We start from the raw sequence: 72089 nt of genomic DNA, 5'->3' as shown, positions 1-72089 counted from the left end.
CTCTTCCTCTCTGAAATCAATAAAAAAATATTTTTAAAGTACAAATTGATTATTATAATTTCAACATCCACAGAACCACCACCCAGATCAAGAAAGGGAACACGAGGCCAACACCCCATCAGCCCATGCATGCCTCTTTCCATGCACACTCCCCGCTCTCCACCAAGATAACTCACTGTCCCAACTCCTACACCATCACCTCCTTGCTTTCCCTGTACCTTCCTAAGCTGACATTTGCCTCTCAGTATGCTTAGTAGAAGTATGTAAGCTGAACCACACAGTGTGCTCTCTTCTGTGATCTATTGTTTCCAGTTGAGCAGCTAGGAAAAGATGGTCTTGTCAGCTAATGCCGCTGGATCGGGTGGATATCCTTACTGAGAAAGTAAGTGAATGTGACACCCATCTCACACCATCCGAAGAATTAACTCCAGTAAAGTTGTGTTTCTGCATGTAAAAAGCAGTGCAACAAAGCCTTTAGGAGATAATATTAGGGAATATCTTTATGACCTTTCAGGAGAAAAATATCTTTTTAAAGGACAAAGTTCATTAGTCATAAAGCAAAGGATTAACTTGTAGTCATGAGTAAAACATTTTAATGGGGACAGTAGGAAACTGTTGGGCATAACCATGAGTGCCCGGGATGTACTGGGAAAGCGCCTAAGGACCTTCCAGGAGCACTTCACGCTGCTGGGACCCTCTCTGGCGGGCACTGGGCTCCTTGCTGCTCAGGAAAGAGGAGCTAGGATAACAGAGGGCAAGCCCTCAGATGCTCTGGGAATGACTGAAGAGGAAGGGCCGGTTACCCCTGGAACAAGGTGAGAGTGAAAGAAGGTGCAAAGGCCAAGAGGGGAGGGGAGAGTGGCCTGCAGAGATTACCTCTCTGCTCAGCACTTCAAAGTCAGAGAAGGAAGCTCTTCCTCAATTTCCTCGTCATGCAATGACTTCGGTTAAACAGTAAATCCACCTGATCACCTGCAAATGGCACGCATTATGCTAAGTGCTCTGTGAGCCCCGAAGCATGGGATATAACTGGTGAAATTTAAAGAGCATACACTGTGAACACCGCCTATGTTCAAAAGTGTGCTAGGGCTGGGAGTACCAAGAAGAGGATCTGAGGAGGATCAACATCTACCAGGAAAGACAGAAACACACCCAGGGCACACGCTCCCTGGTCAGGACCATGTTCTCTGTGCACCACCCTCCCCTCTGTCCCTGGAGAAACTCCTGGCTCAGAGCAGACGGTCATTATAGCAGATGAGTTAACAAACAATATATAAGGGTGCATATAGGCATTATAAATTAGAATGAAAATACAAATGTGTATCATTTAAAAGTAACAAGATTTTAAAATAGTAGAAACAGGACATATTCACGTAGGTTGGAATATTTATAGGAAACTTAAAGACGCACTTCATTTGCAGAAGTGAGACTTGAAGCAGAGAAAGACGATGATTCAGAGTGGTCCCAGGTGGGGTGGATCAATGTAAGAGAAGCTCTGATTGGCTGGAGTAAGAAGTAGGGGATGAGGGCAGGTATGCAGGGAAGACCTGTTGTAGGGAAGGCCATGGAGGCTGGGCAGGTACTGCTTTAGGAAGGTGTTGACCTGAAATGTACAACAACAATAACATTGGTTGGTAAGCCAGGCATCTGCTTCGGTAGCAGTGAACCTAGAGAGCTGTGTTCCTGACTCCTGTCTTCACAAACTTGCACTATTGGGTGAGCAGGGAAAGAAAATGTAGAGCCTTTTAGAACTGTCTCTTTTCTCCTTTCAGGAGTAGCATCCAACGATTCAATCCTTGAATCCCAGATTGCTTCCCCTAGAGTCTTATTGTAGGATAAAGCAGGCCAATTTGCTGGACAGAGGCCCATAACTTATCAATTTCCTTCCTATACAACTGATAGCTGAAGTAACACCAGTTGTGTCCACCACATAATGCCACTGCAATCGTCCTAGCAGGAGTCTGCTTTCCAGATCCTGTGAGGAAGTGAAGTAGGGGTGGGTTATGAGTTATGTGAGAAGAGGAAGGTCTAAGATCTGGAGTGTGTGGGAAGAAGCGGGATATGGCTACGTGTGTTGCCAGGAACTCCCCCCCTCCCCCTCCTACCCCCCGCCCTGCACCCTTTGCGTTTCAAGCATGATTTCAATGCGTGTAGAGCACTGTAGTCAGGGTGCCTGTTCCTCTTCAGGCGTTGTTGGAAAGTCCCTGGCCAGGATTAAATGGAAAGGAAGTTGCCATGATGCTAGCATGTCACTGCTGGTAGAAAATTAATCTCTGGGTTGGGGAGAAGATTGAGGAGACCACGGGTGGGGGAGAGAGAGACAGACAGACAGAGATAAAGGGCCATCTCTCCACCTGCTGGTTATCATGAGAAGGTGCAGGGACAATGATGGAAAATGAATTTAAAATTAATAATTCTAGGCCCTGATAAGGCATTTTTCAATGATCTCATTTAATCTTTATAACAACTCTGAAAATAACATTTCACACCATTTAGGAAGTGATAGTAGGGATGTGGGGATGATATCTTGTTTTCAAAAAGAAAAAAAATATTTTCTTTGGGAATATAAATTTAGTAAGATTGTATTAGCGCTACAATTGTGCAACGCAGTCTTCAAAATGCTGGCATTGCTAGGATGGATGAGATCTGTAGGTCTTGTTTCCTGTGAGTTCAGAGCCCATGTGACTTGCTGGAATGCACTGTAACAAGAGCTTCGGTGCATTTGTTAGTGACATACAATGAGAGCATACATCGGTGGAGCCACTAGTTTTCAAAAGTCGACCAAACTGTTAAAATGTTTTACAAGTTTCTAAGAACCTTAAAATTAAAGACTGCAGTTCTCTGTTTATGTGAGATAGTAAGACTCATAAACAGAAGAAAGGGGATATGGTTCATGTTAATTAAAGGAACAGAAGGAGTACAGAAAATATAACACAGTGATAAAGTAAGGAGAACGGAGGATGAAGATGCAGGCAGGGAGAAGAGTCCTGACCATTATGGAGAAAAGCCTTTCCTGAGGAATGGGAACAGATATAGAGTGGAACTACCCCAACAAAGCAAAGGACTTGTACACCTGCAGATAGAATGGGAAATGAGCCACTGAGTCATTTTGATGACCCGGTGCAGTTAGAAGGCTAGGAAGTGACAGATCTGAGGGCTGGGATTTGCTGAGCACTAACAGCCTCATAACTGTGCTAGGAAGTATCATCGGTTGAAGAGGGAAGAGAAGTCCCTTAGGGAAATGCATCTTCTCCCTTTTCAGAAATAGCACTCCCAGACGCAGCCCTCAAACCCAGAATCTGCCTCAGAGTTAATTCGGGTTCAGGGTAATTCCCTGTGGGAAGGCATTCCAGCTTTTTGCATTGGGGCATTTAAGAAAGAAAAGCATCCCTGGAAATCCCCATTCTGTCAGCTACGTTTCTCTTAACCAATAGGAATGGAAAGTGAAGCAGCATCACTTGTCTCCAGCAGATCTATCTACTGAGGAGGTCCGATCTGACCCCAGGCTGAGGGAGAAGGTGGAAGAGGGCCAGGATGACCAGTCTGCCGTGAGTGGAACAGCTGACAACCTAATTTTGTGGAAAGAAATAACATGTCAGGTGGAGAGCCAAAATACTGTCCCTACTGTACCACATTTTACAGTGTAAAGCAGAGTGGAGAATGAAGATCTAAGTACTTAGGGTGGGCGGGGCGGGAGGATACTGATACTTTTCCTGCATCTGAGGGAAGCCCCTGCTTAGTTTGAAAGGAGAAGGAAATGGCTCTGATGCTGGCTCTGCTGCTGGTGAAGCAGGAGTTCCTGTGGGGGTGAGATGGAAACTGTGGAGAAGGCCAGGTTCCTACCTGCCGACTGTCACAGGAGAGTTTGAGGCGTCATATTATCACACACGGGTGAGTTTGTCCTAGTGAAGCAGTGCATAGGTGTATTATCTTTCAATTAATCATCTTGACAGACCTGCATTTTTGTTAGCATCAGTAAATATCTCATCAATTCGTTAATAAGTGAGTACGATAGATACTAAGAATTGGTGACTTTAAGAAATAAGAGATTGTAATTATTAGAATTCAAATCCAGTTCTAAGTCCAGAATCCAGGAATTAAATTTATTAGATTTTCTGAGATCAGAAGAGAATCTGGAATAAAAATTGACTGCACCTTCATTTTATAGATTTCACACACCTTGACTTACTATTTTCTCTTCCAATATAAATTACTCCGGAGCTCAGTTAGTGAATGTATATTGTATGGAAGGAAAGCACTGTGTTCATTGTCCTGGGATCAGAATTTGGGCACCTGATCTCCATGTTGATCAGTGACTTACTCTTTTGAGTTTCTACTTCATTAAAATTAAGGGCTTAAATTACATCATTTCCCAGGTTAACATCTAACTGGTTCCTGGAATTTGATAAATATTAATAAATATTTAATTTTTTATTCCACTGTCATGGATTATTTCAGTAACTGAAATTAATTATAGGAAGGAGAAGGAAATGGCCTGAAAATAGACTTCAACAAAAATTAGGATAACATTTTTAATTATCCAGAGGAAAGTAATTTCTCAATATGGCCAAACAATGTACTAATAAAAATATTAGTCCGTTTGGAATTTTTTTTCAAGCATCCTTTATAGGTAAGGACAGGACATTATTTGTTGAACCTATTCTTAGGGTAACTTACCTTTAGTAGTGCTCATTGTAATTGAGAAGTTAGCCAATACACTGCTAGTGTTCTTAGCTACTTAACATAGAATTATGAAATAAGACCTTCACTCTTTCACATAAGACAAAAAACATTTGTAGCTTTACAAGGTATACTAGAGGAAGTTCCTTGAGTGAAAGCAAGAACTGGAGATGGTAATTTGAAATCATCTAAACAAGGAGCACTACTAAAGGTTAGTATGCAATTATAAAAGACACTATAAAAGCAAACTTTTCTCAATTCTCAAAAAGCAAGTGTATAAAATAAAATAAATACATATAATGTTCTAGGGAGTCTATAATATAGAGAAATGTATGTATAATATATTTGCCAATAACAACACAAAGAAAATGGGTGGGAGCAAAGCTACAATGAGCTAGGAAATGATGATAGGTGATAAAGTAATCATTACAAAAATATATTGTGTTTGTAATATTAATACGTGCACTGCACATAACAACAATACCACATACAGAGGGGAAGGGAAATAGAGCTTTATAGGAAGAACATGTCTACATATTACTAGAATTAAGCTACCATAATACTGCAACTGATTATTTGAAGTTAACATATATATGATAAACCCTAGAACAATCATGTATTTTTTCATTAAAATGTTACACTAGAAACTATTTACTCAAATGTAAAAGTGTAGTGAAGGTGCAATAGAGGAACAAACGATCTGAGACATAGAAAACAAAAAAAGGAAATGGCACATGTAAATCCAACTATATATAAAATAACATTATTTTTTATTGTATGTCTCTTAAATCTTTTTTATAATTGTTACAGTATTACAGATATCCCCCATTCCTCTCCATCTTCGCTCCCCTCCACCTGATCTGTGACCCACCCCGGGCCTTCATCATACTATTGTCTGTGTCCATGGGCCTGCACGTATGCATTTATTTTTCTTTTATGCATCTCTTCCCATCCCCTGCCTCCCACCACATCACTTCCCTCTAAGACCTGTCAGTCTGTCCCATGCATCCATGTCTCTGAACCTATTTTGTTCATCAGTTTAATTTGTTCATTAGATTCCACATATATGTGAGATTATGTGATATTTGTCTTTCTCTGACTGCTCATTTTGCTTAGCATAATAACTTTAAATGTGGATGGAATAAATAATCAATCAAAAGGCAGAAATGATCAGCCTGGACAAAGAAAATGGCCCAACTGCATGTTGTTTATAAGAGACACACTTTATATTCAAAGATGCAAATAGATTAAAAGTAAAAGGATGAGTAAAAGGTACATCACTCCAGCAACAACCACAGGAAAGCTAGAATGGCTATACTCATAAACAGATATACTTTAAAATGGAAAATCTTACTAAGTCAAAGAAGAACATTTTTATAATATCTTCCTGACATCATAATTTCTGGAAGATATAACAATTACAAACATATATGCACCTAATAACAAAACACCAAAAATTGGACAAACAATGATAGTTGAAGACTTCCATTTTCAATAGTCAATAGACCAACTAGACAGATGATTAACAAAGAAGTAGAAGATTTAGATTACACTGTAAACAAACAACCAGACCTAACCAGCGTCTGTAGAACATTTCACCCAACATAACAAAATAGACATCCTTCTCAAGTGCACATGGAGCTTTCTTCAGGGTGGACAGTACACTTGCTTTTTGAGAATTGAGAAAAGTATGCTTTTATAGTGTCTTTTATAATTATATACTAACCTTTAGTAGTGCTCCTTGTTTATATGATTTCATATTACCATCTCCAGTTCTTGCTTTCACCCAAGGAACTTCCTCTAGTATACATTGTAAAGCTATAAATGTTTTTTGTCTTATGTGAAAGAGCGAAGGTTTTATTCCGTGTGGTAGGCAGTAAAACAAACGTCAACACATTGAAAAAACAGAAATATTACAAAACATATGTTTTCTAACCCCAATGGAATTAAATTGTAAATTAAACAGGGAGAAATGTGGAACAACACATTCCTAAATAACCAATAACTCAGGTAAGAAATAAAAAAGAAAATCAGAAAATACTTTGGGTGAATAAAAATATTAAATTAATTATACTAAATATTTAATTTAATAAATATTAAATTAGATACAACTAAAACAGTGCTTAGAGGAAATTTTATAGCTGTAGATACTTATACTAAGAAACAAGTAATATTTTAAAAAATCATAATTTAACCTTGTATCTTAAGACCCTGAAAGGGGTAACATCAGTAAGATGGAAGGCTAGGCCCTGACCGGTGGGCTCAGTTGGTTGGAATATCATCCCTTATACCAAAAGGTTGTGGGTTCAATTCCCAGTCAGGGCACATACCTAGGTTGTGGGTTCGATCCCCAGTTGAGGTGCGTACAGGAGGCAACAACCTATCAATGTTTCTCTCTCTCCCTTTTTCTCTTTCTGAAAATCAGTAAGCATATCCTTAGGTGAGGATTTAAAAAAAAAAAAAGATGGAAGGCTAGAAGGTACCAATTCATGTCTCTCCTGCAAAAACAATAAATAAACAACTGCAGACCAACGAAAATAGCTGAGAGAAAGTTCTGGAATACAATTTTAAAAAAGCAGCAAAAATCTGAGGAATTCAAAAACCAAGGACGGCCACATAGGAAACTGCAGGAAGCATTCTACTCATGTCACCCCATTCCCCCGCTTGGTGCCAGGGGTGGTTGCTCAGAGGAATTGTACTCCACGTGGAAAGGGAGAGCAGGAGAGCTCTATTGGCCTCATCGCTGTGGACGTCTGCAGCCTTCACTGCAGAGTCTCCCACAGTCTTCAGCAAAACTGATCCTGTCTGACTGCGCGACCTGGAGTCCCGCTGCCCCATTTCTCCCCAGGGCTGGAGCTGTCACTAAAGCGAGACCTGCCTTCTGGGATCCCCGTCACTGCAGAGTCCCACTCTCTGGGATCGGGATAGCACAGCACCTCGCCATACACAGGACCAGAGCTGCCACTGCTCTGCAGCCCACCCCGGGCCCGGGTCATGGCTTTGTCCCATTATTGGGGAAGCCTACTCTGCCCTGAGTACCACCCACTGTCGGCGGCCACTCTGAATCATCACAGTAGGCAGCACGCTGTGCCCTAAGCCCCCAGCCCGCCTGTCCTGACATAGGGCTTCAGGGGCCACCACCTCATGTTGTTTGTGTCCTGTGAGTCCCTCCAGGGCCAGCGTTAGGAGTCTGACCCACCCCCAGGCTCTGCTGCTCCCGCACCCTGCCTGCCCTCCAGGTTCAAACGACTGTTGTACGTTGTCATCCCGGAACCCATGCTGCTGCTGTGTTACCCGCCCCCACCCCTGAGCTGCCAGTCCCTGCAGAAAGCCCTGAGACCCAGATCCCAGTTTCTAGGATTTCCACACACATCCACGCCTTAGACACCAGTGCCACTGCCTCAAAATGCACACCAGTGGCCAGGACCCAACAACTGCGGTGGTTCTTTATCCGCCTGATTCCAGGACCCGGGCTCAGTCACAGAACAACATAGTGATGTCAACAGGGATCCCTAGGCCAGAACTTCCACCCACGGACCAGAAAAGAGAATAGGGAGAGCCCAGCAGTGCTTGCCTCTGAGAATTGCAATAGTCCTACCTGCCACCGCCACCCACAAATCTCTGAAGTCTTGGCCACAGACAATCACCACAGAATGGCTGACGTTGAACCAAGCTGACAGACCTGCATGTGGACTTCCCACTGTGCTTTCCAAGGAAGCAAGATGCTGCATCCCACTCACCTGGCACCAGCTCCCACTCACATGGCACCTTCCCATGAAAGCCCTTCCCCACTGAAGCCGGTCTGAAAAGACTGGAACCGCCAACTGTGTCCTCAAATGTGCACACATCAATACAAAACCATCAGGAATGTAGAAAAGCAAGAAACATGATCACCAAAGAACACGATAATTTTCTAGTAACTGACACCAAAGATACAGAGACCTGAAAGTTACCTGAAAATGATTTCAAAATAATTATTTTAAGGAAACTCAGTGAGAGTCAAAAGAACACAGATATATAATCAAATGAACTCAGGTAAACAGCACACAACAAAATAAAAAGTTCAATAAGGATGTGAAAATCAGTTTTTAAAAGCAGTTAACTCTGAAGCTAAAAAATCCAATGAATGAAATGGAGGGGGAAAAATGCAATAGAGAGTCTCAATATCAGGCTCAACCTGGCAAGAGAAAGAATCTGTAAACATAAAGACAGGTTTATTGACATTATATAATCAGAGGAGAATAAAGAAATTTAAATGAATAAGAGTAAAGAAAGTCTATTATGGCCCTAGCCTGTTATGCTCAGTGGATAGAGCATCAGTCCTTGGACTGAAGGGTCCCAGGTACAATTCCAGTCAAGGGCATGTACCTTGGTTTCAGGCTTGATCCCCAGGGACATCCCGGTTGGGGCTCATGTGGGAAGCAACCAATTAATGTGTCTCTGTACTGCATTAGCCTGGACAAATGTACTAGCCCTCCCCCCGCCCCCGACTCCCTACCACTACACCCTGCCAAGCTCACACCCTGCAGAGGAGTCTGCTGCTCAGCTTGGGGTGTAGATTTTCTTAAAGGACTCTAGAGAGTGAACTCAGGGGAAGTCAGAGACAGAGTTGTGAAGTTCTGGGGCAGGAACCATTCCCCTCCCCCTGCCATGCACCAAAGCAAAGGTGGTGAAGCCCTGCCAACAAGAGCAGCAGCCCCCACCACAATACACCAGAGAAGTGGCAAGTGGCACCATGCTGCCTCCCCCTACCCCCATGAGCCTGAGCTGCAGTGCCCTCTCTCCATGCGGGAAAACCCACCAGACCCAACATAGGGGAACCACTAGCTCCACCTTCCCAACTCCTGATGTCTCTGCCCCACTGAGCTGTTGCTCTGCAATATTTTCAGCTGGCTGTGGCCAGCCTGGTCCCACAGTGTAGAATTTTTTGGAGGACTCTCAAGGAGGCCCAGGCAGACTCTGGGAAAGACTAAGTTGTGTGGCTCCAGAGCCATCCCTTCACACAGGCAAATTCTGGTCTGCTTGGGCCTGATGAACTCTGGCCTCACCCTGACGACTCCCTGAGATCCCGCCCCAGCACAAAGGTCTGAGGGCACCCAGAGACTGGCAGCTGGCCTTGGTGTCCCCAGAGACTGATGCTGAATGGCCCAGACCCAGCAGTGACACCGAGTTTGAATCTGCATTCATCTGGCGAACACCTCTTACCCCAACCTGGTGACTCACTGAGAACCTACCTCACACAACTCTCCTACTGCCAGAGGCTCTTTTAGTGACTGAACCTAACAGGCAGCTAACATAGAAAACAGGATTATAGGAAACCTTGGGTCTTCGACTGACCGGCCCCTGGGCTTGGTGCTGGTGGAAGTGGGCCTTGGTGTGCAGCTTGGTTCCTCCCATGCACACCCATGCCCAGTAGAGGCAGCCACAAACTGTGGATCCCAATGTAGCTCCAAACAGGTAGCCCAGGACCAGTCACAGGGAGCACCTCATATTGACTGGCACCAGGGTTCCCCCAAGTGGCTGCATAACTAAAACACCAGGTTGGGGAATTCAAACCACAACAGAGTTCCACAAGTGACATAACCAAAGTGAGGTCTCAGCTGGCACCATACCCTCCTGGGCAAATTTCACTTGGTGGGGTCAGCCACACACAGCAGCTCAAATATAGGGTCAATCCTCATAGTCAGCCAACCATAAGGGCAACCCCACACGAAAGCCAACAGCAATAATGACTCAAATGCAACAGGAGGGTTCACATAAACCACACCAGGAATGTTCCTGGAGCACCAAGCTCAGATAATCGGGAGACTGCACCACTGAGCCCCACAAGGTACCTACCATGTAAGACAATCATATCAAGACTAGGAGGCATAGCAGATCTACCTAACACACAGTAACAAATGCAGAGAGGCAGCCAAAATGAGGAAATAGAAAAACATGGCCCAAATATAAAAGCAGGAGAAATCCCCAGAAAAAGATCTAAATGAAATGGGAGCAAGCAAACTACCAGATACAGAGTTCAAAAAAAAAAAAAAAAAAAAGGATATAAAGATGTCAAGGAACATAGGGGAAGAATGGGTGAACTCAGTGAGAACTTAAACAAAGAAACAGTAAACCAAAAAGAAAACCTGGAAACCATAAAAAAGAACCAATCAGAAATGAATAATACAATATTTGAAATGAAGCATACACTAGAAGAAAGTTAAATGAAGTAGAGGATTAAATCAGCAATTTGGAAGACAAGGTACCAGGAAATGCCCAATAAGAGTAGCAAAAAGGAAAAAAAAATTCAAAAAGAGAACAGCCTAAGGGACCTCTGGGACAACATCAAGCATAACAACATCTACATCATAGGAGTACCAGCAGAACAAGACAGAGAGAAAGGTATTGAGGGCTTATTTGAAGATATAATGACTGAAACCTCCCCTACTCTGGTGAAGGAAAATGGCACACAAGTCCAGGAAGCACAGAGAGTCCCAAACAAGATGAATCCAAAGAGGCCCACATTCTAAGACACAGCATAATTAAAATGCTAAGGGTTAAAGACAAAGAGGGAGTTTTAAAAGCAGCTAGAGAAAAACAGTAACTTACAAGAGAGTTTCCATAAGACTGTCAGCTGATTTCTCAACAGAAACATCTCAGACCAGAATGGATTGGCACAAAACATTTAAAGCAAGTCTATAACCAAAACTACTCTCCCAAGTGAGGTTATCATTTAAAATTAAATGGGAAATAGAGAGTTCCCCCCCCCCAAAAGCTAAAAGTTCAATACCACCAAACCAGTATTATAAGAAATTTTAAAGGGTCTTCATAAAAAAAGAAAGAATAAAAAAGAAGAGCAAGAAATATGAACCTATCAATGATCACTTTAAATGTAAATGACTTGCCGAAACCAGTTTGGCTCGGTGGATAGAGTGTCGGCCTGCGGACTGAAGGGTCCCAGGTTCGATTCCGGTCAAGGGCATGTACCTTGGTTGTGGGCACATCCCCAGTAGGAGATGTGCAGGAGGCAGCTGATCGATGTTTCTCTCTCAACGATGTTTCTAACTCTCTATCTCTCTCCCCTTCCTCTCTGTAAAAAATCAATAAAATATATTTTTTAAAAAAAGAAAAAAATGTAAATGGCCTAAATGCTCCAATCAAAAGACATGAAATAGTTGAATAAACAAGAAAACAAGACCCATATGTATGCTATCTACAAGGGACCCACCTGAGAATGAAAGATACACACAGACTGAAAGTAAAGGAATGGAAAAAGGTATTTCATGTAAATGGAAATTTAAAAAATTGGCATAGAAATACAGCAGGCAAAATAGATTTTAAAACAAGGCAATAATAAGAGACAAAGAAGAGCATTACATAATGATAAAGGATATAACCCTTGCAAACATTTATGCATTTAGCATAGGAGCACCTAAGTATATAAAGCAAAACTTGGTGGGTATAAAGAGAGAGATCAACAGTAATACAGTCCTGGGAGGGGATTTTAACACCCATTGACATCAGTGTAGAGATCTTCCAGAGAGAAAGTCTGCAAGGAAACAATGGTCTTAAATGACAAACAAGATAAAATGGGTTTGATATTTATAGAGTATTAAACCCCAAAGCAGCATAATATGCATTGTTTTCAAGTGCACAAGGAACATTTTCCAGGATTGGCTACATGGTAAGACATAAAAGAAATCTCAATACATTTAAAAAGATTCAGATCATATCAAGCATTTTCTCTATATACAATAGTATGAAACAAGACATTTATTACAGGGAAAAAAAACTGAAAAACCCACAAACACATGGAAGCTAAATAACACGTTATTAAACAAGGAATGGGTTAACAATAAGATGAAGGAATAGATCAAAAGTTACTTTGAGATGAATGAAAATAAAAACACAACACAAAATCTATGTGACACAGCAAAAGTAGTTCTAAGAGGAAAATTCATATCAATTCAGGCCTATCTCAAAAAGAACATAAAGACAAAAAACAAAACAAAACACACACACACACACACACACACACACACACAAAAAAAAAAGAACCCTCAAACAATCTAACCATATACCTAAAGGAAACAAACAAACAAAAATCCCAAAGTGAATAGAAGAAAGAAAATAATAAAAATCAGGTTACCAATAAATGAAATAGAGCCTAAAAAATAATGCAAAATATCAATGAAACCAAGAGTGAGTTTTTTTAAAAAATAAACAAGATTGACAAACATTTAACCAGACTCAGGAAGAAAAAAAGAGAGAGGACCCAAATAAATAAAATCAGAAATAAAGGAGGACAAATAAAAGCTGACTTGACATAGATACAAAGGATTGTAAGAAAATATTATAAACAACTATATGCTAGAAAAATGGACAACCTGAAAGAAATAGATAATTTTTAGAAACATACAATCTTCCCAAATTAAATAAAAAAGAAACAGAAAATCTGAAAAGATAATTACAACTAATGAACTCAAAGCAGTATTCAAAAAAGGACTTAAAAAAGAACTCAGACAACTTACCACCAAAAAAACAACCCAATTGAAAAGTGGGCAGAAGACCTGAATAGTCACTTCTCCATGGAACACATACAGATGGGCAATAGACCCATTAAACATTGCTCAACATCATTTAAAAAAACCACCTCATACTTGTCAGAATGGCTATCATCAACAAATCAAAAAACAACAAAGGCTGGTGAGGATATGGAGAAAAGTGAACCCTCGTGCACTGTCGGTGGAATGCAGACTGGTGCAGCCACTGTGGAAAGCAGAATGGAGTTTCCTCAAAAAATAAAAAAATAGAACTGCCTTATGACCCAATGATTCCACTTCTGGGAATTTATCAAAAGAAACCCAAAACACTGATTCAAAAGAATATATGTACCCCTATGTTCATTGCAGTGTTATTTACAATAGCCAAGATTTGGAAGCAGCCCAAGTGTCCATCAGTAGAAGAGTGGATAAAACAGCTATGGTACATTTACATGATGGAATACTACTCAGTCATCAAAAAGGAGGAAATCTTACCTTTTGCAACAGCATGGATAGATCTGGAGAGTATTATGCTAAGTGAAATAAGCCAGTCAGAGAAAGACAAATACCATATGATTTCATTCATATGTGGAATCTAATGAACAAATTAAACTAACAACCAAAATAGAAACAGACTCACAGATAGAGAACAGGCTGGGAGCTCTGGGGAGTGGGGGTAAGAGGGCCTGGAGGGTGGAGGGATTGAGCAAAAAAAGAAAAAAGTGAGAAAGAACTCATGGATATAGTCAGAAATGCAGTGATTGCAGGGGCGGGGGCAATGCTAATCAAAGCCACCATAAGATATCACCTCACACCTGTCAGAATGGCTATCATCAATAAATCTAAAACAACAAGCGTCAAAGAATTTCTGTACTTACTAGAGACCCAGTGTACGAATTCATGCATGGGTGGGGTCCCCAGGGGGTGGGGGCTGCGATCGGCCCTCCAGGCAGGCGGTGGAACGCCCTTGCTGGCCCTGGATCCAGATCTGTTCTGCTGACATTCCTGCCGGTTGTAGGGAGCCACTTGCCGGCCACTTTTATATCCTTTCTTCCTTGCAGAGGGTGTAAGGAAGGGAAGCAGCACAGCCAGAGAGTGGCAGGACACAGCCACCAGGGCTGGCTGGGCATTGATTTGGCCACTGACTGACGTCCATGTGCAGTTACACTGTGTGTTACATTTGTAGCGAAGCAGGGCAACCCACTCCTGCTGCTGCCTCACCTTCTAGGCTAAGAAAGGCCTGCTGATCTCCATGTTTCTCCTCCCGTCTAGAACCAAAACCTCTTGGGAATGAATGATCCCAGCAATGGCCCCAACACATGCTCAGTGTCACTGTCACAGACATTCCCAGTCATTGCAGCCTATCCCTCAGCCCGCGGTGCCCTGCTCCACCCACTGCCACTCCTCACCTGTCACCCCTGAGGACCACCTTATGTTATCCTATCTGAAATGTGAGCAAGATCTCAAATGCCCCTCTTTCAACAGCTCCACCTTTCTTCCTCTAAAAAACTTGCATTTTAAAAATATATATTTGATTGATTTCAGAAAGGGAAATAGAGATAGAAACATTAATGATGATAGAAAATCATTGATTGGCTGCCTCCTGCACATTACAAACTGAGGATGGAAACCTCTCCTAGCCCTTCCTCATCCCTCCTCTGGCCAGCAGGCCCCTGGTGGTGGAGCGGAACCAAGGGGAGGAGGAGGCATGGAGGTGGGGAACCATGAGGTGGCAGGGAGCTGAGGGCAGCATTGGTGTCTGGTGTCTGTTCATTCCACATCCAGCCCGGTGACAGTCACCCTGCCGGGGCCTTCAGGCCCTGATTGGCCTGGCCCTGATAGGTCCCCACCAGGCCTAGGGACCACACCCATGCACGAATTTCATGCACTGGGCCTTTAGTCCTATATAATAAAAGGCTAATATGCAAATCGACCAAACGGCAGAACGACGGGTCACTATGATGTGCACTGACCACCAGGGGGCAGATGCTCAATGCAGGAGCTGCCCCCTGGTGATCAATGTGCTCCCACAGTGGGGTCACTGCTCAGCCAGAAGCCAGGCTCATGCTGGCAAGCACAGCGGCAGTGGTGGGAGCCTCTCTCGCCTCCGTGGCAGTGCTAAGGATGTTCAACTGACAGCTTAGGCCCCCGGGGAGCAGGCCTAAGCCATCAGTCGGACATCCCCTGAGGTGTCCTGGACTGTGAGAGGGGACAGGCTGGGCTGAGGGAGCCCCACCCCGAGTGCATGAATTTCATGCACCAGGACTCCAGTCCAGTGATGGCGATCTTATGACACAGGTCACCTCCGACATGTGAACTCATTTTTTTGGTTGATTTTTCTTTGTTAAATGGCATTTCATATCTAATAAAAGACAAATAGGGTAATTAACCATACCTCCGATATGCTTCCCGTTGGCTAATCAGGATGATATGCAAATTAACTGCCAACCAAGATGGCGGTTAACCCCCAACAAAGATGGCAGCTAATTTGCAAACTTCAGGTAGGGCGGGACAGCGCCATCCCGCCTGCCCCGCTGCCATCTGGGCCTGCTATCTGCGACCCTGTTGGCAGGCGACCCATACAGGACCCAACCCAGGACTGGCGGGTGGAACCACAGCGATCCGCCACTGGCAATGCCCACAAACGGGGATCCCAGGTTGGCGGGTGCTAAGGCACTGATCCTACACTGGCCACACCCACAAATGGCCCTCCAGAGGGGATCCGAGACTGGCAGGTGCTAATGCTCTGATCTGCCACTAACCAGGCCCACAGATGGCCCTCCCATGGGGATCCGAGGCTGGCAGGTGCTAAGCACAGATCCGCCACTGGCCACACCCACAAGCGGCCCTCCCACGGGGATCCAAGGGTGGCAGGTGCTAATGCACGGATCTGCCAACAGGCACACCTGGGCTGCCTTTGCCCTGCGCAAACTATGCAGCTGGGAGAGGGGAGTGGGGCCGCTGGGAGCAGGGCGGAAACTGCCCGGGGTTTGCATCAGGCAGCTCGGAGCAGAGTGCAAACTATGCAGCCAGGAGAGGGGTAAGGGGCCGCTGATAGCAGGGCGAGAACTCCCCGGGGTTTGCGTCAGGCAGCCCAGAGCGGAGTGTGAACTATCCCAACTGGTAGCTGCTTGCTCATTCACTTACTTGCTCATTCATTCACTCATTCACTCACTCATTCATTCACTCATTCACTCACTCAGCAAACCCTCTCAGGTCCCTGGCACCAGGGCAGGCAATGAAGTTGAAGCAGGATAAGACAGAGCTATGTCCTCAAGATGTTAGTAATTCAGTAGGGCGAAGCAGGCACAGGAACGAGGCAGTTGTATGCACAGATGCAGTGTACTGGGTTCAGTGAGGGCTGTAACTAACGCTGACTTTGTTCTCTTGATAAAATGGGGCCTCAAGTGCCAGGCCGCCTAAGCCCGTAAGCCTGTGCCTAGGCCAGGAGTGGCCGGGATCCCGGAACATGACAGAGGGTGCAGGTCGGGTTGAGGGGTCTGGCCCCACCCCTCGCCCTTACCCCCGAGTGCACAAATTTTTGTGCACCGGGCTACTAGTAAATATATAAAATAAATATCAAAAATATAAATCTTTCTTTTACTATGGTTGCAAATATCAAAAAATTTCTACATGTGACACGGCACCAGAGTTAAGTTAGGGTTTTTCAAAATGCTGACACGCCAAGCTCAAAAGGTTTGCCATCACTGCTCTAGTCTATATACATAAAAGCCTAATATACTAATTGTCTCTCTGACCATTCGACTGTTCAACCAGTCACTACAATGCACACCAACCACCAGGGGGCAATGGTTCAACCAGTACTTTAGCTTACTACTGGGGTCCTGCCAATTAGGACTGGGCAAGATGGGCCAGACACACCCTAGAGCCCTCTCTCAGGCTCCCTGGCCCTGATCAGGCACTAGTGGGGTCCCTAGGCCTGGCCTTTGCCCTCTCGCAATCCAGAACCCCTCGGGGGATGTCAGAGAGCTGGTTTCAACCCAACCCATGGGGAGTGGCCTAAGCCACAGTCTGGTCTCCCTCTGCGAGAGGTGACCGGGCTGATTAGGGGAAGGCGCCATCCCCATCACCCCACCACTGCTGCCGCTGCTGGCCACTGTGGCTGCCTGCCCTCTGCCCTCACAGCCACCCTTGGCCCTCACAACCACCACAGTTGGATTTTCGATGTCCAGTCTAATTAGCATATTATGCTTTTATTATATTTATATATGTGTGTGTGTGTGTGTATATACATATATACACATATATATGTATATACACACACAATATGTATACTCACATATTAAAAATATCCTGCCAATTGGATGGAATTGGAGGGCATTATTTTAAGTTAAATAACCCAGACAGAGAAAGATAAATATTGTGTGGTATCACTTATATGTGGAATTTTTTCTTAAAGTCATTTTTCATAGAAACAGAAACCAGAATGGTGGTTGACAGGGCTGGAGGAAGTGGAAATGGGATTATATAGGTCAAAGGGTACACATTTTGAGTTATAATAAGAATAAGTTCTAAGAAACTAAAGTGCAACATGTTGTATATAGTTAATAATATAGTATTATTTAATTGAATGTTGCTGAAAGTAGATTTTAAACATTCATTAATACACAGAGTTAGCTATGTGAGGTCATGCATGTATTAATCACCTTCATCTTGTTAGCCTTTCTACAATGTATATGTACAACAAATCATCATGTGCTGGAAGCCGATTCACCCTGGCTACTTGAGGCAGTCCCTGCAGGGATGTTTCAAGGGACCTTTTAATGGAGATGAGAAATGCCCTAGCCTTTGGAATGGAATGGATGGGATTAAGATCAAATAGGATAAATGCAGATGTAAGAGGACAATAGGGGAAGGAACCTGGCTAGGAGAAGACAGGTTGTTTCCCCAGGTGAGGATTTTTATCAGTAAACCCTTTAACTGAGTGTCAGAGGGGTGGTTGGTTGCTTTGATCTTTGCTTGGAGTGACCTCCTTCAGTTACTTCCTTGTAGCTTGGTGGAATAATAGAGTAACCTTTGAATGGAGTTGGGAAGCCCCCTGGCCTTTTGTATAGAATGGATAGGATTGGGACCAAATAGTATATATACAGATGTTAGATGACAATAAAAGGAGGTACCTGGCTAAGAGGAACCTGGCTATGATGATCACCTGAACACTGTCTCCGTGTCATTCCTTCTCCGCCGACTCCATCCACACCTTTGGGAACCCCTGGACCCGCTGGGGCTGGACCCCAGCAACCATGTTGTAAACTTTTATATTTGTCAATTATTTCTTAGAAATAAATTTAACAAAAGATGCAAAACTTATACTTGGAAAACTACAAAATATTGTTGAAAAAAATTAAAAAGATATAAATAAATGGAAAGACATCCCATGGATTGGAAAACTTAACATTGTTAAGATGGCAAGACTCACAAAAAATGATTTACAGATTCAACACAATTTCTGTTAGAATTTTAGCTGAACTTTCTGCAGATGTTAACAAGCTAATTCTAAAATTTATATGGAATTGCAAAGTACCAGAATAGCCAAAACAATACTGAAAAAGAACATTAAAATAAGAGGTCTCATACTTTCTGATTTCAAAACTTACTACAAAGCATTGGCAATCTAGACAGGGATAGACAAACAGATCATTGGAATAGAATTAAAAGTGTAGAAATAAACCCATACCTCTATGGATAGTTGATGGTTTATGTGTGGCAAGACCTTAATTGAGTTTTAAGCAAATGGCACTGGGACAACTAAATAACCACATGTAAAACTATTAATTGGACCATTACTTCATGCCATATACAAAAATTTACTAAAATTGTTCAAAAACTAAATGTGAGAGCAAAATTTATAAATATTTAGAAGAAAACATAGGAGTAAATCTTCATGAAGTTGAATTTGCCAATGAAATCTTAAATATAACACCAACACAATTAACAACAGAAATAATAAGTAAATTAGACCTCATCAAAACTAACACTTTTGCCCTGACTGGTTTGGCTCAGTGGATAGAGCGTCGGCCTGAGGACTGAAGGGTCCCAGGTTCGATTCCAGTCAAGGGCATGTACCTTGGTTGCGGGCACATGCCCAGTAGGGGGTGTGCAGGAGGCAGCTGATCAATGTTTCTCTCTCATCGATGTTTCTAACTCTCTATCCCTCTCCCTTCCTCTCTGTAAGAAATCAATAAAACATTAAAAAAAAAAACTAACACTTTTGTGCTTCAAAGGACACCATCAAAATTTAGGGGGCAGGAGGGAAACCAACAAAAAAATGGGGAAAAAGCTTTTACTGATCATATATCTAGTAAAACACATGTATGAATAAAACATAAAGAGCTTATACCACTCAGAAAGAAAAGACAAATAATCCAACTAAATAATGGGAAAAGTTTTGAATAGACATTTCTCCAAAAAAGGTAAACAATAAACACATGAAAAGAAGCTCAACAAGTCATCAAGGAAATGTAAATAAAAAACACAGCAAAATACAACTTCATATGCAAAAAGTCAGATAGTATCAAGGATGTGGAAATTTTTGAAATTTTTATGGTCACTCTGAACTTTTGTTTTTTGAACTTTTTTTTTTTCATTAAGACTATATTTGTAGAGCAGTTCTATGTTCACAGCAAAATTGAAGAAAACATAACAGAGATTCCCATATATGAGCATATGTGTTTTATTCCACATACTGCAGAGCACAGATAGTACTTTTTTTGGAGGATAAATTGAAGTTTTGTGCTACTTTGTATAATGCAAGTCAATCAATGCTATATGTCCAATATCATTGCTCACTTTGTGACTCTGCGTTACATTTTGGTAATTCTTATTCATATTTCAAACTTTTTCATTATTGTTATATTTTATGGTTATCCGTGTTCCATAAAACAGTAATTATAATCTATATATATAAAAGCCCAGCGACCAAATAGCAGAATGACCGGAACGACTGATCGCTATGACGTGCACTGAGGCCGCCAATGGGCCCAATCCGGGCCCTGATCAGCCTTCACCAACCTCCCCCGACCCCTCCCCCCTGCCAACCGCCCACAGCCCCTCCCCCTGGCTAGCCCCACCCGTACTCAGCCCCCATCGGGGCAGGCCAGCTGGACCTCACCATTGCATGAATTCATGCACCAGGCTTCTAGTTACTATTATAATTGTTTTTGCAGAACCACAAACCATGTCCATGTGAAATTGCAAACTTCATTAATAACTGTTGTGTATGTTCTGACTGCTCTACTGACCAACCATTTCACTGTCTCTCTTGGGTTCTCAGGCCTCCCTAGTCTCTGAGCAACAACAATTTTGAAATTAGGTTAATTAATAACCCTACAATGGCCTCTGAGGGTTCCAGTAAAAGAAAGATTTGTGCATCTCTCATTTTAAATAGAAAGCTGGAAATGATTAAATGAGGAAGGCATGCTGATAACCAAGCCCAGCCAAAAGCCAGGCCAATTGTGCAAATGATTAGCCAAGTTGTAAATGCAAAGAAAAAGTTGTTAAAATGGTATTAAAAGTGCTATTCCTATGCACACAATTGATAAGAAAGCGAGAAGATTCTTATTGCTGATATGAAGAAAGTTTTAATCGTCTGGATAGAAGATAACAAGTGTTGGTGAAAATGTGGGAAAGGGGGAACCTATGAACACTATTGGTAGGAATATAAATTGATACAACCATTTTGGAAAACAATATGGAAATTCCTCAAAAAATGAAAAATAGAACTACCATATGATTATCCAAAGGAAATGAAATCAGGATCTTAAAGAGATATCTGTACCTCCACGATCAGTGCTTTATTCAACATAACCAAGATATGGAAACAACCTAAATCTCCATCAACTGAACAGTAGATAAAAAAAAAATTTATATAAAGAAAATGAATACATATCTAAGAATTCAACTTTTTAGATTTCATGTACAAGTGAGATCATGCAATATTTGTCTTTCTGTGTCTGGCTCATTACACTAAGAATAAGTGATTCTTCCATGATTCTTCCATGTTGTAGTAAATAATGTGAACTCCTTTTTTTAAAAAAAAAAAGTGGAATCTAAAATGTTGAACCCATAGAAGCAGAGAGTAGAATGGGTGGTTGCTAGAGACTGGGGCTTGGGGAAATAGGGAATGCTACAAAGTCTCAGTTATACCAGATGAATGACTTCTAGAGATCTAATGTAAAGCATCGGGACTATAGTTAATAACACTGTATTGTACACTTGAAATTTGTTAAGAGAGTAATGTCCTTAAGTGTTCTCACCACAAAAACGAAACTGGAATCCATGTACTTGATTGTGGTTATCATTTTGCAATGTATAAATATATTCAAATGTCAATTTGAATATACAATTTGATTTGTCTATTATGCCTCAATAAAGCTGGAAAATTTTTTCAAAAGACTAACCATGTTATACACACAAAGAAACTCTTAGGTAAGATTGCTCCCAGCTAGTTATCAGCTCATTATCAGACTTGAGTAAATAAGGGAGTGGTGGTGCAGGGATAGACCTACAGGCAAAGAACAACAAAGGGCCTAGAACAGCTGTTGGCAAACTATGGCCTGCGGGCAGATCCGGCCCATTTGAAATGAATAGAACTAAAAAAAAAAAGACCGTACCCTTTTATGTAATGATGTTTACTTTGAATTTATATTAGTTCACACAAACACTCCATCCATGCTTTTGTTCCGGCCCTCTGGTCCAGTTTAAGAACCCATTGTGGCCCCCCGAGTCAAAAAGTTTTCCCACCCCTGGCCTAGAACCTACCCTTTATATGTGGAAATGTAATATATTTTAGAGTTGGCATTGGAAAGTGTATGGGAAACTGTGCAGTGTTTTAAAACAGTATCCTAAGACAATCCAGAGGGAAGACTTAGCATTGGATCCGTACATATAATATCCACATAAAATCAATTCCATCAGAAAAATCTTAAATGTGAACAGGAAAAATTTTTACTTTTAAGGAGAAAATTTAGATTATCTTTATGAACTTGGGTAGGAAAGCATTTCTTAGCAGGGATACAATAGCAAAAACAATCTATAATAATAAAAGCATAATATGCTAATTAGACCAGACGTCCTTCCAGATGACGTTCTGGATGAAGCTGGGGCTGCTAGGGAAGCCCGGGTCCCGGGTGCCAGAGGGAAGCCAGTGCCGGCAGCCGAGGGAAGGAAGACCTACTCTTGCACAAATTTTGTGCATCAGGCCTCTAGTTTTTAAATATTGATAAATTTACTTTATTACATATTACTTAAAATTATATCAATATTAAGATACTTAAAAATGTTATAAATTAGGGAAAATAATTTTAATACAAATAACTGGTATAGAAAATTGATATTGTAAACACCAAAACCTAAATCCTATAAACTTATTTCTAGCTATCCATATGTATATTTTTATGTTTATAAAAATAATAAGGAACTTAATGTCCCTGGATGTTCTAGAACTAGATTATGAAGAAAAAAAATACAGCAGACCAATATGCCTGGGGAAGATTCCCAACCTTATTAGTAACCAGGAAAATGCAGTTTAAAACCACCAGGAGGTAACATTTAACACTCAGCAGCTTAATACATCTGAATGCCAAGGATTGGCAAGAGAGTTTATTACTGGGGATAATTATACATGGAGTGATAGATCCTCCCTTCCCCCAACTGGTAGGCGGAGTATGACTTAACCTGCAGCCCGGAAATACCTGAGTGACTAACCATGTACCTTATATGGACTATCCATTAGACCACCAATCCACACCTGCCAAATACCCTAAGCCCTTGTCCTATATGGACAATGCAGTAAGCCACCAATCTGTTCGCTGAGTACACTAAGCCCCCCACCCCTTCCCATTCCACCCCTCAAAAGGTTGCCCACCCCTGCACGTGCTGCTGTCCTCCCCTTGCGAGACAGCCCGTCAGGTCCTTCTCCTCTAATAAAGCCTGTAGTCCTGGTTTTTGGCCTCTGTCTGATTTTTCACTTGTGACCTGCGGACTCACAGTTGATGGAAAGATCGGTAAATGAAGAAGGTACTAGAGGTGCTGCCTTTCAGTGTTAAAGTGACAGAAAGGATTCCTAGTCTTAAATGAAAATTTAGATAGAGAAAATGCCCTGGAAGAAAAAGGTACAAGCTTGCTGGGTGATGCCTCAGCAAGACTGAGAAAGATACAATAAACTGTAAGAGAAAGTCCAAGAGAGCTGGATTTGAGCATTTTATGGCACCAATCTTCTTATAAACTCCTTAGATCTTGAGTATATCTTGATTCAGCACTAGGAAAGAGCAGGTATGTGAATGGGCAGGGGGACACTTTATCTGTCCCTGGTACATTTACATTGCAAATGATAATCCTTTTCTGCCACTTAAGTTACCTTTCCAGTCAATAGCAGTATTAACCTCACATTATCAGCCAGCACATTCAGCCAGTTCTATCAGGCAAAGCAAATTAACACTGACACTGGGCAGGTTGAAGGGAGCGGAGGGGAGGGCCCTTGGCTCCTCCAGCCCAGGCCCTTGAGGGCTCACTGTTCCAGAAAGTACACTGTGCCCTTACTGATGGCCTCACCTGCACTGGGCTTGACTGGCCTCCAGCAGGGGGCTCTCTTACTGCCTCGACCCTCGCTGACAGTCAGCATGGCTCCAATCTCTGATCAGGTGTGAACTCCACAGATCCAGCCCCTGGTCAATGGCGTCCTCACCATTTAAGCCCAGTGTCTTTCAAATATTGAGACGGTGGCCCTTATTCTGTCTCCCTGGCCCACAGCTAGACACTGTCTTCACTAGAGACAATTTCAGGTCCTTCTCACTACAATGGGTTTCCCAAATGCTTATTTTCTTTTGGGGAAACTTCTACAAATTACTAATATGTTACATTCAGATACCCAGACAGTGTCCTGTAAAATATAGTGCCTTATTAAAAATTGCCTTTGGGTTGGGGGTATTAACCTACACTCCTTTGATATCCTTATTTATAGATTGTTCTTTCTTTTATTCTTCACATTTTGTGTGTGATGATTGTTTGGGGTTGAGCCAAGACTATATTGCTCGTCTAAACTGATATCGAGAGAAACTAGTAGCACATGTGATGCTGGTGGGAAGGAAAGAGCCAACTGGGCATGGGAAGTAGTTACTAAACCATGGTTGTGCTTGAAGAGGAAGGATGATGGCAAAAAGCTTTGCTTAAACCACATTTACATGAAACCATGGTATATCCTGAACTACTTTCCCTCCAGCCAATAAGGCAACAGGCAGAAGGCAGCATCACTTGTCTCCGGCAGACTCACCCAGCAGGAAGGCTGCCCAGCACCGTGGGGGCAGGCAGGGCTGGGTGCCGAGAAATGCCGTCAACCACTCAGTTCAGTGAAATTTGTAGATAAACATGTGTGTGTGGGGTGCTGGGTAGGGTTTCTGTAGTTGCCTGCCCGTGCTGTCTGCAGTGTCTATTCTCTGCCTTCCTCCTCTTCCCGGGATGAGGATCACAAAGTTTCCAAATATTAGTTGAGTGCTCAAGTTTACTTTTCTTCCATCCTTTTACATATCCTTGGTCATCTCCACTTCTCATTTCCTGGAACCCAGTGTTCTTTTTGTAACCACTCCCTTCATGGAACTAAAGTAATGATTACATTGTATCTCACAGATAGAGAGGAGAGGAAAGACATGAAGTCTCCCCAAATCTGACCGCCTTGAATTCTGACCCCATGAACCCTGTGGCACTCCAGTGAGCAGAGGGAAGAGCACCCACTCTCCCCGTGAAAGGGAACTTCCAGGAGAAATGTCCAGTCTGCAGGCGAGTCCAGCAGCGCTGTGGTGGGCGCCTGGGTTGGACCAGGCCGGCTCTTCAGCCCCCTCCACGACGGCTCAGCTCAGGAACATTCTTTGTTTGTTATGAAGCTGGAAAGTTCTGTTATCCTCAAAGTACTGGACTTGTAAGATTTCTAAGTCTGACTGAATAAAAGTTCAGTCTTCAGCTGATCATAAAGATTCCAAAGTGTATCATCTCCTCAGGCATCCAGGTAAGTTATCCGGGACCTGACGGGGATTGATCATCCGTGCACGGATGCGTGTGCACATGGATCAAATGTGTCAGGTAGGGCCTGGCCCGTGTGGCTCAGTTGGTCGAGCATCATCCTGTACACTGAAGGGTCACCAGTTCAATTCCCAGTCAGGGCACATACCCCGGTTGTGGGTTCGATCCCTAGTAGGGATGCAACTGATTGATGTTTCTCTCTCTCCCTCCCTCTCTCTTCCTTTCTCTCTAAAATCAGTGCAAATATGTATTTTTTTTTAAATGTTGTCAGGCAGGAGAAATGGAGAGGAGGAGGAGCTCTTTCATCCACGAGTCCCAGATGAAGTCTCAGCTGCAGAAATGCAACTTTCCACCTCAGAGCTCACCTTCCGGAAACTGCCAGGGGAAGTCAGCCGAAGCCAGTGGCTGGTTCCCTTGCAATGACTTCTTGAGAAGGACTAAGTGGTGGCCCGGGGCCCAGAGCCTGTTAGGGGAACTGGCACCAGCTTCCCTCAGCCTCAGCGCAGCACAGACCCCTCTGACACATCTGAGGGGAGGCTGCTGGGTTTGAAATCCAGCTCCACCTCTTCCCAACGGTGTAGCCTTGAGCGAGGATCCACCCCTCTGCACAGTTCTCTGACTGGTAAAGCGGGGAGGGGAAGTAATAATAATAACTGGCCTCAGAGTATTGTCATAAAGATTAAGTCCCTTAATATAGTAAAAGCACTCAGAATAGTGTCTAGCAGTAGTAAGCACTCAAGAAATAGCCAGCTCTATTATTATCTTTCTCTCATCGCCTGGCTGATAAGGACCCAATATATCTGGGGAGAAAGTCTAAAACAAACAAAAACAAAAAAGCAAAGAAGCCTGGCTTTCCTTATATCGAGTGGGAACTGGGGAAAGAATCCCAGAGGAACAGCCACTTCTTGCTTTAGGCTCTGACGTGGTTCCGGAAACTAACCAGCTCCCTGACTCCTGGGGAAACAGCGGGGTCCCTCCCCTACCTTGTCCTGATTTCCTCCCACCATTTACACATCCCAGCATTTGACTCTAAAATCACAAGTCAGGTTCACACCTGTAGGTCAAACTCACAGTTGATTTGAGGGTTTAGTAACCAGAGCCTAGGCCATGACATAGCTGGAACTCACACGGGACTGCGTGGACATACAGAAATTTCCAGAACTGGAAACATTCAAGATGCTATCAATCGTTGTCCTCTCCCTGCACACCTGTGCGTGTGGGTCCACCCTGGGTGTTAGTTCCAATGTTGATTGTGACCGAGATCACATAAGGGTGATACGTGCTTCTCATCTGACTGCCGAGCCGAGCCCCCCGCTTCTCTGCGCATGTGGAACATTTTCCTACCCCGAGAAGCAGAGCACCCATTTCCTCATCCCAGACCCCAGCTCCACGGCTCAGTCCTCTGTCGCCAGGCCTGGGAGACAAACGGCCTTTGCGGAAGCTGGGCTGACGTGAAACCACAAGAAGACATTGGATACTTCCTCTCAGGCAATTCAATCGTATGCGAGGCAGCTTCATTTGTCTCTGGCAGCCTAAGCCAGGAAGGACTATGAGAAAAAAATATTTAATCATAGGAAAAAAGTATCTACTAACAAGGGCAAATTTATATACGTATGATAGTGTCATACATTTAACAAAGAATAGAAAGAATCATCCGAGAAAATATTACAAAACTGTTCTGAGACTGCAAAAGATGAAAAAGTGGAACAAAATGCAATATTCCCAGAGAGACTATTACACACAGATGTGATGCAGTTTCAATCAACAGCTACATGGGATTCTAAAAACTGATATTATGTTTCCAAAAGCCAACAAAAAAAGTAACTGTATATACAAGACTGTCACTGTATTGAGCAATTTTTTTTAAGTGATTGGCTTTCTTCTTCACAATATTGCTTATTTCTCAAATGTGCTGTTTCTTTTTTGTATGATTTTGTTCTTATATGGAGGTGATTTATTTCACATTCGCTGATGACAATGTTAATAATTATAGTTTTGGAGTAAAGAGCTAAATTCTGGAGACAGGTTCCGGACACCAGGGAGGAAAACCAGGGGCCTCTAGTGTGGTTCTGCAGCTGCCTTTCTCTGCTCAGCACCAACCCCACACCCACCTCGTGCCCTCAAAGAGCATGAGCTAACCTAGAATTCCCCGACAAAGAGCCTTTGCAGTTGTGTGTAAGTGGAAGCGTAACCCGCATTGAACATATTCTCTGCAGCCAATCAGGACCAGGTGTAGGGCAGCATCACTTGTCTCTGGAAAACTAGGCCAAAACTCACAGACAAAGAGCTACTGTGTCTAGAAATACCAACAAAATAATACATAACAACACCTCACTGATTTATTCAATGTAACATGAAAACCTGATATCACGTGAAAGTCTAACACTAACAATGTGATTCGAAAATTCAGTGGGGGTCCCCTCCCGGCCCTCAGTGCTTTACCAAGTCGCTGGCGCCTCAAAAGAAGGAAAATCATGCGGGAAACAATGCTGGGGCTGCTCTGCTCTAATCATTTCAGTTAAACAGCCCAGAACTTGGCCAGGGGGCCGTTGACTTGGAGATGGGTCCCCTGAGGTCCTTTTCTTCTTGTAAATAACAGTGATTTGGCCCTCGCCAGCCATGCATGCTCAGTGGTTAGCGAGTCAGCCCACACACCAAAATGTGGGGGGTTTGATTCCCCATCGAGGGTACATACCTGGATTGCAGGTTCACTCCCCATCCCCAGTTAGGCGCATGCAGGAGGCAACCAGTCAATCTCTTTCTCTCTCTCTCTCTCTCTCTCTCTCTCTCTTTTTCTCCCTCACTGGGTCCCTCCCCCATCCTCTTCCACTCTCTCAGAAAAGCAAGCAATGGGGCCAAAAATATCCTCTGGTGAGGATTAACAGAAAAATTTTAAAATAAAATAAAAGTCAGTCAGAATGATGCAGTAGGCAAGACTAATGAGAAACACTTTTCTCTTTTGCTGAAGTTACTGTAGGGAAACACCAGCACAGGTAATTCCCTGGCCCCACACTCCCCACCAATAGGAACGAAGACAGGCAGGACTTCATGAGTCTGTGTTGATCATGAACGTGACCTGGACACTTGAGGACAAGTCTCATGTCAGCTCCGGTTGTAAACCTACAATCCCTTCACCTCACAGCCAGCAGTCATGTCAGTCGTGTGTGTTGAGGGATTTGAGAGCTATGAGGCTGCCTACCAGCCTCCCCAAAGCCTGTGAGTGCCTCCGCGCGCTCATAGCCGGACGTGGGCCCTGAAAAACACCCCTCTCTCCACAACAAAGGCTCGGCTGCCACCCCAAAAACTCATCTCATCCGTCTCTCCAACTCCAAGGCTTTTTATTTTTTATTTTTTTTTATTTTTTTTTATTTTTCGCTAAAAGTATTACAAAGGGTATTACATAAGTGTCCTTTTTTCCCCCCCACCCTTAACAAGCCCCTGCCCTTCCTTACCCCCCAGTGTCTTATGTCCATTAGTTATGGTTATATGGATGCATACAAGTCTCCAAGGCTTTTTAAAGAACTGTGCTCCACTAGGCTCATGCCAGCCTGTCCTGAAGGACCAAGATGCCCCCTTTCCATCCCCAACTCTGGCAGCTCTGAGGAAAACAGAGCCCATTACATTTGTAGGAAATGTAATGCATGAGTAGGAAATAAGTTTGCACATTATAGTCACAGTAATAGCAATGTGGTTTAGGCAGTGAGGACCCAGGGAGATTAGAGAACAGTGGGTCTCACTTGGGGGCAACCTCCCTGGACCCTCGCCCCCAGAGGGCATTTGGAGACATTCCTGGTGTTCACTGGAGTCTAGTGACATCCTTCCATGTACAGAACAGCCCACTGCAAAGGGATCCTGCCCCAACTGTGAGCCGTGCATGGCTGAGAAGCTGCTCCAGAGCCTGCACTCAAAGTGCCACCTGCAGCCTCGGGAGCTGGTGAATGTCGACCGCCAGGACCCACCCACACCCACTGATTCCTAGAACTGCCTTGTGACAAGACCTCAGCTGAGCTGGGTGCACAGCCCAGTTCTGGAACCCTGCTTCAGAATGGCAGCCTTGCACAGAGTGCACACAGGCCCCCCAGGCCTGGCCTCCTTCCTAGCCAATCAAATGAGATTATCTGAGAGAACAGCTCCGGCATGTTTAGTCTCCTCCAGGTTCTCCTTCTGCCCACAGGTCAGAGGACCACTGTGCTAAAGCCATGGAAATGGGTACAGCGTGTAGCTGTACAGTCAGTCAGAGGGGAGGAAAGACCCTGACCTGCAGGGGTGGGGCTCCAGCGAACACATCAGCAGACACCGGGGCAGTTTCCCGTGTTAGTGCAGGTGCAGTCACGGCTGAACTACAGGGAAGCAAGGGCAGGGGCAGGATCCTGACCCCAGGCTGGGGAAGCCTGCCTCCTAAAAGGCTAAAATAGCACCTCAACCAATCCTCTCCCTAATGTGTCAGTTATATAGGATCTGACAATACCAGCTACATGAGGCCTAGAACGACATAGAAAAGAGTAAAGAAGAAAAAGCAGAATTAGAAATAGAAAAACATATTCTTATTTTCCTTCATGGCCAGAAATAAAGTTCTCTCTCTCTCTCTCTCTCTCTCTCTCTCTCTCTCTCTCTCTCTATATATATATATATATATAATAAAAGTGTAATGTGCTAATTAGACTGGACAACCAAACAGCGGAACGACCGTCCAGATGACCTTCCGAACAACCTTCAGGACAAAGCCAGGGCTGCGAGGGCTGAGCCCTTTGCATGAATTTCATGCATCAGGCCTCTAGTGTGTGTGTGTGTGTGTGTGTGTGTGTGTGTGTGTATATATATATATTTTTACAAGTACAGTACTAATAACTTTTATTATCATGAACCCATTTGGGAATAGGTTGCTAACACAGTGCCCCATTACCCTTGAGTACCTTAGTGTGTATTTCCTACAAACACGTACATTCTCTACATAGTGACAATACAGCCATCAAAATTGAGAAATTGATACATAACTACAGTCTAATTTTCAGATCCCATCAATTAACCCAATCACTGTCTTTATAGCACAGAATCAAATTCAAAATCATGTTGCCTTTAGTTGTCAGCTCACTTTAGTCTTCTTTAACACAAAACTGGTATTTCCCATTCCTAATATCAATCTTCCAGTCAGTGGAAGGGCATGAGCAAATTCTCTTAGCCTTTAAAGGAAGTTTCTATCAAGAGGCCAATGTGGCCCTGCTGACCAGGGGAGGAAAATGACAGCTCACTTTCCAATAAAAATAATATGCCATCCCCCTCTGTTTTAATATTATCTCTTGTGTAGGAAGATTAAGTCCCAAATTTTTTATCAATTATTAGATTTTCTTTCCTCACCCACCACATGCCTCCTTCTGCTACATGGCTGGAGAAGTCTCCTTAGACAGAGAGCCTATACACAGCTCTGGATTTTTCACTTCCATTTTGGGGTTTCTCTATTTCTAACTTGGGAAATTTTGGCTTCAGAATAAAAACCCTAATATGTCTCTCTGAGAGCCTGAGTTTACTCCTGCTGGATTCAAGCCCTGAGTGTCAATGTTTCTACTATAACCTGATGTCATTATATGAAATATTAAAGCCAAAGTGAGGTGTAGAAAAGACAGGGAGGTGTCAGACTAGTTCTCTATTATGACTCCATGTAAAGGAAGAAAGGACCAAACTGCACCTTTGGGAGAGCAAGCACCTACCTTAAGGGGGAAAGTGCATTTTAATAGTCGGTGAAAGGATTCCCATGTCTCGGAATGCAGTCAGAATGAAAAAATACTCCTGCCCTGGCACAACAGAAGGTCCATGCTTGACGAATCCAAGCTCATCCGTGCCATCAAGGAACTACATAGGAAGCAGGGGTACAAAAAGAAGAGTTTATAGCCTACCTACTACTACATGATTGTTTTAGTTGTTTCCTTATCTTGTACATCATCCATGTGTAAGGAACTGCCTCTCACTCCATGACCCAGGGACAGAGATACCTGCTGTCGGGGTCCAGACCCAGCAGGTCCAGGGGTTCCCAAAGGTGTGGACGGAGTCTGCGAAGAAGGAATGACACGGAGGCTGTGTTCAGTTGATCAACATAGCCAGGTTCTCTCTTTATTCTCCTGTTACATCTGTATTTATACCATTTGATTTTAATCCTATCCATTCTATTCCAAAGGTTAGGGCATTTCTTATTTCCATTCCAAGTTTACTCTATTGTTCTATTAAGCTACAAGGAAGTAACTGAAGGAGATTATCCTAAGTAAAGATTATGTAGCTTAAGCGTGATTGTTTATAGTTAAGGGGTTTTACGGATTTATTCCCTTCCTTAGTCCTGTTAATTCCTAACTCCAGGGAAAAAAATCCCCACCTGGGAAAGCAACCTTTCTCAGAGAGGTGACCTTGGTTAAAACACATAGCCCTAAGAAGGGGAGCAAACATATTAAGAACAGTATGCCATATATCCCAAGTCCCTTGAAACATATGCTGTGCAGATGTTTCTTCCCTGCAGTGACTGTACCAAGCAGCAAGGATGGACTGGCTTCCAGCAAATTCCCCCCTCCACCCCCCCTTTTTTTTTAAAGATATTTTATTTTATTTTTTATTTTTTTTAAATATATTTTATTGATTTTTTACAGAGAGGAAGGGACAGAGATAGAGAGTTAGAAACATCGATGAGAGAGAAACATCGATCAGCTGCCTCCTGCACATCTCCCAATGGGGATGTGCCCGCAACCCAGATACATGCCCTTGACCGGAATTGAACCCGGGACCTTTCAGTCCGCAGGCCGATGCTCTATCCACTGAGCCAAACCGGTTTCGGCTAATTCCCCCTTTTTTTATTTTTTAAATGATAGCATGTGTAAATCAGCGGGCACCTCTCGGATTGGGTTAAGACTTGGAAGACCTGTTTGTGACTTTGCCAACAGGTCAGTCCGAGGCTTAACCCTATATCGGCTCCCCAAAACCTGCAGAGGGGGTCATCCTTTGCATCAGCTGGATCCAGTAACCATGCTGAGGCAGGGCTGTGCCCCAAATCGGTATTGGCTCCTCTCCATTCCAGCAGTCTGCCTCTGGACAAGCCAGCATAGCAATCTTTGGGGAGGAGTCATGAGCAAGTTGTGGACTCTGTGTTAGCCTGCGTGATGATTAATGCAGACAGCACTGTGGGTAGCAGCAGTCTGAGTTAAGGTGAGTGGAAACATTAGGCAAGTTGGCAAGTTTCTCCATGGGGAATGGGCCCTCCCTGTGAAAAGCAGCATGTTCCGTAGGGTTCTAGCATTTCTACAGTTCAAGTCGAGAAATCCTGGGCTTGTTATTAAAGGTTTAGGTATAATTACATCTTGTCATAGTTCCTAGGGGTCTGTAGGAAAACCCCTTATGTATAGTTAGTCAGGTGAATAATTATTAAACAACTGATTCTGTTCTGATTATGTGCCCTTCCCCTATCAGCACCCCAATCAAGACATAGAACAATTTTAGGTTCCAGGACAGCATGGCCACATAGGAGGATCCTGAACTCACCTCCTGCCACAGATACATGGAATCTAGCTACATATGGAACAGTTTCCTCTGAAAGAAACCCCAAAACTAGGTGACCAAATCCTACACATTAGGCAAAAAACAAAAAACCCTTTGAAATAAATAGAAAGGGCCCTGGCTGGTGTGGCTCAGTGGTTGAGCAGCATCCCGTGCACTCAGAGGTCAACAGTTCAATTCCCAGTCAGGGCATGTGCCTGGGTTGTGGGCTCGATCTTTGGTAGGCAGCGTGCAGGAGACAACCAATTAATCTCTCTTTCTCTCTTTCTCTTTCTCCCCCACCCCCTTCCTCTCCCTCCAAAATCAATAAAAATAGATTTTTTTAAAAAATGAGTAGGAGAGCTGAGACACAATTTTTAGGAGCAGAAATAGAATATTGGGGACTAGCTATAATTATAAGAACTATTAATCATGCTCTGTTAACTGTGATGGTTCTGTTCTGATTAGAGAAAACACATTCTAACTTGGCTGGGAGTTGCATGCCCTGGGACATGGGAGCTCACATTGGAATGCAGTCATCCTCCTTTCCCAAGAACTGCCTGTCATTATGGAAAGATTTACAACCTCATGGCTGAAACAATTTCGTCCCAGAGGCACCCGCCCTTTGCAACCCCAGCCCCTATTGCAATCTGGTCCTGGGGCACCTGCAACCCACCCCCTCCACCCCCACAGCCCGAATTACTTATAATCTGTAATGATTATCCTGTGCCTACTTTCCCATGTCTGTAATTTCTACTTTCCCACCTGATCTTTGTCCTTCTACACAATATAAACAGCTGGCTCATGGGGAGGGCAGAGCAGATTTTTGTGGCTGACCTGCTGCTCTCCCGTGCTGCCGGCAGTGTTGGAATAAATGCTCATATACGATTCAGCCCAGTCTCTGCTTTACTGGCTGAAGTAGTGACAGGCAGCCTGGATCCCCTTGGTGGTCCAGTTACATAATCTCATAATAAGCCCCAGGCCTGGTGCAGCAGCCCACAGTCAGGAGGGAACTTACAGCCTTGAGTTTCTCCCAGAGGAGAGAAGAGAGTGACCCTCACATCTGCTACCCAAACTTTTAAGACCTGCATCTGACAGACATGACCCCAAAACATCTAAGTGTGAATACCAATGGGGTGTCTGTCCATGAGACCCACAGGCTACAGCAAACTGAGAAACAGTTCATAAAGAGCGCATGGGGCTTGGTCAGTATGGATGAGCATCTACCTATGACCAGGAGGTCATGAGTTTGATTTTCAGTCACAGCACATGCCTGGATTGCTGGCTCCATCTGAAACCAGACAACCAATTGTGGATGAAGGGGCCACATGCTAACCTGACAAGATCAGGGAAGGCCTGCGTGATAATTTTGCAAACTCAAAGACCTAAAGTAACCATAAAAGATGATCTGAAATTAAACTTTCACTAAAGCAGTTATGGTGGGTAGTCACTTCCTAGGCTGGTATCTTCCCTGACAAGGTCAAACTTTCTCTAAACTGAGCTTATTGTCTTTTTTGCATCTATGATAACACATCATTGAAATGTCAGGGTAACCTGTAACTTCCTCTTTTTCCAGACTCCTCAGGACACAACCAAATGTGCCTGGGTACCAGGGTAGATACCACAAAGTCCTTCATTGTTATTGTTATCATATTGTTGACTGTTAATCTGTCTATCATTTTACTCTTTATCCAATCCCAGAGTTCCACCCCTCCCCCCGCTTTGCTTTATCCACTCCCTAATCTATGACCAATGGAGTTCATGCAACCCACTTACACCTCCTCTTTTGATTGTAATGTATAAAACAAAGTTAAAAAACTGCCATTCTTCAGGGCGCTATCTCAATACGTTGAGATTCTGCTTCCCGGCAATTGTTGACAATTTGGCTCAAATAAATTCACAAAAATTCTTTACAGGTTTGATTGTTGTTTTTCACATTAACAAGAGTATCTTATAATGATTTCTTTTTTTTTTAAATATATTTTATTGATTTTTGATTTTTACAGAGAGGAAGGGAGAGAGATAGAGAGTTAGAAACATCGATGAGAGAGAAACATCGATCAGCTGCCTCCTGCACACCTCCTACTGGGGATGTGCCTGCAACCCAGGTACATGCCCTTGACCGGAATCGAACCTGGGACCTTTCAGTCCACAGGCCGACGCTCTATCCACTGAGCCAAACCGGTTCAGGCTTATAATGATTTCTTATAACTCATAGCTAGTCCCCAATATTCTATATCTTCCCTTAACAGATCCCCATTAGGGAGCATGCAGGAGGTAGCTGATCAATGATTCTCTTTCATCGTTGATGTTTTTATCTCTCTCTTCCTCTCACTTCCTCTTTGAAATCAATAAAAATACATTTTTTAAGAAGAAAGAGCCGTGGGGACTCACCACCCAGGGCCAAACCTAAGGCTGAAAAGCACCCAGACTTTCTGTGAAAGAGGCTTATTTCCTCTTGTTGTAGCATTGGCCTGAGGGACAGGCATCTAACTAAGCACAAATCTAAGGGCCTACTTAAATGCTCTCCAAAAATGGAGGCATGCTTGCGCACTCCCTCTGCCGGGCTCCTGGTTACCAGCGTTGATTTCAGAACTTCCAAACTTGGCCCAGTCAGTGTTGCTCAGTGGTTGGGTATCAACATATGAAGCAAGAGGTCATGATTCAATTCCTGATTCCTGGTCAGGGCATACACTCAGTTTTGGGTTTGATCCCCAGTGGGGGGTGTGCAGGAGGCAGCCAATTGAGATTCTTTCTCATTGATGTTTCTATCTCTTCTTCTCTGAAATCAATAAAAATATAAATTTTTTTAAAAAGAACTTTCAAACCTATAAAAAATTTTTATAAAACTTTATTTGAACCAAACACAGAATACATCTGTAATCAAGATCTCAACAGACTGAGATAAATACTCCAGAGAATAACAGTTTTCAGTTTCTTTTATATATTTGAGAGTAAGGAAGGAACATAATGAATATTACATGAAGGTGAGAGAAAGCAAGGAGGTCATCAGGTTGCAGGACAGTTAACAAGATTATGGCTCTTTTGGGGGTGGTTATGGCTTATTTCAAAGGTGTGTTAACCCAGATGCACAGAAACAATGGACAGGGCTTGCTTAAGGCAAAGGTAAACCTTTTACTAAAAAGTTACATGCATGGATTTGACTACTCACTGTGACCTGCCCAGTTAGGGATTTATGATCAGATCACTCTGTGAGGTTACTGTTTATAGAACCCCTTTTATCATCCACAGTCCCTACCCAGTATCTCCCAGAACAAGTTCTGTGAACTTGATATTAAACCCAGGTTCAGCTGCCTGCCTGTTTCTCAAGAGCCAATAATAAACAGGGGCTGATGGAAGTGATAAGCAGAATGGTGAGCTGAGGCTTTTTCACTGGGGTTGTGTCTCAGGACACCGAAGAATGAGCTCCTTGGACCAGGAGATTTATGCAAAAACGTGGAAAATTTATTACAAACAGGTTCAGACTCCCAAAAGGGGAGGGCCCCAAAAGTGGGCTTCCAGTGAAGCTACTCAATCTAGGGGTATATATGTGCTACAAGCCTGCTCTATGTCTACCTGTATTGCCACCTGATTGATTCCCTCATTGTTCTTGCCCAGCAAAGGACCTGAGCTTTCCCTGCTCCTATGTGTCAGTACACCTTGTTGCTACAGGCCCTACCTGCCTCCCATTCTACGTCCAAAAACATTCCATTATTGTAACTCTAGAGAGTCCCTAGTCCTGGCCGGCAATCAGGGCTGATGGAGGCCTTCCTTCCCCCAACTGCTGGCGGCTGGCTGGGGCCTTCCTTCGTTCCGCATTGCCCCCTGGTGGTCAGTGCACATCATAGCGCATGGTGGAACTCCTGGTCAGTCGAACACCTGTGGAGACAATTTGCATATTAGCCTTTTATTATATAGGAAGGTTGGTTCCTGTGATTAGGCTGCTCAAACTGCCATGTCTGCCCTGCCTATGTTCCACCTGCCTTTGTTTTCCACTGGATCCCTGCCCTGTTTGCCTGCATGTCAAGCTAACTTCTCTCAGAAGAAAAATGGTTTATTCCAAAGCCAGCAGCTTGAGAAGATGGGGAGCTCTCATCACAAAGACCATCTAAATATCTCAGTCAGGCAGGGGTTTTTATGAGAGGTGGTAGGGGAAGGCAGACAAAGGAAACCAAGAGGGTTGTGGGCCCTGCTGAGGTGCTGTGTGCCAGTCAGCACAATCTGCTTCAATAACCATCCCCAAGCAGGTCAAGGGTCTGGCTTTTGTCAGTCCAAGGTGAGCAAAGCTCCTGGAGCTAAAATGCCTGAAGGCAGAGTCTGCTTCCTTTGAGGTTAGCTCCTAGAGTCCTTTAAGCAAACAGGCTATTGGTCCACAGCCACATGTGAATTCACAAGTCATCATTTACAGAAACAACTTGATCAAACATCTGGCCCCAGTGGTTACATCTGGGGTCCTGGTTTTTGTGGCTATTGCCCCTTGATCACCTGGCTCTTGTGGGGCTTGCATTTATGAGTCCTGAGTGAGTGCAACAGAGAGACAGTTGTTGGCTGCCCAAAACCCTCAGGGCACAGCAGACAGCAGACTGAGACACTTGGGGTCTGTCCTGAAAGAGGCCCATTTGTTTGTCTCAGAAATTCCACCTGAGGGGCTTGCTTCTGGTTTGGCACACATCTAGGGGCTCCAGTCAGAGGCCAGCGCCCACCTCTTTGTGCTTGCCCTCTGCCTTGCTCCCAGTCACCAGTACCTCCTGGGGGGAGTTTGTGTACTCATCTGGAACTCCAATTTTGCATCTGCCACCCAAGGAATGAACACCTCTTGATTACCTGTCTCTGGTGCCCACAGTGTTTGTGTAACATGGGATTCGGCGAATAGATTCTCCTTGTAGGTTCTTGTCTCACGAAATTTGAATAAAATTCATAGAATAAAATGTCTTGTTGAAGCATGGTAGCAATCATGCTTGGATAAAAATTGCTGTTTAATATTTTAACCCTGCTGACTTGGCTTCTGTAATTATTTGTTTGCTAAAATAATAGAAACTTGATTTCCTGAACTTATATAAGTTATCCCATTCAATTGAATACTCCATTGATTGTGGTTTGAATACCCCCATTTAAGTGATCTTACTGGTCTCTCAAAACACATTCTTCTGCACCTAGAGACCATGACAGCACAATTACTCTAAATGGCCTCAGTGGCTCTAGATAATGTGTTTCCATTGACTCAGTGGTCCCGAAACCCGAAACTATAATTAATCTTTGTAACTAACTTGATCAGTCTAAGCTTTTGTAACAAACTGCTTTTTGCAAACCAGGTTCCTCATTCCAAACCTCAAGATGTAATCAATACCTTTGTGATATTTGCCTATATAAGTCTGAAGTTTTGGCCAAGAGGGCACTACGAGATTTGGATAGCATATTGCCCCCTCATAGTCCCGGCTTTGAAATAAATGTGGCTCCTTAATTCAACTTCTTGAGGCGTCCTTGTGTGATTCGCGGGGTACAATACAACATTGTGACATTTCTCTATCCTCTGTAGAAGTAAGATAAGCATTCTGGCTTCTTGGAACTCTCTCTGCCCTTCACATACGTATCACTCTCCCATGGACCCCCATCTTCCCTAACACTGCCTGTCCTGTCTCTATACTTCCTTGCACTTGCACTCAGTCCTGTGGAACTGTAAGAGATGGAGGGGCAGGTCCTAGCCTACTATACCCCGGCACAGCAGAGAAGCAACAGGCTGATATGCCTAGTGTTTCTGTGAAAAAGGCCTGTTACTGTATCTTGAGAGCTGTGGCCGGAGGGGCGGGCTTCTAATTAAACACACATCCAAGGGCTGACTTACCCTTTCCAGAGACCCTGGAGGGCAGGGCTACCTTTGTGCTCTCCCTCTGCCGTGCTCCAGAATGCCAGTGTCTCCTAAGGAAGCTTAAACCTGCGTCCTGCGCAAGTTTTTATGTCTGATGCCCTGGGTTTTGCATTCCCACCCAGTGACCTTTGACCACCTGGCTCTGGAAGCCACAGGGTCTTGCATTTTTGGGACCCACAAAACAGTAACAAATGGGAACAGTTCTTGGCCAGTTACCAATTTGAAATTCCAGTTGTGGGTATTTATCCAAAGAAAATAAGAACAATAACTCTAAAGATATATATATGCACCCATGTTCATTGAGGCGTTATTTACAATAGCCAAGCCATGGAAACATCATAGGGTATGTAAATGTCAAATCACTATGCTATCCACCAGAACTTATCTAATATTGTACAGTAACTTTAAAAAATAAAAATGTTTAAATAAATTAAATAAAACCTAAGAGGGGAAATTAAAGCACAAGGAAGGAAAAATAAGTGTTCAAGTGGCCAGTTACTGAAATCAGAGATCCCTAAAGTAAAGAAAATTCTGGGTGGGGTGGCCTGGCTTCTCCTCCAGTTGAGTAGCTAGTCTGTATTGAGACAGCTGCCTTTGAAGTGACTCATGGGCACTCGACAGCATTATGCCAGGCTCTTGGAATACAATAAGGAAATAAATAATTGTCAGGAACATACACCACATGCAGGAATAAAATAAGTCATGGGGATGTGATGGGCAGCATGGTGACTATTGTTAATACTGGACTGTGTATTTGAAAGTTACTAAGAAAGTAGATCTTAAAAGTGCTCATCACAGGAAAAATGTTACTATGTGAGGTGATGGATGTTAACTAGACTTATTGTGGTGATTATTTCATAGTATATACAAATATCAAATCATTATATTGTATACCTGAAACTAATATGTTATATGTCAATTATATATCAATTTTAAAATATTTTTAAGTCAGATGGGTAGGTACATATTATTTGTAATCAAGTAAAACTAATTTTCAGCAAAATGAATCCTATCATAGGTTATTTGCAATGGGGTTAGGAGGAGATTGAGCTCAAAGGAGCAGAGGTAAGTTTCCAGGGTGCTGGAAATTCTAAATCTTGATCAGGAAGGTGTTTACACAGGTGTTTATATTTGTCAGATAATATTGAACTGTGCACTTAAAATATGTATCTTTTCCTCTAGATGATGTGTATCTCAATAAAGTAGATTTGTAAAAATAACATATTCCTATATAACAAAAGCCTAATATGCTAAGTGTCTGACCATTCGTTCGACCAGTCACTATAATGCACACTCACCACCAGGGGGCAGACACTCCAACCAGTAGGTTAGCTTGCTGCTGGGTCTGGCCAATCAGGACTGGGCAAGATGGGTCAGACACACCCTGGAACCCTCCCGCAGTCCCTTTCTGGCCCCAGTTGTGTACTGGTGGGGTTCCTCAGCCTGGCCTGTGCCCTTTTGCAATCCAGGACCCCTCAGGGGATGTCAGAGAGCCAGTTTCGGCCTGATCCCTGCAGGCCAGGCCGAGGGACCCCACTGGTGCACAAATCTGTGCACTGGGCCTCTAGTGTATAAATATATCAGTCAAGTAAAAATAAATTAGGGGTATTGTCACAGCATTCAGAACAGAACATATTAAGCATGATTAAGATGGACATTTTATGATGCTTAAAGTCATAATTCACAAAGCGCAAGAGGAGACAGTTTTCTAGTAAGTGAAGGGAGCTGCTCTGGAATTCTGTTTTTGTGAAACTCTTTCTGGGGCTAAGGGGCTGGATGTAAGAGAAGCAGTTCTCTACGATTCCAGATCCAAGAGAAGGTCTAAAGGAGCTCAAAATAATACCAGAGCCCCTGGCAAGGGATGGGTATGTTACCCTTCATTAGCCCGGGATCTGCTGAAGGAGAGATTCGAGGAGACTCAGAGGCCAGACTGAGGAAACCTGGAGTGGGGGTGAGATGGCTTCTGCTTCATATTACTTTTTTACTCTCCTTCAGCTCACGGTGTTATTCACTTTGTTGCCTTTGAGTTGGAAATTTGATTATTGCTTTATGCTGTAGGAATATCACTAATTTTAGACTAAGCACTGCTTTAAATACCACCGTGTATGTCATGTTTTTATTATAATTTTCCGCAGAAATAAAAATTTCTAATTTGTATTTGCCTTTGAACCAAGAGTTATTTTTCAAAAGCTCTTACATTTCTAAGCAACAGGACCCTTAGTCTTTTTTGTTTGTTTATTAATTTCTAATTTCTACTGTGCATACACAGAATACAGTGTGCTATTTCTACTGTATGAAATTCATCCTGGCTTTCTTTGTGACATAATATATAGTCAGTTTTTATAAATATGACATAATATATAGTCAGTTTTCATGAGCATTTGTAAAAAAGATATTTTCTCTATTATAAGTGTACAGAGTTGAAAATATATGTATAGCCCAGGTGGTGTGGCTCAAAGGTTGAGCAACAACCCAGGAACCAAGAGGTCGCCAGTTCAATTCCTGGTCAGGGCACATGCCCAGGTTGCAGGCTTGATCCCCAGTAGGGAGCATTCAGGAGGCAGGCTATCCCTGATGTTTCTCTCATCAATGTTTCTATCTCACTATTACTCTCCCTTCTTCTTTCTCTAAAAATCAATAAAATATAAAAATAGATAAGTAAAACTTAACAACTTTGTAATTGACACCCCCCCCTCAAGAAAATCACCTTAAAAAAGCTATATATATAAAACCCTTAGCTGATTGATCCAGCTCAGTCACATTATCCAGCATGACCTCTGTCATTCAAAGTCAACGGATTGTGGGCTTTAGTCATATGTATAAAATATCAACCTTTGATTGACTATCTGGGGCATATAACCTAGCTGACACATAAAGCTGATCATTAACCTGAGGGTTTGGGCTTGTAGGTGATCTTGGGAAGGATTTGAGAAATAGAGACTTTGTCCTTAATGGGATTCTGTTAGGAAGTGGGTGCAGGATAGGTAGTTCTATAATTGGGCATCTTAATACATTTTATCTGGAAGGAAGGAAGGCAATACTGAAGCTAAAACTACAATTGGTAGAAATGCAGCCGTCAGCTCTGGCTGGGTAGCCTTGGCTGGATATGCCAAGGTTTCGGGTTCAGCCTCTGGTCACATACAAGAAGCAATCAATGAATGCATAAATATGTGGAACAACAAATCGATGTCTCTCTCTCTCTCTCTCTCTCTCTCTCTCGCTCTCTCTCTCTGTCTTAAAAAAAATAATAAAAAGGAGCAGCAGTCATTCACGTTACCTGGGAGAGAGGTGTGCTTGGTCATTTTTGTGGCTCAGACAATGTTCATGTTTTGGTTATTTAGGTTTGTGAGAACCAGCAAGCACACACACAAGAGAGGAGATTCTGATTTAATACCTTCCCTCCTGTGGGAACCATGCCAGGTCCCCAGATATTCAAGGCCAGTGGGAGCACAGAGGCCTTGCCATCAATACACCAGACCAATGACCAAAGGCTGCTCTGGGCATGAGCCTAATCAGAATGTCCAAGTACTCTGAGCCTGGGAATCCTAATCAGGCCAAGATACCATGAGCAGGTGCAAGGACACATGGTACACAGTGCCTTTCAGTAAACAAAATAATTGATGTCACTGTTGGCACAGAGCCTTCTTTGTTTAAATGTTATAAAAGTAGATTACTGACCAGCTAGTTGGCTGAGTAAGCTGGAGTCAGCTGAGGATGGAGTGAGAAGTCTGCTAGAGAATGGAGAGGGAGCGGCTCCGATGGCGTGTATGAAGAAGTCTGCTAGAGACAGCAACGGGGCAGGAGAGACAGGAGAAGCTGCTGAGCCAGAGCTCAGGCACCGCTACAATGTGAGGCGGCGAGTCTAGGAGGCAGCATGTAGCTGCTCAGATAACAGCTGTGGGTACAGAGACTGATGCTGCTTTATGGGAAAGATATGCATTCACCAGCTGGTGTCCGGCGACCTGCCTGTATGGCCTTTGCTGTGAGGATTGTCTTGTCTGATAGCTATATAGCCACTGGCTTCAGCAATACAGACTCATTCTTATACACCCACAACCTCTCATGGCTTCTCTTAGACCTGGCGTCCTAGGAGGTCCAGCCCCAGGCAGAGGGGCTTGGGCCCAACACCTGTTACTAGTGAGCAGAGGATAAAGGAGGAACTTGGACTAAGTTACCAATAGTTAGTAAAGACCAAGGAGCATGAAAAGGTGTCTTTGTACCAATATGGTCATAAAATATGATTTTTAAATATTTTTATGGAAAAATAAAGGCCCACCTAACAACAGTGCTCAGGGCTCAGGAGTCATAATGCAGCCCACTCACCGCTGAGTCTAACTTTCACTTGGGCAGGGTTTGAGAAGACCCAGTCCTGGCGTAGTTGGACAGGAGAATTTAGAAGAATACATGGACTCACAGCCACTCAGAACAACTCAGAGCACTGGAGCTCCTGCAGGGCTCTGGCTTGGCTCTGACACCTCCTTTCATGGAGAATTCCCTCAGGTCCAGTTGGAGTGGAGGCTGCATCAGAACCTCAGAACCCGGGGATTTCCCAGTCCCTGCCAGGCCTCCTAGCACACACTCTTCAACTGGCAACAGAGGTGTCATCACGGGGGGGTGGTTCTGATTGGCCAGAACCTGACCTGCAGGGTTTAGTTTGAGTGTTTTTAGATTTCTTCCTCAGCTTGGTCCTCCCATTGCTCTACAACTCAGAGCAGCAACTGCTGACACCACCTTGAGAAGAAGATGGCCCTAAACAGAGCCCTGTTTTGGGGGGCCCTCGCCCTGACCACCGTGCTGAGTCGCTGTGGAGGTGAAGACATTGTGGGTGAGTGCACCACTGAGCCAGGTGGGGACTGAACTGGGGAAACAGAATTGGAGGGTAAAAAAGATAGAGATTTGCATAGAAACAGTAGCCATTCTTCAAAGGCATCCTCAATATTACGCAGATCCAACAATTATGGTCCTTCCTCCTGTGGGAAATCAGAGTTCCAATCCACTCTATTTGCTACCTGAGCTGTTGCACACTTCGCCAAGGCCATATATACCCAGAAGCTCTATGGCATTCATGTGTGATTGCCTCAAAGATTAGGGATGTTTTCACAAGTGGATATGCTGTTACTAAAATTAATGAACTATTGTTCCCAAATTTTTCTGAATAATTTTTGGAGCTTTTTATATATTTTTATTGTAGTTTACCTTGTGGTAAAGAGTTTCATGAATTATGTGTTCTATGTAGATATAAAGAAGGGTTCTTTGCTTTGTCTCAGATTTACATACATTTCCAAGCTGAGAACTGTCAAGGGTAGAGAATGGGAAAACAGCCCAGTGAAGGCCTTCAGACAAGCCATTTTATCTCGTGGTTTTCACTTAATCTCAGTTACCGCTTATGCATCGCCTTACAGAAAATCAAGTGAAATAGGCATTAGATATGCTTCCCAAGTAAGGAAGACTAATAAATGTTAATGATATTTTGAATTTACTACTATTACAAGTATAGCTTTATAATTTTTCTTTAACAAAGCAGGGAATATCTTTATTTTTATTTTAAAATTGAGAAATTTATGGTAAAACCTTGGTAGATTAAGTTATATTAGCCTCATATGGCCTGTCCTTCACCGCATGTAAGGAAGTTCTGTAAAAGGAAGATTGGGCAACCAATCATGGTTTGGTCCCCTGGGCCCCTCCACCTCTATTGCTCACCTTTCCACCCTCTCTTCATCATTCCTTTACCCTTTTTTCTTCCCAGGATCCATTCTTGGCTCTTTTTCCTGTTGTTTTATTGGCATGAAGAGTGGGTTTGTAAAAGCAAAGTAGAAAAACCAAGCACTGTAGTTCAAAGGGGAAGTGAACTGGAGGTTACCCTGATCTTCAGTGATGTTATTAACCATGGCTGACCCCAGGATTTCTTGGTTTGGTAGGAAAGTTTCGCCTGCTTCTCCAGAGCACGTCCAAGTTCCCTTTTCTCAATGTCACTCCAGCCCTGGTCTGACTCGATGTACCCCCACAGTGGGCACAGGGCCAAGAGCCTGCAGTGCCTGTAGGGCCCCATGAAAATGTTTTCCTTTCTTTTAAAATTAGAAGAAAAAATTAACTTTGAGGGTAGAAGAAACTATTTTAATTTAGCCTGGATTATATTTGCCTTTGTAGCAACATAGTCATAAAATATGATTTTTTAATATTTTTATGGAAAAATAAAGGCCCACCTAACAACAGTGCTTAGGGCTCAGGAGTCATAATGCAGCCTTGGGACACCACTGAATCTAACTTTCACAGGATGTTGCTACCTTCGTGTCTGTCAGTCTTCCCCAAATCTCTGTCATCCTGGAGAATAGTGCTGACATTTGCTACACAGTTTGAGCACCAGGAGCTCAGTGCTGGGACTCAGATGAAGAGACATGCTGTCTGCCCCTGGAGGGAGCTCAGATTAGCGATAGGACAACATTGTGCCCAGAGCAGGGCCACTGCTGCTCAGGACAGTGGGCCCAGCGAGGCTGAAACTGAAAGTGAGCAGTTCCAGCTGGCGCAGTGAGGTCCCTCAGCAGCAGTGTGCAGCCAGGACACTTGCAGATGAAAAGGATAATCACATATATTCATGTTTGTAATGGAGTCAAGAGGATTCGTTACAAGGATAAGGAGGCTTTGATGGAGGGCCTTTTAAGTAGCTAGCCAAGGGGGTCATGCTGGGTGAGGATGAGGAATAAATAAACTTGCAATGCAGACATTTGCATGGAGGGGCTGGAGATCATAATGTGATAAAAGCTATGCTTAATGAGGGGACTTAGCCAAGAAGTTGGTAAATAAGCAAAAACTTCAAGAACGAACTGGAGGTGTCCAGGAAATCCTGGAAGATAATTTGAGGGAGGAAAACAGACCCTTGTAAAGATCAAGGAGCATGAAAGAGTGACATCTGGTTTGATTGGCAAGTTAGGAATTTGTGGAGGACTCAGCACAGAACACCTATTGGCTCCTTACTCACCTGACTCCCCTATTCATGAAGCTCCTCCCTGGCAGAGACCATGCATGGTCCATGTGTTACTCCTCGCTCCTCGCAATGTCTGAAACCTTGATGATACTCGGGAAATAGGAAGGGAGGGAAGAGGAAATGGTAAAAGGCTCAGACAAGTTGTCCAGTCAGGCCCACCTGGGCCGAGTCAGCTGCGCTGGCTGCCTTCTGCTTTGGCGTCACAGACAAGTCCACTGTCCATTCGAAGGAAGGGCCAGAGTTTTCCTTGAGTCCCCAACAAGGTAAGTGTTGAGTCAGAAAGAGGAGAGGTTTAGTAACGTCCTTCAAGAAAAGAAGAGGGTGGGAAATGACAGAAATCCAAACCTAATGGAGTTTTCAGTTTCATTTCAGAGGAAACCAGGCCCTGTCCTCTAAGGACCACCCTGTTACAGAAGCAGAGACCTTTGCCCTGGCTGGTGGCACAGTGGTTAGAGTGCTGGCATGCCCATGGAAAGGTCATAGGTTTGATTCCTAGTCAAGGGCAGGTACCTGGGTTGGAGGTTCCATCCCCAGAGCCACCTGGGAGAGGCAACCAATTGATCTGAGAGGTTTCTCTCTTTCTTTCTCCCCCCTCCCTACCTCCCTCCCACTCTCTCTCAAAAAAAATCAATGGAAAAAATATCAGGTGAAAGATTAACAAAACAACAAAAACTGAAAAAAACAGAGATCTTAGAAGCATTGTTTACCATTTATGTGTTTTGTGATATTGTCACTGCCCTTCTCCTGCTCTTTCTTAGTCCCTAAAATAGAGGCAATTCTTTAAAAATGATATCAGGTGTGCTTTTCCTTGGTTAAAAAAAAAATAAAAGGAGGAAGGAATCCTTGCATAGAACATGTTCTGTTCTGAGCCAGTCCTGATGGGAGAGGACCCACAATAAGTGTGTTATTAACCAAAGAAGAAATTGAGAGAGAAAACTTATGAAGCAGAGGGAGGTAAACTGAATCTCTGGGAAAGAAAGCTAAGGCCATGGTCATTCATTCATTCCTTGTGCCACACATTTCAGTATTTATCATAAACTCATGAAGTGTCAGGCGCTGAGCTAGGCAGGCAGAGAACAGCAGTGAACAGACCTGTGGAATTTTGTTCCTGTGACAGAAGCGAATGTGGGAGTGGAGAGGCAGCTGGATTCTAACAAGACAGCCAGGGGAGGGAGCAGGCGCTGGGACTGTCTGCAGGCTGTGCCAAAGGTGCAGCCCATGTTTTCATGTCCGTTTCTTGTCGGTTTGTTTAACGAGATCCTTTCTCTCCTGTGTTTTACACCTCCCTGCTCCCACCTCACTCATCAGCTGACCACGTTGGGGCCTATGGCGCAATCTTCTCCCAGTCTTATGGTTCCTCAGGCCAGTACACTTTTGAATTTGATGGAGACGAGGAGTTCTACGTGGACCTGGAGAAGAGGGAGACTGTCTGGCGGCTGCCTGGGTTAAGTGAATTTGGAGGTTTTGACCCACAAGGTGGACTGACAGACGTGGCTACTATAAACTACAACCTGGGCATTATGATTAAACGCTCCAACTCTACTGCTGCTATCAATGGTATGTGTCCACCATCCTGTCTCTTTACTCACTCTACCCTTCATACCAAGCCTCACTCCCTTCTTCCCTCAGATAGATTCCCTTCACTCTGTAAAATGCTCTCCTTTCCAGGGAGTCACAGATCTTCTCATGCAATTTGCTGAACCCTCATCCTCTCCCTTCTTACAAATCACATATTTCCATGAAGTACAGATTCTTGCTCCCACACTGCAATCCTCAACTCCTTCAAGAACGGGTCCCTGTAGATGTCCTACCCTAACCAGGGGCCCACAGAGAGAAGGGCGTGGGGATGACGGGCGGGCAGTGTACAGCGGCTCACAAGCAGAGGGAACAAGAGCATCTCTGCTCTCCGATGGGGAAACGTTGGTGGGAGGTCCCTCCAGGACGCAGGGACCCTCAGGGCAGAGCTGCCCACGATTCTAAACCCAGTGCTGTTTCCTCACCACAGAGGTTCCTGAGGTGACTGTGTTTCCCAAGGCTCCCGTGGAGCTGGGCCAGCCCAACACCCTCATCTGTGCCGTGGACAACATCTTCCCTCCTGTGATCAACATCTCGTGGCTGAGCAACGGGCACTCAGTCACGCAGGGTGTTTCTGAAACGAGCTTCCTGTCCAAGAAGGATCATTCCTTCCTCAAGATCAGTTACCTCACCTTCCTCCCTTCTGCTAACGACGTCTATGACTGCAAGGTGGAGCACTGGGGGCTGGACCAGCCCCTCCTGAAGCACTGGGGTGTGTATGAGCCCCAAGCCTTCTGGTGCCTTCTTTCCTCTGTCAAGTCAGACACTCTGCCTTTTAACTCCTAAATCTCATGGCCCAAAGCCTGTTTTCTACACTTCAAGGATTTCTAATGGTAAACTTTATTATTCTCCCTCAACTTGGAGCCAAGTCTTTGTAGAACCAACACCACCCCTCCCACCCCATCTTGTACACATGCTGTGAGCCAACCTTCCCCATTCTGACCTCCATCACCTCACTCCCACAGAGCCCGAGATTCCAGCCCCCATGTCAGAACTGACGGAGACAGTGGTCTGCGCCCTGGGGCTGGCCGTGGGCCTTGTGGGCATCGTCACGGGCACCGTCTTCATTATCCAGGGCCTGCGCCCAGGTGGTGCCTCCAGACACCAAGGGCCCTTGTGAGTCACATTCCAGAAGGAAAGGTAAGGTTTACCATGTGTTAGAGCTGGGACCGGGAGACACAGGACAGGGGGAAGGAGAGTGGGAAGAGATTGTGGACACAACTGTGGTTGAAAAGTTGTAGTAGAATTGGGAAACAGCATGAAGATAGCACGGAGCCCCTGAGACCTGTGAATCTCATGTCTGTCCTGTTACTGCAGGTGCGCTGCCAATCTTTGAGAGCAGAAGAGTGCACATGCTGGGTGACCTGGCACTATTCGCTGGCCAAGTTCATCATATGCCTTCTCTCCTCCTATGCCCCTCCTGTCATCTCTTTTCTGGGACTTAAGGTGCTGTGTCCTCCCAGAGTTCACAAACCCTTGGGAATTCTCCCCCTCACTTTTTACATTTTTTTCTTTTCTCGGCCGTTACCTACTATGGAGATCCCTGAGATAGTCCTAATCCCTTGTGGCTCTGATCTGATATCTCCATGGAAACAATAAATTCCCTTTATGAGATCTTTTATTGAATTTTTTCCTCTGTTTCATCTCAGGGCTGAGTAGGACCATGGCTAAGAATGGCAAACCCTCATGCTTCAGGCCCCTTTCATTTTACAGATCATATTTCATGTCCAGTAACAAAAGAGCAACCAAATATAGCCGATATCTTAGATGAGATTAAGACTTCTCTGTTCATTTGGTTCCCACCCTTGGCCACTGCCTCTCTCCCACCCCCAATTCAGGCATCAGTGAAGATCATATATACCCTCTGCCCTTGATGCAGTTTTGTTCGGCAGAAATACAAAACCAAGAAGGAAGTCCATACTTACTATAATATAGCTTTCAAAAGTTATGACAGGAAAGTTAAGGGAAAGGAAATTTGAACTTCAAACGTACCAAAAAGTGAAAAAAAATTTCTCAAAAATTTAAATTAGTAAAGTTAATGATGATATTAGAAACTTTCTCTCTTCTCTTTACCTTTGAGGAGATAAGAATTCTCTAGGCAGGAGAAGAAATGGAAGTCAGTCAGGAGGGCATTAGAATGAGACAATAATGCTTTGTCCTTACTTAGGGTTGGTAACCAGTAGGAAAGGGGCAAGAGTGTAGCTCTCCTCGCCTCCTGAATGAGTCCTGCTGGCTAACCTGTGGATTGTCCTGTGCCACCCTGGCATGTGAGGGACACGGGGTGAATGTGGCTGCAGGGTGTGTCCAGGCAGGTAAGCCCAATCAGCATCACCGGAGCCTGTGTCCCTGTGCACCTGGGAGCAGCAGAACAGCCTGCTACCCCAGCCCTGCCCTCCGCTCCTGGCTAAGGAGCAGGAGCCTGTGAGGGAGAAAGCACCCAGGGCCATAGGGATGAGATAATGCAGCAGAGGTGGTGGGTGCTGGCCTGCTCTGGATTCACTGTCTCCCAGTAGAAACCCTGGCAGGCAGATGGACCCACAGAGGGACGCTCTGGCGCTCCGGGTGCATCTAACACTTCACTCGTGAGCATGTGTGTGACCCAATGTGAGCCATTGCACCCTTTGCAACTGTGTTCCCCGCGTTGCCTCAGTCGTTCCACCCCACACATTGCACCTCCGATGGCGCAAAGGAACAGCCCCAGGGTGTGTGAGGCTGTCCCTGTCCGTGCCATCTGCCTCTGGGAACTTAAAATGTAACTGGGAGAGACAGATACTAACAGAATAATTGATGCAGCATAGTTTGGTTCAAAGAAACCTAAATCCAAATCCAGTACCTTATAGTTAGTATTTTGAACTGTGTAACACTAGGGTTAAGTATCTAACATTCTGAGCCATATTTTTCTCAACCACAATGTGGGAATAATACTTACTTTGCAGAGGTATTAACAGAATTTGAATAACCTTGATATACAGGCAGTGCCTTAAGATGGTGCACAAATACCTTGCTAGTGCTCCCTTCAGCAGCACTTAAACCAAAATCGGAACAACACAGAGGTTAGCATGGCCCCTGCACAAGCATGACACACAAATTAGTGAAGCGTTCCATGATTTTTTACATAGATGCCTAACCACCGTGCTGTACACCTGAGACTAATATAAAACAATAGCGACTGTCAACTATAATCTATATATATAAAAGCCTAAGCCAGCGGTTCTCAACCTGTGGGTCGCGACCCTTAAAATACATCCTGCATATCAGATATTTACATTACGATTCATTACAGTAGCAAAATTACAGTTATGAAGTAGCAACGAAAATAATTTTATGGTTGGGGGTCACCACAACATGAGGAACTGTATTAAAGCATCATGGCATTAGGAGGTTGAGAACCACTGGAACAGATGCATCCAAAACAACCAAATGGAAGACCGAACAGACTGCGTGGGGAGACCAGGCCAGCAGGGGGGTTAGTGAGGGCCAACCAAATGACTGAACAAGCAGGCTGCATGGGGAGACCAGGCTAGTCGGGGGGTGGGGGCATGAGTGGTGACAAGGCTGGTAGGGGGAGCAGTTGGGGGGGGACCAGGCCAGCAGCAGGGACAGGTAGGGGCAACCAGGCAGGTAGGGGGTGCAGTTCGGGGGGACCAAGCTGGCAGGGAGGGCAGTTGGGGGCAATTAGACTGGCAACGAGGGCAGTGAGGGGCAACTAGGCTGGGGGGGAGTTGAGGGTGACCAGGCCAGCAGGGGGGTTAGTGAAGGATGACCAAACGACTGAACAGCAGGCTGTGTGGGGTAACCAGGCCAGTGGAGGGACCATGGGGAGTGACAAGGCCAGCAGGGAGGCAGTTGGGGGCAACAAGGCCAGCAGGCTGATGAGGGGTTGCAGTTGGGGTGACCAGGCCAGCGGGGCAGGCAGTTAGGAGTGACCAGGCTGGCAAGGAGGGGACAGTTGGGGGCAACCTGACTGGCATTGGGGGGCAGTTAGGGGTGACCAGGCCAGCAGGGGAAGCAGTTAGGGGCACTCAGGCTGGCACACAGGGCAGTGAGGGGTGATCAGGCCAGCAGGGGGGAGCAGTTAGGGACAACCAGCCAGGCAGGCAGGTGAGCGATTAGAAGCCAGTGGTCCAGGATTGCGAGAGGGATGTCCAACTGCCGGTTTAGGCCCAATCCCACAGGGATGACCAAACCCTGTGGGATCAGGTCTAAACCGGCAGTTAAATATCTCCCAAGGGGTCTCAGATTGGAGAGGGTTCAGGCAGGACTGAGGGGATTCCCTCCCCCCATGCAAAAATTTGGTGCACCGGGCCTTTAGTTAAAAATAAAAATTTTGCTAGTTATAAGCATAATTCATTTATTAAAAATAATGGATCATATTATATGAAAGTCACTTTTGTGTTTTGAGCCATTTAATGATTTAGGAGATTCAAACGTGAAGTTCTGGATGAATTTCTTTTCATACATTAATTGAAGGATTTATCTTCCTCTCTAGAATGAGACGAGTTGAGATTGGGTTAGGCCAGTGGTCGGCAAACTCATTAGTCAACAGTGCCAAATATCAACAATACAACAATTGAAATTTCTTTTGAGAGCCAAATTTTTTAAACTTAAACTATATAGGTAGGTACATTGTTATTAACTTAATTAGGGTACTCCTAAGGCTTAGGAAGAGCCACACTCAAGGGGCCAAAGAGCTGCATGTGGCCTGCGAGCCACAGTTTGCCGACCACGGGGTTAGGCTGAGAGAACAGATAGGGTATAGTAGTCAGTGATGTGTTATTGGTGAAGGGGTTAAGAGAACTCCTAGAGCAAAAAGTTGTAATAAATGGCTTTAGGTTTTACTCTCTAATAAAAGACATCTCCTTTCCGTATGGCCCATAAAATTTAGTCAAGGAATATTATATGCAACATATTTTTATGTATGCCTACTTTTGGGAGGAGGTGGGAAAGATTCAAGAGAAAAAAGGTACCTGGATGGAAGTAAGAGAATAATTAAAAATGTACATTAAAATTAACACATGCAGGGTATCAGAACCAGAGCATCGTGACAGTGTAAGTAGCAGAGCACAGAGCATTTTTAAAGCCATACAGCAATTCTGTATGACACCATAATCGTGCGCACATGTCATTATACCTTTGCCCAAACCCATCTAATGTACAACAGCAAGAATGAACCCTCATGTAAACCATAGACTCTGTTAATGATGTGTCAGTGTAGGCTCATCAGTGGTAACAGATGTACCACTCTGGTAGGAAATGTTAACAATGCAGGAGGCTGTGCCTGTGAGGGCACAGGGTGTACACAGAAATTTTTGTATTTCCTGTTCAATTTTGCTGTGAACATAAAACTACTATGAAATAAAGTCATTGAGGAAAGAAAACAAAAGATCAGCAATTATGATCCCAAGTGTATAAAATAAAAATGTTAATAAGGAAAAATTTATAGGTAAACTGAAAATGCGGAAAAGTGCTGAGAAGAGTTTTACATTTCAATGATTCATGAGGTAAGAACTCGGCATTTTGGAGGGGTGTGTGTGTGTGTGTGTGTGTTACTGTAATATAAGGGTTATATTGAATGTCATTATGACCAGTGTCCCAGAAATATACAAATGCTGCCCTACTCAGACTCCTTCCCCATGAAGTACTTGGAAAAGCAAACTTATTGTTAGTTGCATTTTACTAAAGGGATTCATTTTCTAAATTTTCATATAATTTTAAAAGTAAAATTAACTCTATAAATGAAAGCAATTATTTTTATCATCTAGAAATTAAAAGGAGAATCATCATATACCATTACTATAAGCAAAGTTGGAAATCAGTCCTTATTATTTTGAATTATGTAATTTTTGTAAATTATTTGAGTTATTTAAATTATTTTAGATTTTGTATAAAAAGTATGCCTTTATTAATAAGTACTATCATACTACTTAAAGGTCACATGATTTTAAAATTACATCATGTTTGTACTTAACGCATAGAAACTAGGGATTTTGAAAGATTAAATTTTTTCTTACACATCAAACACTTTAAACGGCACATCAAAAGGTGTTAATAATTGGTGTTAGTATTATTTTCTGGAGGCCAGGGCACAATTTCATAGTACATGACATCACAGGGATGCCACTAACAAAATCCAGAACAGGGCCAGTTCCACTAGGCAAACAACTGTTTCTTCAGCAAATAGCTTGCAAGGAAGACTAGAGAACAGAGAAACCACACATTTGACAAACTGAAGAAACGTATCAACCAAATGCTAGGCTTTATTTGGACTCACATTCAAGCAAAACAACTGTTACAAAATGTTTCTGAGTCAAAAAAACTAAACACTGTGTTAAGGGTTTTTTTTTAATCTAATTTTAAGTGTCGTAATGACATGGTGCTATGTTTCTAAAAAGCCATTATATTGTAGATTTTTATAATAAAATATTTATGAGCAAAATGATATGATTTCTGAGATTATCATCAAAATAATGCAGTTAGCATGTAAGATTAAATAGTGGACATACAAAATTGCCCATGAAGTGGTCATTGTTAAAGCTGGGCTGTTGATACATGGCACTATTCTCTCTACTACTTTATATAAGTGAATTTTCCATAGTTCAAAAAATTTTTAAGTATTCCAAGAAAGCCAAAATATAGGCAGAGAAGCATTCCGTTTGGAGATATGTTGGTTTTGAAGGTTTTCCAAATTTTTATCACACTTAGGAAACCCTGAGTATCCAAATTCTACTCTAGACCATAGAGCCTCTCAGAAACATAACCCTAACAAATGTGTATGCTGCCCTGGTCAGGTGGCTTAGTTGGTTGGAACATCATCCCATGCACCAAATGGTTGCAGGTTTGATTCCTCAGTCAAGGCACTAAGTTAGGTTGTGGGTTTGATCCCCTGTCTGGGTGTGTGCGGAAAGCAACCAATCAATGTTTCTCTCTCATACCTCTCTCTCTCTCTCCCCGTCTCTCTACCCTTTCCTCTCTCTAAAAATAAATTTAAAAAAAGAATGTGGACAGGTGGAGCGCAGCCGAGCCTTGCCCTGCTCCCTGCTCACTGCTCCCTGCTCTGTGCGCGCTCCTGGCCCACCATGGGCAACAGCGCGGGTCGCAGCGACTTCGAGTGGGTCTACACCGACCAGCCGCACACGCAGCGCCGGAAGGAGATGCTGGCCAAGTACCCGGCCATTAAGGCCCTGATGCGGCCGGTCCCTCATTTCAAGTGGACGGTGCTGGGGCTGGTGCTGGTGCAGCTGCTGGCCTGCTGGCTGGTGCTGGGGCTGGCGTGGCGCTGGCTGCTCTTCTGGGCCTACGCCTTTGGCTGCTGCGTGAACCACTCGCTGACGCTGGCCATCCACATCTCGCACAACACGGCCTTTGGCACAGGCCGCGCCGCCCACAACCGCTGGTTCGCCATCTTCGCCAACCTGCCCGTGGGCGTGCCCTACGCCGCCTCCTTCAAGAAGTACCACGTGGACCACCACCGCTACCTGGGCGGCGACGGGCTGGATGTGGACGTGCCCACGCGCCTGGAGGGCTGGCTCTTCTGCACGGTGGCCCGGAAGCTGCTCTGGCTGGTGCTGCAGCCCCTGTTCTACTCCCTGCGGCCCTGACGCGCATGGAGGTGTTCAACGCCCTGGTCCAGCTGGCGGCCGACGCGACCATCTTCGCCCTCTGGGGGCTCAAGCCCGTGGTCTACCTGCTGGCCAGCACCCTGCTGGGCCTGGGCCTGCACCCCATCTCCGGCCACTTCGTGGCTGAGCACTACATGTTCGTCAAGGGCCACGAGACCTACTCCTACTACGGGCCCCTCAACTGGATCACCTTCAACGTGGGCTACCAGATGGAGCACCACGACTTCCCCAGCATCCCCGGCTGCAACCTGCCCCTGGTGCGGAAGATCGCGCCCGAGTACTACGACCACCTGCCGCAGCACCACTCGTGGGTGAAGGTGCTCTGGGACTTTGTGTTCGAGGACTCCCTGGGGCCCTACGCCCAGGTGAAGCGGGTGTGCAAGCTGCCAGGGGACGGCCTGTGAGCTGCGGAGCTGGTGGTCACAGCCCTCAGCCTGGTGCTCAGAACTCCGTGGCTGCCTTTGGTCCTGGACCCCTGGGCTGCTGCTTGTCCCAGGTTCCGGTACCGCGCTGGGACAGCAGACACAGGCTCTGCACGTGGACTCGCTGCTGCCTCAGGCCAGGCCGCCCTTTCTGGGCCTCCCGGGGCGCCCTGACCCCACGCTCTGTGCACAGCCTCCATGGGGCTGATTTGTATGGTGTGCCCCTGCCCTCAATTAAATATCAGCGTTTCTTTCAAAAAAAAAAAAAAAAAAAGAATGTGTATGCTACAGGGAATAATAGCAAAGAAAATCAAAGTCACATTCTCTTTATTATTGGCTGGACTCAACCCCAAACTGTGTCAATATATTCACTAATTCAATCACTAATGCAAAAATGGTCATTGAATACCAGTGTTTCGATACATGCCATACTGTATGTTCTGAGTGTATTTACATAATGTGAAACCAAATACATTCATTGTCTTTACAAAACTTATACTTTCAGGGAGAAATATACATGTGTATGCCACATGTATAAAATAATTTGACAAACATAAAATTATAAATTTTGAAGAATTTATAAAGGAAAAGAACAAGGTAATGTGAGAGGGCATTGCACAAGAACCAAATACAGTATAGTAAAGTTTAGAGAATGCTTGAATAAATATCTGTTGAGATGAAATAAGATGGTGTATAGTATCTGTCTGACAAACTTGTTCTTCACAAATGAAGGAGAGTTAGACTTTTCCAGATTAAAAAAAAAAAGCACTGATAGGGTTCATTACCACTAGACTTGCTTTACAACAATGCTAAAATGAGGTCTTCAGGCTGAAATAAAATGGCACTATTTAATAACATGGAAATATACAATGCAGTGGTAAAGAATAAGCATGCAGTTAAATTCAGAATACTGTAATACTGTAATATGGTGGTGCATCTACTAATGGTAGAGGTTTGGTACATGATTAAAGTTAAGTTGTTATCAGTGTAAAATAGACCTGTATATCCATAAGATGTTTTATGTACACCTCATGGTAACCACAAAGCAAAAACTTACAACAAATACACAAAAGATAAAGAGAAGAGAATCCAAGCATAAGACTATAGAATAGGAAGGCAGAAAGTAAAGAAGAAAGGAACAAGAAAACTACAAAACAGCCAGAAAACAATTAATAAGATGGCATTAATAAGTCCTTACCAATAAATACCCTAGACGTAAATGGATTAAATTCTTTAAACAAAAGACATAGAGACCTGGCTGGTGTGGCTCAGTTGGTTGGAGGTTGGAGCATCATCCCATAGACTGAAAGGTCGTGAATTCAATTCCCAGTCAGGGCTTGTACCTAGGTTATGGGTTAAAGACAGAGATTGGCTAGTTCATTGATTTTCGACTGGTGTGCCACAGAAGGCACACTGGTGTGCCACAAGAATTTTTAAAACATACAATACCTAACTATTCAGTCAGGGACACTGACGTTTTTTCCCTTAGATTGTCAAATAAAAACATAACAGCCCAGCTGATGTGGCTCAGTGGTTGAGCATTGACCCAGGAACCAAGAGGTCACTGGTTCAATTCCCAGTCAGGACACATGCCCAGGTTGTGTGCACAATCCCCAGTAAGGGGCTTACAGGAGGCAGCCAATTGATAATGTTTCTATCCCTCTATCCCGTCCCCTTCCTCTCTCTATAAAACATCAATATAAACATTTTATTTAAAAAACAACAACAACACATGACAATAGCCAACACAACAATAGCCATCCAGTGTGAATGAATCAAAAGTATACCTATTTTTGTCAGATCAGCAAAAAATATAACATGTTTTTCAGTGTGCCACAGAATCTTAGTAATTAGTTTGTGTGCCATTAGATGAAAACAATTGAAAATCACTTGGCTGGATAGATTTTAAAAATAAAAGGCCCAACTATATGATACTTACAAGTGACTTCAACTTCAACTTTAAGGACACACTTAGGCTCAAAGTGAAGAGATGAAAAAAGATATTCCATGACCGTGGAAACCAAAAGAGACCAAGAGCAGCTGCAGTTATAATAGACAAAATAAATGTTAAGCCAAACACTATCAAAGAGACAAGGTTATCTAATCTAATAAAAGAGAAACATGCAAATTGACTGTAACTGCACTACGCCCAAGCCATGCCCACCAGCCAATCAGAGTGACTATATGCAAATTAACCCAAAGAAAATGGTGGCTGGCAGCCACCAACCTGGAGCAAGCAGGAGGCTTGGTTGCCCCGGCGATAGAGGAAGCCAAGCTTCCCACCTACCCTGGCCGGTTGTGGCCTCTGCTCAAGACAACAAAGTTTCAATTATAGAAGATAAATAAATCCCAGATACCTGCTTCCAGCCAGCCTCCACTGGGAGCTTGGGTGGCTGGGGGCTGTGGCCAGCCTGCAAACAGCCATCAGCTTCTCACCCAGGATGGCCACACCCTCATGCGGTGAGGGTCCCCGCTGGGGGCTTGACCAGGCTACAAACAGCCATCAGCCCATCACCCAGACTGGCCAGGCACCCCAGTAGGACCCTCACCCTGAAGGGGCTGTGGCCAGCCTGAAAACAGCCATCAGCTCCTCACCCAGGCTGGCCACACCTTCATGGGGTCAGGGTCCCCCATGGGGGACTCGGCTAGCCTGAAAACACCCATCAGCCCCTCCCCAAGGCTGGCCAGGCACCCCAGTGGGGATCCCCCCACCCTGATTCGGGACACCCTTCAGGGCAAACCAGCTGGGCCCCACCCATGCACCAGGCCTCTATCCTATATAATAAAAGGGTAATATGCAAATTGACCCTAACAGCAGAACAACTGGGAATGACTGGTCACTATGACACACACTGACCACCAGAGGGCAGACGCTCAATTCAGGAGCTGCCCCCTGGTGGTCAGTGTGTTCCCACAGGGGGAGCTCTGCTCAGCCACAAGCCAGGCTGACAGCTGCCAGCACAACATTGATGGCGGGAGCCTCTCCTGCTTCCTCAGCAGCGCTAAGGATGTCCGACTGCAGCTTAGGCCTGCTCCCTGCTGGCAAGTGGACATCCCCCAAGGGCTCCCAGGCTGCCAGAGGGATGTCTAACTGCCAGCTTAGGCCTGATCTCCCGAGGAGTGGGCCTAAGCCAGCAGGTTGTCATCCCCCGAGGGGTCCCAGACTATGAGAGGGCACAGGCAGGGCTGAGGGACCCCTCCGAGTGCACAAATTTTTGTGCACCAGGCCTCTAGTTATATAATGATAAAGGAATCAATTTATCAAGGCATATATAATTAAGAATAAACTAGAGGCCTGGTACACAAAATTCATGCATGGGTACGGTCCCTCAGTCTGGCCAGCCATCAGGGCTAATCAGGTTGCCTGCCTCCCCGCCTCCCTGCCTCATCCTTCCCTCGTTCCCTCAGTTCCCCACCACCGCCACTGGTTGCCTGCCATGTTCTGCACTGCCCCCTGGTCGTCAGCACATGTCATAGCGAGCGATCGAACTCCCAGTCTCCTGGTCGAACTTCCAAGGGGTCATTTTGCACATTAGCCTTTTATATATAGAGATATGCATCCAACGCTGGAGCACCTAAATATATTAAGCAAACACTAATAGATCCTGATAGTGATGGCAAACCTATGACATGCGTGTCAGAGGTGACACGCGAACTTATTTTTTTGGTTGATTTTTCTTTGTTAAATGGCATTTAAATATATAAAATAAATATCAAAAATATAAATCTTTGTTTTACTATGGTTGCAAATATCAAAAAATTTTTATATGTGACAGGGCACCAGAGTTAAGTTAGGGTTTTTCAAAATGCTGACACGCCGAGCTCAAAAGGTTCACCATCACTGTGATAGGATATATAGACAAGAGTATAACAATAGTACTTTGAACAATGGGTATATCATAAAGATTAAATTCAGTAAGAAAATAATTTACCTGAACTATTCTTTAGTATCTATGGACCTAACATAGACATACAGAAATTTCATTCAAAAGAAATCCCATCCAGTAGAATGCTCATTCTTTTCAAGTGCAAACATAACATTCTCCAAGATAGAGAAAATGTTATAATGGTCACAAAACAAGTCTTAAAAAAATAAGAGGATTGAAATCATATTAACTATCTTTTCTAACTACAGTGGTATAAAACTAGAATTAAAATACAGAAGGAATGTTGGAAAATTCACAAATATGTGGAAATTAAACAACACACTCCTGAACAACCAGTTGGTCAAAGAAGAAATCAAAAGGGAAGTCATAAAATGTCTTGAGACAAATGAAAATGGAAATACAACACGTTAACTTATGGGATGAAGCAAAAGCAGTTCTAAGAGGAAGTTTATAGTGATAAATACCTACATTAAGAAAAACAGAAAGTGCCCTAACCGGTTTGGCTCAGTGGATAGAGCATCGGCCTGCGGACTGAAAGGTCCCAGGTTCAATTCTGGTCAAGGGCATGTACCTTGGTTGTGGGCACATCCCCAGTAGGAGGTGTGCAAGAGGCAGCTGATCGATGTGTCTCTCTCATCGATGTTTCTAACTCTCTATCCCTCTCCCTTCCTCTCTGTAAAAAATCAGTTATATTTTTTAAAAACTTATCAAAAAAGAAAAACAGAAAGATCTGAAAAAACACACACACAAAAACTAAGTATACAACAAGGAACTAGAAAAAGAAGAACAAACTAAGTCCAAAGTTAGTACAAAGGAGAAAATAACAAAAACTAGAGTGGAACCAAATAAAATAGAGGTTTGTAAGACAATAGAAAAGATCAACAAAACTAAGGTTAAGAGAAGACAAACAAAATTAACAAATCTTTAATAACATTAAGAAAAAAAGAGAGATGACTCATTAGTAAAATTATAAACAAAAGAGGAAACATTACAACTAATACCACAGAAATTCAAAATATCCTAAGAGACTACTATTAATAATCATATACCAACAAATTTATTAACCTAGAAGAATTATAAAAATTGCTGAAAACATACAACTACCAAGACTGAATCTTGAAGAAATAGAAAATCTGAATAGAGCAATAAGTAAAGAAATTGAATCAGTAATCAAAACCTCCTAGCAGCCCTAACTGGTTTGGCTCAGTGGGTAGAGCATCAGCCTGCAGACTGAAGGGTCCCAGGTTCATTTCCAGTCAGGGCACATGCCTGGGTTGTGGGCTTGATCCCCAGTAGGGTGTGTGCAGGAGGCAGCCGATCAATAATTCTCTCTCATCATTAATGTTTCTATTTCTCTCTCCTTTTCCTTTCCTTTCTGAAATCAATAAAAATATTTTTAAAAATCCTCCTAACAAAGAAAAGCCCAGATGGTATAACTAGTGAATTCTGCTAAACCTTTAAAAAATAATTCATAACAATCCTTCTCAAATAAAGGGTACAAACTTCCACTTGTGCAATGAATATGTTCTTGGGAATCTAAGCATAGTATAGTTAACAATATTTTTATATACTACTAGTAGCCCGGTGCACAAAATTCGTGCACTGGGGTAGTGGGGGGAAGGGGCCCCTCAGTCTGGCCTTCACCCTCTCCAATCTGAGACCCCTCAGGGAATGTCCAATTACCTGTTTGTGTCCACACTTTTAACAAATAACAGCTCCATTGTTGTTTCTTTCTTATGCTTAAAACCATTGGAATTAGTAGGTATTCAAAGTGTGTATACATTTTGGGGGGACACCCTGTATATCTCTAGTCAGCAGTGAAAGAAACCAACAGCAGATTTGGAACCCCCAGACAGGGAACCTCGCTCACTCCCCACATGTCTCCCTACTTCACTTTCCACCTTCGTGGTCAACAGGAGAATCAACGTTTTCTCTAATTCGGAAAAGCACATCCTGTCACCCGCTGCCCAGCAGGAGTGCGCTAGGCCCCAAGCAAGCGAGGCTCAGTCAGGGCAGCCTTTGCTCATGGGTGCTGGCACCCAAAGTGCACATTCCTCCTCTACAGTCACCTCAACTATCCCACTGTTTCACTGAGAGAATGAAATTCCTCTCCGCCTCTAGGTTCTTGATCTTGAACGCTGACCTAAGGCACCTCAGTGAGGGCCGCCTGTGCCCACCAGGTGTGTCTGTCTGCATCTGCTCCTGCCTCAGCACCTGCATTAACCCCTCTCGTAGCTGCACTGGCCTCCGTGGGAACAGGGCATCACCACTCCGCCCTCTCACTGTCATCTCACAGGCGCCCACCCTCAGCACCCAGAACACCCAGACACTCTCCAAAGAACATGAGCCCATCAGAGGGGATGTGTGCACATCCTGTGGGGGTGTTAGGCATGCCGGGTTGATGGAAGTGCGGTGGAGAGGCGGAGGGAACTTGTGCACGCCTTGGTTTGCAACTGTTGCAGGTGTGGGAGGGTGACAGTGTGCTGGGGGATGTTCGCATGCCACGGGGGGATGTGCACACCAGAGGCCTCTGGCTTTGCAGATCCGCAAACCCCCGTGGTGCGGCCAGGAGGATGTCAGTCTGGCCTGCCATGGTGGCTGTCCCTGCGATCCTGCACCTTCTGGGCCAGGAGGCGGATCTTGCGCAGCCACTCCTGGGCGCTGATGGCCTGCAGGCGCTACTTCAGCTCAGCCTGCAGGCTCTGCTTGGCGCACTCACAGCTGTCACCTCCGCCATGTGGGGAGTACAGGCCGCCCTCCGCAGGCCTGCCACTCCTGTCCAGAGGCTCTCTGCGCTGCTCACCTGCCCAGAGTGACTGGGGCTGGGCGGAAGCCAGGCGTCCTGCCCTGCCCAACCCTGGCCAATTCGCCCCTGTGGGAGCTGCTGCCCCGCCTGGAACAGTCACGGATCCCGGTCCCAGGACCGCGGACAGCCTCAAGTGCTGGTCCCCCGCCCGGCAGGGTCACAGATCCGGGTCCCGGGACCACGGAAAGGGTCAAGCGCTGCCCCCCTCCTGCCAGGTCACGGATCCAGGTCCCAGGACCACGGACAGCCTCCCGCGGTGCCCCCCGCGCAGCAGGGTCACAGATCTGGGTCCCGGGACAGGGGACATCCTTTCCCACTGTCGCTCGCCTTCAGTATGCAAATTAGCTGCCATCTTGTTGCTTCAGGGTGGGGGTCCCCACTGTGGTCCCTGGCCAGTCTGTGTGAGGGAATGATGGCTGTTTGCAGCTGGTCACACCCCCTTCAGGGTGGGGGTCCCCACTGGGGTGCCTGTCCAGACTGGGTGAGGGGCTGAGGGCCGTTTTCAGGCTGGCGGGCAACTGAAGTTCCCAACTTCTCCTTTTTTTCTTTTTTCTTTTATTCTGGGATTTATTTACCTTCTATGGCTGAGAGCCACTGGAGCTGAGAGCCAGCTTTAGCTCTGAGGCTCAGCTGCAGCTCTGAGACCTCGGCTGCAGCTCTGAGACCTTGGCTGCTGAAAGCAGGTACTGGGTTTGTTTGGGTTCTATAATTGAAACACTATTGTGGTCCTGCTGGCTGAAGCCCTGCTGGCTGAAAGCAGGTTTCTGGAGTTTGTTTAGCTTCTATACTTGCAACATTGTTTCTTAGAGTGCAAGCTCAGAGGCCGGCAGCAGCAGGTGGGGAACCTTGGCTTCCTCCATCACTGGAGCAAGCAAGCCTCCTGTTCACTTCAGTGACTGGCTGCCAGCCGCCATCTTGGTTGGCAGTTAATTTGCATAAGGATATGCTGATTAGCCAATGGGAAGGGTGTTGGAGTTATGGTCAATTTGCATGTTTCTCTTTTATTAGATAGGATAAGTTGCAAAGTGAGTAGATATTAAATGATCTCATCACACCAAAAAAAATGTTTATCATATGAAATGATAGAGATGTTAACCAATCCTTTGTGATAATTACTTCACAATATGTTGTGTATTAAATTATCATGTTGTACTTCTTAAACTTACACAATGTTATATGTCAGTTACATCTAAATAAAGCTGAAAAAAATACCTACAAACAAACAAAAAGGATTTTCCTTATACAGTAGTTCCCCCTTATCCATGGGCAATATATTCCAAGACCCCCCAGTGAATGCCTGAAACCAAACCCTATATATACTGTTTTTTTCTATACATACCATGATAAAGTTTAATTTATAAATTAGGCACAGAGATTAAAAATAATAAAGAATAAAATAGAACAATTATAAAACACTGTAATAGGAGCTATGTGAATGTGGTCTCTCACACTTTTCTCTCTCTCTCAAAATATCCTTTGACTTGCTTATTTCTGAAATTTTCAATTTAATATTTTCAGACCATAGTTGTCTGAAGGTAACTGAAACTGCAGAAAGTGAAACCATGGATAAGACTGAGCATTTTACCTAGTGTATCATACTAGTTCTCTCATTAACTAATCCTATATATGAAAACCCAGAGTTCCTAACAACCAACTGAAGGCTTGACTAAACACCGTAAGTCAGTCCTGCAGTCAGTGCTGGGTTGCCGTGGTGACCCAGCACTGACTGCCGAGGGGGCTGCGGATCAGGCCTGGAGAGAGACCCTGAGTGAGAGGCAAGGTCTGATCTGCAGCCTCTGTGGCAGCTGTTGGTCAGCAGTTGCCTCTCTCTTTCTCTTTGGGCCTTGGCAGCAGCCCCGCATCTCTTTCTTCTGGGCCTCCATGGGGGCTGCTGATGAGCCACACCTCTCTGATAAGGCCTGAAGATAGGCCCAGACACTGACTGCCATAGAAACTGACCAGTCAGAACCTAATCTGGGTGAACTGCGAGAAGCCAATGGCTGCCTAGGAGGCAGAGCTTCTGACACTGACTGGCATAGAAGTCGACCAATCAGAACCTAATCTGGGTGAACTGCAAAGGCAGAACATAAGGTGGGGCCTGAGGAGGGGTTTTAAGGGCAATGGCTGTTTGGTGTAAGGTGTAAGAAAGCAGTTCAATTTTTTAATGACCAGTTTGACAGTGTAGTGCATATGGCTGGCTATCAGTCCAGATATAGGGACTATGTATTTTTGTCTGCCAAGAATATCTCCTCCTGCTGAAAAAGGCTTCCTCACCCCCATTTAAGCAATTCTATCCTATATAATCTATACTAATAAAAGGGAATATTTATCTATGCTAAATAGACCAGGTTGACCCTAAATCTTCCGGACATCCAACTTTCTTCCAGACAAAGCCATGGTGGTGGGGGACGAGGCAGAGGCAGTTAGAGGCAATCAGACTGGCAGGAGAGTGCCAGAAGCCAATCCATCCTTGCTGCTTGACACAGTTGCTGCAGGGAAGAAACATCTGCACAGCATATGTTTCAAGGGACCTGGCGTATATGGCATACTGTTCTTAATATGTTTGCTCCCCTTCTTAGCACTATGTGTTTTAACCAAGGTCACCTCTCCAAGAATGGTTGTTTCCCCAGGTGGGGATTTTTCCCTGGAGTTAGGGATTAACAGGACTAAGGAAGGGAATAAAGCCCCTTAACTAAGTGCCAGGAGGGTAATTAATCACTTAAACTATGAACAATCATTTAGGATAATCTCCTTCAGTTACTTCCTTGTAGCTTAACAGAACAATACAGTAGTGACTTTGGAATGGAGATAACAAATGCCCTAACCTTTGGAATAGAATGGATAGGATTAGAATCAACTGGTATAAATGCAGATGTAACAGGACAATAAAGACAGAAACCTGGCTGGAGAACCTGACTAGAGAACCTGGTAGGTTGCTGATCAACTGAACTCTGTCTCCATGTCATTTCTTCTTTGCCAACTCCGTCCACACCTTTGGGAACCCCTGGACCTGCTGGGATTGGATCCCATCAATTGGCGCCCGAACAGGGACCCCTAGGCAAGCCCCCCCACACACACACTCAGGATGGATAGGACTGCACCATAGGGTGCTGCAGAACCCTCTATAGAGGATAAGTAAGGTAAGAGGGTGGATAGTACAGAACTTAGATTGAGAAGATGGGTCATACTGAGTCCAAAGAAAAAAGACTCTGTATTGATCTTTTAACACATATGCTTGCTAGCAGAGGAGTTAAGGTTACTCCCAGTCAGACAGAACGTTTTATACAAGAAGTATGTCCATGGCTTTTCTGAGGAAGGAACTGTTAATTTAGAAACTTGGACTAAAGTAGGAGAGCAATTAAAGAATTATTACAGCTACCATGGATCTGAGAAGGTCTCGGCTGATACCCATTCCCTCTGGAATTTAATTCGTGATACCTTGGCAACAGAGGCAGAAACGGTTGAACCTTCTCTAATTTTAAATAGTCCCTCGGTACAATATCCGCAAATCAATAAACGTGATACGTCACATAAACAAATTGAGAGAAAAAAACCACATAATCATATCAATTGATGCAGAAGAAGCTTTTGACAAAATTCAACACCCTTTTTTGATAAAAACTCTCAGCAAGGTAGGAATAGAAGGATCATACCTCAATATAATAAAAGCCATATATGACAAACCCACAGCCAACATCATACTCAATGAGCAAAAACTAAAACCATTTCCCCTAAAAAAAAGGAAGAAGACAGGGATGCCCCCTCTCACCACTCCTGTTCAACATAGTACTGGAAGTACTAACCTTTGCGATCAGACAAGAAGAAGAAATAAAAGGCATCCAAATTGGAAAAGAAGAAGTAAAATTGTCCCTATTTGCAGATGACATGATACTGTACATAGAGAACCCTAAAGACTCCATCAAAAAAATTATTAGTCTTAATAAATGAATTCAGCAATGTAGCAGGATACAAAATTAGTGCCAAGAAATCCATGGCATTTCTTTTTTTTTCTTGGTAGCAAACTTTTATTGAAATCGTACATAACTCAGGCTTTATAAAAAGCCAACATAATTGAAAAATGGGTTCTACCTCTAAAGCCTTAAGTATCCAAAGCTTGAAAATGTTTAAATTTAAAAGTCTGCAAACAACAAAACCCCTGCAGCAGATCCTGCTGAAATACTTAAAAAAAAGAAATCTAAATGAGCTTAATCTTTACAAAAGTTATTTTAGCTCAAAAGCTATAAAATCAAAGTTATCTTAATTCTACAAAGAAGGGAGGAGGTCTTCATGCCACCATTTCTTTAGAACCCCATCTTTTTCATCAAATTTGGCCACAAATCAAATTTCTGTGTGCCCTTGTTTTCAGGAGATTCCTCTTACAAAAGAGGCCAAGTACAAACATGGAAGAGTAACTGCCTAAGCAAGTAGGAAAGTGTTCCATAATAGTGTGCAAAGAACATAGAGTTCTGGGTTAATCTCTGGAACTTGATCTGGACAGTGACCTTGACTTTGAGTGAGATCAAGAACGAGATCTTGAAGCTCTCCCTACATCCGTTTATATTTCCTATTAAATGTTCAAAAGAGCCATTATCACCTCCTGCCTCCTTAGTATTCACAGATGGCTCCTCTAATGGTAAGGCAGTAACAATCATTGATTCAATAACCCATGTTCAACAAACCCTAGAGACGTCAGCCCAGAGAACAGAGCTTTTGGCAGTCATTTATGCTTTTGAACAATTGCAACAGGTTCCCTTTAACTTGTACACTGACTCTCAATATATAGTTACATTATTTCCTCATATTGAGACTGCCTCTCTCCCACAAGGAAGAACAGCCATTTTCTCTTTGTTAACTCAGCTACAAACTTACATTCATAAACGAGAAAAGGCTTTCTATATTGGACATATTAGAGCTCATTCCTGCCTACCAGGACCCTTAAGGGAAGGAAATTATCAGGCAGATTTACTAACTCGCCCAGTAGTTTGTACAGCTCTAGAAGAAGCCCAGCGGTCTCATGCCATTCACCATCAAAATGTTTCTGCTCTCCGTCTATATTATTGCATATCTAGAGAAGCTGCTCGAGGTATTGTGCGTGACTGTGACCATTGTCCTCCTCATTTTCCTAGCCCTGCTACTGGAGTTAATCCAAGAGGACTTAGACCCTGTGACTTATGGCAGATGGATATTACTCATGTCCCATCTTTTGGCAAACTTTGCTATGTGCATGTGTGTATTGATACCTTTTTTCATGTTATCCTTGCTTCTGCACGTACAGGAGAAGCCTTTAAAGATGTAAGTCAACATTTATTCCAATGTTTTTCCTACTATGGATACCAAGGGCACTTACAACAGACAATGGGCCTGTCTATACCTCTAGAGCTTTTAAAAACTTATGCTTTACATTGGCATCGCACATACTACAGGAATACCCTACTATCCTCAAGGCCAAGCAATAGTAGAAAGGGCTCACCAAACTTTAAAAACACAAATTAAAAAATTACAAGAAAATGAGTTGAAATATTCCTCTCCTCATCATGTTCTACAACATACTCTATTTGTAATTAATATACTAAATGTAGATTCTGAGGGAAATTCTCCAATGTACAGACATTGGAACTCTGATCTAACTAAACCTAAAGCCCTCGTCAAATGGAGAGAGGCTTAACCTGGGGGAGAGGATATGCTTGTATATTTCCACAGGATGCAGACTCACCTGTGTGGATTCCAGACCTTATGTCACACCATCCTCCATTTCCGCCTCCTCCTCCTCCTCCCCAGTATCATCCATATCAGCCAACCCAGAGGACACAGCTGACTCCTCCCTGGACACCGAAACCACCATCAAGCACGGCCCTGATGGACCCATGATCCAACCCTTCAACGCGCTGACGCTTCGGGAAGCCCGTCGCCAATGACGCCGCCTGCTAGCGCTGCCAGATCAACAAGGACAACCAAACCCCCAACTTGAGGACAGCTGAAATCCGTTGACTGAAGAGGCCAGCAACCTTCTACAGGAACAAGGCTCCATGTGCACTCCATCCACTATGTTTATAGCTATGCTCGCTATCATTGTTTGTCAATCTTCTTCTGAGTCTTAAACAACCCAATCTGAGAGTTGGCCACTGATTTACACACGCTATCATTTAAAAAAATAAAAAAAGGGGGAATTTGCTGGAAGCCAGTCCATCCTTGCTGCTTGACACAGTTGCTGCAGGGAAGAAACATATATGGCATACTGTTCTTAATATGTCTGCTCCCCTTCTTAGTGCTATGTGTTTTAACCAAGGTCACTTCTCCAAGAATGGTTGTTTCCCCAGGTGGGGATTTTTCCCTGGAGTTAGGGATTAACAGGACTAAGGAAGGGAATAAAACCCCTTAACTAAGTGTCAGGAGGTAATTAATCACTTAAACTAAAACTATGAACAATCACTTAGGATAATCTCCTTCGGTTACTTCCTTGTAGCTTAACAGAACAATAGAGTAGTGACTTTGGAATGGAGATAACAAACGCCCTAACCTTTGGAATAGAATGGATAGGATTAAAATCAACTGGTATAAATGCAGATGTAACAGGACAATAAAGACCGAACCTGGCTGGAGAGCCTGACTAGAGAATCAGGCTAGGCTGCTGATCAACTGAACTCTGTCTCCGTGTCATTTCTTCTTCGCCTACTCTGTCCACACCTTTGGGAACTCCTGGACCTGCTAGGGTTGGACCCCAACAGGGAAGGGCATTTGGGGGTCAGATCAGGCCAGCAGGGGAGGGCAGTTAGAGGCGAGATCAGGCAGGCAGGGGAGAGCAGTTGGGGACGAGATCAGGTCGGTAGGGGAGGGCAGTTAGGGGTGATCAGGCAGGCAGGCAGGTGAGTGGTTGGAACCAGCGGTCCCAGATTGTGAGAGGGATGTCCGAATGCTGGTTTAGGCCTGATCCCAGGGATTCAGACATCCCCCAAGGGGTCCCTGATTGAACAGGGTGCATGCTGGGCTGAGGGACCCCCCCCCCCAAACTCCCAATGCATGAATTTCATGCACCAGTTCCCTAGTGAGTTAAATATAAACTTTGACTTTTTATTTTTTTAAATATATTTTTATTGATTTCAGAGAGGAAAGAAGAGGGAGAGAGAGAGAGAGAGATCAATGATGAGAGAGATTCATTGATCAGCTGCTTCCTGCATGCCCCCCACTGGGGATCAAGCCCACAACCCAGGTATGCACCCTGACCAGGAATTGAAATGTGACCTCCTGGCTCATAGGTTGATGCTTAACCACTGAGCCATGCTGGCCTGGCTCTTTGACCTTTTTTTAAAGGTAATTGGAAGACAAGGAATATAAGAAACAGCATATTCAACTCAGGACATCACTGAAAAGAGATTCAATATAAGTGATATTTATAGTATTAACTTTTCTTCAACTTTTTTAATGAGCTATGAACAAACCCCAAGGCAATCATTGTTACAGAAGAATGTTAATATTTTCAATTTTGACAATATTTTTTAAAAGTGCAGGTACCTCATTTTGGCAAGTGGAAGCGTATAAGAGAGGAGGAAGGAAGAGCAGTGATGTCAATACCTTCATCTTCCAAGAAGGTCATACTTAAGAGATGAAGATACAAAAATAAGTACATGTAAATTAAAATAGTAACTGAAAAAAGGATGATGTAAGCTGATTCATGATTTAAAGCAGAGTTTTAGAAGTTGGATTATTATTCATTCCAAAAAAGTCCTCATCTAAATCTCGAGGGAGTTCTGAAGCTTCAAGAGCCCTTCAGAGTTGACCCAAATTAGGGTGAGGCTCAGGACCTTGATAGCCCCACACTGAGCAGTCACTGGAGAGTTCCCCTGGGAAGGGGGCTGAAATTGGGTGAGGCAGCCATCCTCACCTAAGGCAACTCTGGAGGAGGGCTGAGAGCTGAGGACGGTCAGCCAGCAACTGAGGAAATAGATCCTTCAGTACTAAAGGGAGGAGACTAGGTGGATCAGGACAGCATCACCATGAGAAGCACTTGTTCTAGTCGCTGGGAATACATAATTTTGGGGGTGGAAGAAACAAAGTAGTAAATATTTTTTTAATGTATCATCTCTTAAATTCCATTAACTCAACTGACTCACCCTATCAACTATCAACTTATGAACTCTGTTCCTTAAGTTAAACATTCTCAAGTAGTCAGAGAAAAGATTATGTTGCAGTAAAATATTAACCTGCAGTAAAAATTTAATCTCAGTGCCTTAACTCAATAAAGAGGACTCAGTGCTACAGACATTCAAAGGATTCGGCTTATGGAGTTTCCAATGTATTACACACCATCACCTCAACAAAGGCTTTCAGAAAAAGACAAAGTAGACAAAGCTTGCACCCACTTTCAAGTTCTATTGGCTGGTACTAGTCACATGATTCCACACGAACCACAGAGGAATCTGGGAAATGTGCATAAGCTTATGGAATGTTAATGACTGTCACTCTCCCTGAAAGACATATTGACTGATGTGAAGGAGGGTAAAGCCACAGGGCAAATACCAGCAGGTTTTTCTCTAGCACACCATACATTTCTCCAAGATATACGCCTACTAAGACTGAGCTCTTTTTTGTAGAAACTTGTTTATAAAAGATGTACTGTTATTTTGATTAAATTATTAGTTAAAGATTATATTACCCAATGAAATCTGGTGCAAACAAAAATACTTGTTGCTATGAAGCTGTCACTGGAAGGGAAGAAGACTCTGATCCAGTCATTAATAAGAATCTCCCAGCATGGAGCCAGTGTGGCAGTGTGGAACCGTAAGAATGCCCTAGAATATACTCTATCACTTACCCTTATAAGAGGACTTATGTTTCAACTAGAAAAGTCAGATCTCAATGTCTGCCTAAACTCTGGGTCAGGTTCAGTATCCAGCCCTGCCTCTTGTCTTTGCAGCATCAAACGCAAAGTGCTACATATAGAGAATAAGGGCTCCCTAGACACCCACACAAGTGCTCCCCATTTCCCTAAGTGTCACCCCTTCTTGACTCCTTCGGTAAGTGTCAATGTCCACCCTGAGGAAGATGACAAAACCTCTGACCACTCAGCATCTTGTTCTGGGCAGATTCAGACTATGACCTTGGGGAGCAGAGTCCTCCTGAGTGTATCTGCCCACACCTTCACAGTGCCCATGTCTGGTGACCTGCATTACAGCCTGGGGTACAGAAGACAATGGCCCCAGAAAAGCCTTGTTCTCCATTCTGACTTCATTCAGGAAAGGGAAGGAGCAACCATTGGCTCCTCAGGCCCAATGAGTGGGTGAAGGAGCAGGGAGGAGGGGAGGCCTTCCATTACCTCAAAGACAAGCTCTCAGCCACCTGGCCGTAACAAACCCAGAGACTGAGATGGAGACCAGCTTTCTGTGCTGGCCCATGTCAAGGGAGCCTCCATATGCAGGGACCTCTGTAACACCTGGGCAGAGAATATCAACAGGAATCAACAGGTCACTATATCCATGGACAAGGAAAGCTCTATCCTTGGAGAATTTTAGCTCAGCAGTGCCATCAGGTGACTAGGCAGGAGATAAGAGGTGAGATGAGTGTGAGTCAGCACTTCCAGCAATGCACCTGAGAAGCAGAGGAAACTGCCATTCATCTTGTGGGGTCAACAGAAACAAACTGTCTCCTATGCCACTCCACGGTGATGGGGTTGGAGGCTAGAGTGCTGCACATGGTGGGTGTAGGCACCTTCACACTGGGCAGTCATTACAGCATCACCAAGGATCTGGAAGGTCCAGTCCATGTTCTTACTAAAGGGGGTGAATGTAAGGCTGTCTGCATCCATGTACATGATGGTGTTTTTGAGAGGTGTGCATGTTACTAAGGCGCAGTCAACCAGAATCTTTCCTAAAATTGTGGACACAGAAACAAAGATAATTTGTGTGGTGATAAGAGAAATGCAAAAATTAGAGCTGCAAAAAGAAACACAGAGAGATCAAGAGATGCAGGTAAGTAGTGACAGAGGTGTAGCTAGAAATAGAGACAGAGATGCAATGAAAGAGCGAGAGACACAGGGATACAGAGACAGACAGAAAAAGATGCAGAGAGACACACTGAAAAAATATACAGGAACAAAGAGAGATACAGGAAAAGAGAGAAAGGTGCCCAGATAGAGTTATAACAGAAAGAGAAGAGACGAAGACCTCATTGAATACCTGGATTCAGTCTCTTCTG

General features: G+C 44.1%; 2 protein-coding genes and 1 non-coding gene across 3 annotated transcripts; all 3 read left to right on the top strand.

Annotated features, from left to right (window-relative positions):
• Window positions 1–43291: 43291 nt before the first annotated feature.
• LOC139012647 (SLA class II histocompatibility antigen, DQ haplotype D alpha chain-like) lies at window positions 43292–48781 on the top strand. The gene is made up of 5 exons (XM_070418814.1): window positions 43292–43435; window positions 46901–47149; window positions 47598–47879; window positions 48133–48307; window positions 48485–48781. The coding sequence occupies exons 1-4, from the start codon at window positions 43354–43356 to the stop codon at window positions 48285–48287; spliced, it is 768 nt and encodes a 255-aa protein (XP_070274915.1). The 5' UTR covers window positions 43292–43353; the 3' UTR covers window positions 48288–48307; window positions 48485–48781.
• Window positions 48782–50174: 1393 nt separating this feature from the next.
• On the top strand, window positions 50175–50278 carry LOC139013311 (U6 spliceosomal RNA). The gene has a single exon (XR_011471974.1). It is a non-coding gene; the product is annotated as a U6 spliceosomal RNA (small nuclear RNA).
• Window positions 50279–50907: 629 nt separating this feature from the next.
• LOC139012646 (sphingolipid delta(4)-desaturase/C4-monooxygenase DES2-like) lies at window positions 50908–56640 on the top strand. The gene is given in 3 exon segments (XM_070418813.1): window positions 50908–52668; window positions 54162–54760; window positions 54763–56640. Coding segments are annotated over 3 exon segments (1032 nt in total). The 5' UTR covers window positions 50908–52663; the 3' UTR covers window positions 55191–56640.
• The last annotated feature ends 15449 nt before the right edge of the window (window positions 56641–72089 follow it).

Source organism: Myotis yumanensis, unplaced genomic scaffold (genome assembly GCF_028538775.1).
Source record: "Myotis yumanensis isolate MYYU_CA2020_CCGP unplaced genomic scaffold, mMyoYum1.0.hap1 SCAF_6, whole genome shotgun sequence".
NCBI lineage: Eukaryota > Metazoa > Chordata > Mammalia > Chiroptera > Vespertilionidae > Myotis > Myotis yumanensis.
This window is presented reverse-complemented; position numbering and strand designations above follow the sequence as displayed.

What these genes read in the sequence shown, in the direction of transcription:
- LOC139012647 (XM_070418814.1), top strand. Translation starts at nt 43,354, where the DNA reads ATGGCCCTAAACAGAGCCCTGTTTTGGGGGGCCCTCGCCCTGACCACC. An exon ending in CTCTACTGCTGCTATCAATG is followed by an intron (nt 47,150 to 47,597) that starts GTATGTGTCCAC and finishes TCCTCACCACAG; the next exon opens with AGGTTCCTGAGGTGACTGTG. An exon ending in GCCCCTCCTGAAGCACTGGG is followed by an intron (nt 47,880 to 48,132) that starts GTGTGTATGAGC and finishes TCACTCCCACAG; the next exon opens with AGCCCGAGATTCCAGCCCCC.